At 41.3% G+C, this 60948-nt stretch overlaps 4 protein-coding genes across 4 annotated transcripts; all 4 read right to left on the bottom strand.

Annotated features, from left to right (window-relative positions):
• Window positions 1–12558: 12558 nt before the first annotated feature.
• Window positions 12559–22052, bottom strand: LOC145766491 (mitochondrial coenzyme A diphosphatase NUDT8-like). Its single transcript, XM_082578217.1, has 4 exons — window positions 21654–22052; window positions 15440–15572; window positions 15000–15080; window positions 12559–14746 (listed from the first exon to the last, which is right to left on the bottom strand). Exons 1-4 carry the CDS (start codon window positions 21932–21934, stop codon window positions 14498–14500), a joined length of 744 nt encoding a protein of 247 aa, XP_082434343.1. The 5' UTR covers window positions 21935–22052; the 3' UTR covers window positions 12559–14497.
• Window positions 17483–21517, bottom strand: LOC145765933 (uncharacterized). Its single transcript, XM_082577595.1, has 4 exons — window positions 21502–21517; window positions 18390–18537; window positions 18014–18138; window positions 17483–17742 (listed from the first exon to the last, which is right to left on the bottom strand). The coding sequence occupies exons 1-4, from the start codon at window positions 21515–21517 to the stop codon at window positions 17498–17500; spliced, it is 534 nt and encodes a 177-aa protein (XP_082433721.1). The 3' UTR covers window positions 17483–17497.
• Window positions 22053–37391: 15339 nt separating the features above from the next.
• Window positions 37392–40488, bottom strand: LOC145767263 (mitochondrial coenzyme A diphosphatase NUDT8-like). Its single transcript, XM_082579054.1, has 4 exons — window positions 40117–40488; window positions 39681–39813; window positions 39416–39496; window positions 37392–38986 (listed from the first exon to the last, which is right to left on the bottom strand). The coding sequence occupies exons 1-4, from the start codon at window positions 40398–40400 to the stop codon at window positions 38738–38740; spliced, it is 747 nt and encodes a 248-aa protein (XP_082435180.1). The 5' UTR covers window positions 40401–40488; the 3' UTR covers window positions 37392–38737.
• A 4131-nt stretch (window positions 40489–44619) lies between these two features.
• LOC145766066 (protein FAM200C-like) lies at window positions 44620–45156 on the bottom strand. The gene has a single exon (XM_082577722.1). The coding sequence runs from the start codon at window positions 45154–45156 to the stop codon at window positions 44620–44622; it is 537 nt and encodes a 178-aa protein (XP_082433848.1).
• Window positions 45157–60948: the final 15792 nt, after the last annotated feature.

Raw genomic sequence — 60948 nt, 5'->3', positions numbered from 1 at the left:
GGTATTTGGTCATTATATAGCCTACTACGCCAACGAAATATTTTCATCCATATATTCCAGGGAAATCAAAACTTTGACGGGAAGCATAACTCAAGCCATTTTGGTTCTGAGAGTAGACTCGTAGAGTATGTCATGTAAAAGTGCGGCCAAATCTTTTTTAGATTTAGCAACATTTTTGAATTTTGATTTGGCTTGGCCACACGTAGCCTTTTGAATTTAGATTTCCAGACAATATAATATGATGATACAACAATACAACATGACAATATAACAATATAATATTTTTATCACATTGCTTAAAAGTAAGGCCAAAACTGGGCCTTACTACGAGGCTAAAATTGTTGTATTTTTTTAACTATTTGATTTTTGTATTTGTATTTAAAACATTTAAAGAATTACACAAGGGAACACAATTTTTGCTGACTTCGATATAACAATTGTTTTTGACTAACTTTTGGGCGCTGAATCCAAAAATGACATCAGTTTTTTTCTATCACGTCAAGTTTTTGAGCTAGGCACCCACCACTTTGTCTCATAACCCACAAAAAGTATAACACAATATTTAAGACATCTGCGTTTATTGCATAAAACGTTTTAAGAACTACAAGCAACCGAAAGTAACTCCATGGTTTTCAAATAAACATTTGTACAGCTATATTCTGTTCTTTAAAACGGATATTGCTTCTGCAGGACAAATAAAGAGGGAGTTTTAGGGCAAAAATTTATGCTTGTAGCTTTTCCTGGCATGTTAAAGCTATGGGCAGTCTCGCTTAATATTCCAGCAATAGTCAGCCAGCATATGCAAGTTCCATCTTCCCTGATATCTTTCCTCCATCACCTTCAGATCTTGGTGGAATCTTTCTCCTTGCTCATCGCTGACCGCACCAAGGTTTTCCGGGAAATTAGCAAGATGGCTATGCAAAAAATGGATCTTGATGCTCATGTTGTAGCCGAGTTCTTTTTAGCTTTCCAATAGCCTCTGAACAATTTCGATATAATTCTCTGCCCGTGTATTCCCAAGAAATCCCTTGGCAAAGTTTTTAAATGATAACCACACATTTTCTTCCAATTCTGACATTGAACTACTGAAACGTTCATCTTTGTTCAGTTACCGAATTTGTGGACCATCAAAGACAGCAGTTTTAATTTTTTGTATTGACAGGCCAGGAAAAGCCAAAACGAGGTAATTGAAACAGTTGCTTTCAGTTGACAACGCTTTAACGAATTGCTTCATTAGACCGAGCTCTATGTGCAGAGGTGGGAAAATAATTTTCTTTCTGTCAACAAGTGGCTCATGTAGAATATTAAGATCACCAGGTTTAAGGTCAGATCTCGGTCACAAAGCTATTGTCACTTCGAAAGTACGGTAAAACGCATTTTCTTTCGATGGAATGTATGATACCTTCGCTTTTTTTCCAAATAAATTTTTCTCATTTAGTCTGGATGCTAAGAGTTCCGAAGCTATTTTTCCTAGTTCCAAATCTCGTGCCAAATCATTCAACTCATGTTGATGGAATACTCCACGTTCTGAATCATCTTCAATTTCAAAATCTTCATCATTAGGCATGCCATCACTAAAACATTCATCATGATCCAAATCTTCGAGTGTAGGTGTTTGAACGATAACTGGAACTGGGATTTCAGCTGAATGAGGCACTGGACGTATAGCTGATGGAAGACTTGGATACTCAATTTTACGTTTGTTTTTCTTGTTATACCCTGAAGTTTGCACCAAGCAAAAGTAACAGCCTGTGTAATGATCTTTAGGCTCTCGTCACATAGGCGCCGACTCCGGCGGGGGCGGAGGCGCCCCCCCCGTGAATTTAGCTCGGGGTGGCTGCCCCCCGCAAATTATTTAAAAAAAAATTCTAAATCAAATGTTTCTAAGTTCAGATTTGCGTTAGTTTGACCTTCAGTGCGGATCGATCTCAATTAAAAGATCTACTTGTTGCAACAAGAGCGCTGCTCCTAAGATAACAAAAGAAACCGAAGTACGGTAGTTGATAAACGCCAGCATGGTGCCGAGCAGTGGTTTTCAAACTTTTTTTTGTTGCGACGCCTCTGGAAAAGTTTTCTGGACTTGCGACGCACCAGCAAATAAAAGTTAATGAGGAAACTTATTATTAAAGTTTTGTTTGTTGATACAACAACAAAAAGCGATGCATATTATTTAATGTGACGTGTGGGCTTGTTTGTTTTTACAAAGTTCATTAAATCTTGGGAGAATTTTTAAAATTGCCACCCGCATTTTTCTTTCAGTGTTTATTGGTGATCGAAATTTGCTTTTTATCACCGCCAAGGCAGAAAATGCTGCTTCACATAAATATGACGTGACATATGGGATAATAATTCGTAGTGCTTTCTTCACCAAAGCTGGATAATTGCCATTCATTGAAATCCAGAAATTTGCCGGATTTCCTGAATTAAACATCCTATTCAGAGAATTGTCACAAGAAAGGTCAATGTAGGCTTCTTTTTCTTGTGCAGTAAAAGACAGTGGAGTAGGTTGGACGAAAGGATCACGAATCCATTCGTAGTTTGATAAATTTTTCGGGAAGTATTTTGCAAATTTCGACTCGAGCTTGGACAAATGTTGCCCAACCAAATATGCTTCACAAATTTGAAGGCAGCGTCATTCTTTTCTTTTCAAGCACATTGGACAAGAAAGTGAAGTATCGAGAGCTTCCAGACAGGTTTGCTATATCTTCCTTCCACAATAGCAGCTTTTTAACGAATGCTGCAATTTTATCTGAAATGTCATTTTTATTCGGCCTTGCATAGAAATGTTCAGTTTGGCGAAGATATCACAAGTAAAGTAAGCCAATTTCAATAAGAAATTGTTCTGAGCTAAACAATCTGCAAGTGGATTATTTTCTTGCTGCAAAAAAGCCTGAAGTTCATCCACCAATTCGTAGAAGCGTTCAAAGAATTTTCTAAGCGAAAACCACTTGGATGAAAATTAAAAGAGCAAACTCCGATGCGCTGCATTCATTTCTCCACAAAGTTTTTTGAAAACTCTTGACTTCAGTGGGCGTGTTTTAATGAAGTTAACAACTTTGATGACAACTGAAACTGCTAATCAAAGGATTAACTTCATCTTTATAAGATAAACTGAATTCAGCTACGAAACGAAACTCTTCTGCGACGCCCTTGGAAAATTGAAACGACGCACCAGGGCGTCGCGACGCACAGTTTGAGAACTACTGCGTTAAAGCATAGTAACAATGATTGAAAAACGTTTTTCTTGATTCCTTTCGCTTTGTTTTTTCTTTGGAATGTCAATAACGAGGTGCAGTTTGCTCAGTTTAGTATCTACGCGTATTAAGAGCTAAAGTTTAAAGTGACCAGCATATAATTCGAAGTAGCCTACAGGCCTCGAAATTCGTTTTTGTTGACGGCGGACAAACGTGTCCGGTCTGAGCAGCTATCTCGGCGGACAAATCAAGTCTCACGGCGCACACACCAGTTTTAGCCGTCGATCGTTATGCTTAATCACTTTATCTTGATAATAATCCTTCGCCATTTCAGAACTACTGTATAATTACGGGTTTAGAAGGCTTTTTAAAAATCATTAAAGTCAATCTGAAAGGCTTTCATCGGTCCCCGCATCGGACAACGACTTGCGCTTGAAGAGTCAAAGCGCCGTGTAGCTGGTCAATACGTCAAATAACTGATCAACTTCCACCGAACGAGGTCGTGTGGCTTATTGCGCCACAATGCTCTGGGCAGGAGTCGGAAAATTTCTACACTAACGCTACTATTTTCTGCTGTGCAAAGTTTCACAGGCTTTTTCTTTAAGTTTATTTTTGCGTGTCATGTGAGCGAAAGTGAATTTTCCTTGGGTCTTTTCTTGCTCACTGTAATACCAAAACCAAATTTTGTTGCATCTTGCTGTAATACCCTACTCGTATAATCTAATTTACTGTAGTAACCAACCTTGCCCTATCAATATTGCTCGGAGATCAAAGCCAGACATTGTGACGTAAAACTTGAACTTAATTGCGCGTGATTAGTGTAGAGTAGAAGTACCTGTACTCCTATCGATTCTTAGCGAAGAATTCACCTTTGTTACGCTGATTCAATGTCATCAATCGTTGAAGCAACGTAAAAATCAAAAGTTTTCCTCCTTGAATGGAAGCTAAGGAATACAGTATTCACATTTTCTAGATGCGCGCTAGAATGCGCTAGAAAATATATTATCGCAACAATTGTTCGTGCTATGCAATGACGATTTGTATCGCTAGTTCCTGTGTTATTTCTCGGCGGACAAATATGACCGATCTAGATGGTACTTCTCGAAATTCATCACATGCTGTCGTGAATTTCGAGGCCTGGGCCTACATTATAAAGCTTGGCAATATACAATGGCAGATAGACGCAAACAAACATCAATGCTGACAAACATACATCAGCATTTTGAATGTAAGCAATCGGTCGGCTAGAAAGTTTGCCTCCCCGGCAATTTTCAAAACCCGGCGCCTATGTCTCGTCAAACCATGAGTAGCCTATACCGAACGCCAATTTGTCACGTGTTCCCTTGGTCTACATCCGCAAACTCTCGATACACAGCTTGCACACCTTATGAGGTGCCCAAGACTTATATTGATCACCAAGTTTTATTTTAAAATATGCAAAGTAGGCTTGTTTGACAAGTGCACTGACGTCTTTTCTTTGGCTAGGAATAGTAAAACTGCCGCAAATATAGCAAATGGAATCTGGGTTATTTAGACAGTTAGACACTGACGACAAAAAAACAGACGCTGTTGCAGACAAGATAGTAGTCTAACAAACAAACATGTAGTAGCCTAGCTTATACACACATGGTTGAAAGTGGAAAGCAACTAACTCCAATTTAACCATTCTAATTTATTCTAAAAATGGGGGAAATGGCATCGACTTAAATCGATGCCTGTGCCTTTTTTGCTTAATAATTCAGTTGACCTTCCTTGTACAATGTACATAACCTACTATATGATTAGCTTGTGCATTCCTATTACGTATGGAAAAGCAATACGTCTAAACTCGTGAAAAGTTGCATATTTGGGATGTAGGGGAGACTCAGGTAAGTTGGCCCAATAGGCAAGTTGGCCCACTCTAAATAATTTTTTAATTACAATAGTTATTGTTATGTATCGTACACATACTGAGAAAGTGCTGTTGAAACTACCTTATCACCAGGTTGGGAGGCTCTAGTAAGCAGAATAAACATGTGAGCACGATTTTTGTATGAAAAATTATGATTTTTGAAATTTTTGGATTTTAGAATTTTTTAGATGTCGAGTGAGTTTTTTCTTACTGTATTAGAAAGATTATTATTTAGTGAGTGCAGCGCTAGTGTGGTTATCAAGACTCACTTTGACGGTGAAACCGTTGCCAGAAGCTCGATAGTTTGACATAAATTTAAGTTTTTACAATATGGTTGCCATTCAGGGAAGTTGGCCCATTTCGTGGGTGGGTACGTTGGCCACCATGGCCAACTTGCCTTCATGAGGTATTATATAGAATGATAATAATTGACTAATTAATACGATGACTTATTTTTTTTGCAAGATTGAAGTAGCCTATCATCAAGTATCCAAAGTAAGTAAATCGCGGCTTTAGCCTACATCGGCATTAAACGATCAATAACAATAATACACTTCCTAACATCGTTTTTATGCCACAAATTGCGACAACGTATTCCTAACCCATATGGTAATAATAGAAAATAGTAAGTGATCAAGAAAACCAATCGCGGAAATGTGTATCAACCACTTCTCAAGCGACGGTCTAAAACGTACCTCGTTTAGGAGATACATTAAAAAATGTTCCGATATTGGTACCCATGCAAAAAGGGGGTTTGTAGCCTATTGCAAACAAGGTCCTACCTATCAGTATCGTTAAGGTCACCAGATCGTTAGGAATAAAGGCATGCCGTTCCAACTACAGTACATGCTGTTTGATACAACCTTTGTTATTTTCGAAAGCTTATTTGGTGTAAGATACTGATGTAAAAAAAGTTTACTGAGGTAAAATACAGCATTATAGCCTAATAGTAGTTTATATTATAAACCATACATGAATGCATACATAGAATAAATTATGTACGGTATGTATGCCTCTATAAAACCAAGAAATAATTAGAAAGAAAATAAAATTGGAGAGAAAGAGAACTTTTCCACTGTTTAATATACCGTAAATGGACATGTTGCCCACGTGGCCAACTTACCTTTCATGGTGGGCCAAATTACCCGCACAGGAAGGCAAGATGGTCCATTTTATTTTTTTCGGAAAACTTGAAAAATTATATACCTAAGAATGTCTGTTTGATGCAAGAATATGTCCACTTCTAGAGTGATGAATTCTCTACTCTTCAATAGCATTCGCTTTAACATATGTTTTGTTATTAGCTCACAAATTCAATTTTTCATTTTGCTGGGCCAACTTACCCGAGTCTCCCCTATGCTGTAGAGTGTAGAGCAAAAACTTGACGTGATAGAAGAAAACTGGCGGCATTTTTGAAATCAGCACACCGGAATTAGCCTAAATCAAGTGCAAAATCAAAGTCAACAAACTTTTTTTTTTAAATTGTTCTTCAGTGTTATTTTTAAAGTGTGTATGAAGGTTCTCCAAACCTTCACATTCAAGTGTTTAATCAACTTGTCTTCAACAGTAGATTAACACAGGTCAGAAAATACAACTTTGGTCTACTTTTTAGTCTTGCCTTCTGACGATAAACGTGTGGTAGGCTAAGTTTCTAAACTTGACGGAGAGTTTCTTAATCGTCAGGTTACATAATTGTTTTCAAGCGTCCGCCTCATTAGCTCAGTGGTAACGCGCTCGACTCAAGATCACGTGGCGCTGGTTCAGCTCTGACAGTGTGCGCTTGCACAACGCATTTCAGGACTGCTCTCCATTCAGCGGCACCTAGTGGATGGAATAATTCTCCGGCAACAATAATTAAAATAATCACTTTTTTAACTTGGGCCACTTTAGAATCAGCTGTCTCATGGAAAACTTTACTCGGTCAATCATGGTAACCGGCCCTGCGTCAAAAGCCTCTACTTTGCAAGTCTGCAAAACTACCAAGAATAACCTACTGTATCAAGGTTTTGTCAGTCCGAGGACAACGATAGTTTTATGTTTCTGTCAATGATAGTTTTGGTTATATCTATGTTAATTTTGATTCATGATCATAAGCATGAGTTTTTGCCTTAATTTAGTTGATGAGTTATTTCTTTTCAAAAAACGTCTCTTAACAAAGTGACTCTTCACATAGTTATCAATAAACTGACACTTCTTATCGTCTTTCTCAGTTGATAATGATATATATCCAGTCTGTTTGAGACAGAAGTTAAAAATCAAAACAGTCCAGAGGTTTTGCAGCCTCGTCTCGACGCCCTGCATGGAGCGTCGTTTAAAATTTCCAATTCTTACCTACAGTCAATTTTTATAATGAAATGTTCAGCAAAGGCTACAGATATAATTATCCCCCCAACCCAACTCATTTATTACGAAACTGTAGCAATCGAGCAACCGATTACGGTTTAACAATCACATATAGCCTTATTTCAATTCACTTTGCCGCGGTATAAATGAAGGCTGGAGACACAAACATATTTCATAAAAATTAGGTTACTGAACTTTCTATGGCTGGGCGTTTCGTAAGCCCAGCAAATTTTTCCAAAGGGTGTTGCAAAGAAAAAACTTGAAGAACTGCAGGCGCAGCCAAACACGAAACAACTTATTTCTCACATAATCAGGCAAGGCTGGCAATGTTGTCCATACTTCAATAGTAGATGGAGGCAGACCAATTTCTTCTTCTGTTTCACGAAGAGCAGTATGAATTAAACTTTCATCTTCGTCATCTAGGTTCCCACCTGGAAAGCTGAAAACAAACTAAGATAGGCCAAGAATGCACGATTTCACTTGGGTGGAAAGAAACTTTTACAATACTAGCAAACAACTAGCTGGATTAGCTAGAGAAAACATGCCTTCTTGATAACCAATGCAACAATTCACTAAGGCTTATTGTTTCTTTTAAAAATGTATTTTACGTATGAAAATTACATAAGTGGATGTAGATTTAGCCTAATCAAAATCCACTTTTACATACCATACTTCGCTTCCGCATTTTCTTAGTCCACGGGCCCGCTGAGTAAATAGGATGGAAGGCGTTCCATTCACTTCACAAAGTGGAACAAAGACTGCTGCCTTTTTTGGAAGGTGACTGCATTGCTTGCGAGCAAGTTGTTTCGAAAGCTGTGAAATTTTCTGTAGGCATCTTTTTTTAATTGTATCTGAAAGCACAACTTTATAATCTTCGATGGCGCTGATATTGCCAGCACTGCAAGTAAATCTGAAAAAGCATTTCTTCACCATAGGCAATCTTGAAAAACAATGCATGAAGATATGTCAGAAATAAAAAAACAACTGAACTGTTGTCTAACTAAACCGTCTTCTTTACTTTATGGGACTAGCGATGATGATATCACAAATAAATGATGCGGTTTTTATTGGCCAGGGCTTGTAGATTTTACTTCTTGTGCGATTTTCTTTTTTGTAAGAGAGGAAATGCAAGAAAAACGTTGCAAAAGACGTTGTCGACTGTCTGGACGTAGGTGTCACAATCAATATGCGTAGCTCGGGCGGCAGGCTGAATTAATGTTCTTGAGTAGGTTAACTATTTCATTGTGTAATTCTGTTGTGGTGTTTCGACGATTACTGATCGATAGTAAACTTTACTTACGCAATCTTTTATTGTGAAACCTGCTTCTAGAAAATTTTGTGTAGGTGGGATTTTCGAAAACTTCATTGACCAGAAGAATGAGTTCTTGTGATGTAATATTACCTTAGTCTCTGGAAGCTTCTGGTCACTAACCTGTTACAAATAGCCGCGTGATTTGATTACAGTTGTGTATTATGGGGATTAGAAGTTGTAATGAAAAGTATATTGCAACGATTGTAGAGTTCAAGCCGATATTGAATAGAATGTAAGAGTGAAAATTATTGCCAATTGTAAAATAGCTGATGCAATATTTGCATATATTTGAAATCGACCAGGACGTTTGCTGTTCAGAAATCGATTTCTTTATGTGCTGGAAGTGATGAACCATTCGTCAGTTTAAGGATTCTATCATCTCGCAAATAAAACTATTCGACCATTTAACCCTTTCGCTGCTATAGGTATGTCTAGTCCCTGTGCTAAGCCCTTTTTTAGGAAAAAATATGCATTTTCAAATGAATGTACAAAAAGTACTACAAGAGCTTTTTTGAAAAAAATTTTTGTGTATTAGATTTTAAAAAAGGTTGGACTAATAAAAACAGGCAAAATTTTAGAGTTTTGCGCAGTTAGATTGTCACGTGACGTCATGGCAGCCATTTTGGATTTTTTCATTTTTGTAAAATTTGTGAAGAAAACGTTTTTTTTGTAATGAAATGTAGTTAGAAAGTCTTTTTGCTTACTAAATATGGATAAAGATACACAAAACGAACAAAATCAATTACTGAATAACATTTAAAAAATGAAACTGGTAAAAAAAGTAATAAATTAAAAAAAAAAAAATTTAGAAAAAAATATGCATTTTGCATTTCATAATGAATGTGAAAAAAATAAGCTCCTCTTAGAACTTTTTGAAAATTTCTTTTATGTTTTAGATTTAAAAAAAGGTTAAACTAATAAAAAAAAAGGAAAATTTTACGCAGATAGATTGTCACGTGACTTCGTGGCAGCCATTTTAGATGCTTCAATTTTTAGAAAATCTGTAAAAAAAAGTTTTTTTCTAGTAAAATGTTGTTGGAATGTCTTGTTGTTTACTGAAAATGGATAAAAATGCACAAAACGGACAAAAAGAACCATAGCATACCATGTAAAAAATGAAAGATACATTGAAAAATAGTTATAGTTTGTAGGCTACATAGTGATTGTAGTCTTCTATCACATAGGCTAATGCTTTTCAATAAATGTTTTTGCTTTCTTTCACAGTACAAACTTCAGGCTGTTGAGTTTGGTGAGAGCATAATTTGGACATTTACTCGTAGGCTTTAGGCTACGTCTAATGAATCTCTGTTTTTTCATCAGGTGCAGCCAGGCCCGGATTTAGGGAGGGGACAGAGGGTGCAGGTGCCCCGGGCGGCCCGGGCCCCCCTTTTGAAGGGACCCCCGACGTAGAAAAAATGTACTTTTGTGTTATTATTTTTTTTTCGGCCTTTGAAGTTTCTGCAAAATGCTGTGCAGTGCTGGATTACTGCTACTGTAGGCTACACGTAGAGGTGGTTTTTCGCGCCGAAGGAGCTAAAATAATTTTTGCACGGGGGCCCCCCGATCTAAAAGTGCCCCCGGCCCCCCCCCATCAGCTAAATCCGGCCCTGGGTGCAGCTACAGAATAATCCAATTTTATGTGGTAAACCCTAAAACAATCTTTATCTGCCTGCAGGCCTGGCTGGCTTGGACAGTCAGGGCAAACTTGAGCGGACCATAAATGCAGCTACTTGGGCTGCCCATAACTGGAGTTCTGAATGGAAGTCAACCGCCACCAGACACTATTCGTTCAGCCCCGACGCCGACACACGCCCCATCGGCCTAAGGCTACCAAGACAGGCATGGGTGCGCCTCAACCGTCTTCGTACAGGCGTCGGGCTTTTCCGCTCAACCATGCACCAACGGGAATGGCCTCTTCCTCCTCCTGTGACTGTGGTGCCGAGGAACAGACCGCAGACCACATCATCAATGACTGTTCCATCTTCAAGCCATCTAATGGAGTGGAAGGTCTGCATGTCATGGATGATGAAACTAAATACTGGCTGCTCTCTAGTAGTCTTCCAGTGTAGTCCGGGAACATCGTAAATCTGGGGTAGTAAAAGGATAGACCCTCGGCCCCAGAGGCTCACACGACGACGACGACCACCCTCTTCATCATAATTGGGAGACACATCCATGGATCCATCGTCAAGATGTAAATCATAAAAATCATTCAAATCACATTCCCAATCACTCCCCGGGCTGTCATAGTCAACATGCGGAAACGAAACTTCTCTATCAGCCATATCAAAATTGTCCTGGCTGTCTATGTCAACAAAAATCTGACCTACCGCTTCCTCCGTATTGAATCGACTACCTCGCACATTGCTCCCCGACATTTTAAAGTTTGACGTTTTTAAACAGCTACAAATAACTTCTAGTGCATAGAAACAAGCCAAGCTGGCGCGTGCAAGTCAATAACTAGCTTTAGCAAGGTTTTAACTGACTACCCGGTATTACCGGGCACACGCATTTCACCGACGTGTTGCTGTACCCGGTAACACCGGGTACACGCACTGAAAGGGTTAACGTTTGATATTCCAATAAAATCATCAATCTTTCTAAAGTCTTTTAAGAGATAGAAAGAATTGTGACATCGTTGCTATATCTTGATTGGAAAGCTTTCGATTGAGTGTGTGCCTGTTTTACAACCTGGAACTGCATTTAATTGGTTTTGAATCTTTATCTTCGGACTGACAAAGCCTTGATAGGTTATTCCTGGTAGTTTCGCATGCTTGTAGAGGCTCTTGACGCAGGGCCGGTTACCGAGATTGGCAGTGAAGTTTTCCGATTGTTGAAGTGTTGTTGGTGGGAAATTACTCCATTCACTGGGTGCCGCTGAATGGAGAGCAGTCCTGAAATGCGTTGCTCAAGCACACACCCCGACAGTCAAACCAGCGCCACGTGATCTTGAGCCGGGCGCGTATCCACTGACAGTGTTGTCCGTTGACGCTGAGGCTAGCGCCGTCAGTTTATTTTTTAGTTGACGGAAGTGATAGCGCCGTCAGCTATTTTGCCGATTTTAAGCGTCATTTTTTTGTTCTCATGGAAAAACTCGTTTCACAATGCATTCTGGCCAGCACGACTCATCCAAATTACCAGCTTTCGCGTTGATTGGAATGGCTACCTGGAATACAAGCGGAAGAAGTTCGCCCAATGGTGATCACTCATATCGTGAGCAGTATCGAGAACGAGGGATCAGAGAGAGAAAGAGGAAAATCAATGAATGTCATCGCGGAGGTTGAAGATACTTTTGTTTCAAGAGCTCTATGCCCCTGAAAAGAGCGATGTTGGTGCAGTGGACCTCGTTAAAAGTTTTCTATATGCTAAGCCATCACAGCACGCTTGGAACTGTGATACCTTTCCGAGTAAACATTTTCAAGGCTTGTTTTTGAAATAGCCTACAACACACCAATACCATCCAGCGCTGCTGTGGAACGCATGTTTTCACTTGGAAAGGACATTATGCGTCCCAAACGCAGCAGATTGTCAGACAAACGTTTTGAAATGCTTGTGTTTCCACAAGGAAATAACTGATAGGCTAAGCAGCTAATTACAATACAGTCTCAAAAAATAAAACCTGCTTTTTATTTATAGCTAATGTTAGCCTAAACTTGGTTGAAATACTTCCGTTTTGTGAGACCCAGGCTAAAATAGCGCTGACGCCGTCAATTTCTTAAAGAGCTGACGCTGTCAATTTATTTCATTGACGCGTAAACACTGTCCACTGAGTCTTTAGTAAACCCATGAACCCACTTTTACAACTCATTACTTGCCGCTGCATGTTAGTTGTATTAACTACTAAAGCATTATATGGTTCTCACGGAAATACATTTTGAAAAATGTAGTTTTTATGGCTCTCTTATCAACAAAGGTTGCCGACCCTCGTATTAGACTATACACCACCTCAGAGCTTGTGAGTAATGTTGCGTTTTTAAAAGTATATTCGCAAAGACAAAATTTGGGCAAATTTTGTTCGCCCCCCAAAATGTTTTACTCTCTACGACTATGCGTAGTAGCTGTAGCTTAAACAGTAAACAAAACAAAAACAACAAAACAAGCAAACCAGGCAGTGTAGGCCTAATTAATCAGTGATAAAGATAGTAATCAGCTTATCCATGAACCAATAAACAAATTCCACAAAAGTACTTTATTTGGATAACTTTACATGACGGAACCCATTATTTTTAGGTTAAAAATTGAGGTTTTATGGAAACTTTGGGATTACTTGTTCAAATCTGCATCGAAGAAAAACGTTAAAATGTGCTGAAGTGAAAAGTCAAGAAATTTGCAAAAATGTATTTTATGAAACAGCAACCTCAGAATATTACGGTATTTACTATTACAGTATATTACTCAGTAGGGATGGGCAATTCAGAATAATTTACTATTCCAGAATTATTCCAGAATACTAAATCGAATTCAGAATACCGAATCCTATTAGCTTCCAGGCTCCAGCAACGCAAAAAGCAAAAAAATTTTCATGCAATGTTTATTTGCAACTTTAGTCACAAAAGCAACACGATCAGTCAATCAAAGTAAATGTTTGTTGCAGTGCAGCACATTAAGGCATTCTATATGAATGCCTGTCAAACGGGAGAAGTGTTGCCAGATACTGAAAGTTCCTTGGCATCAAAAAGTAACTAAAATTTCACCAGATATTTAAAACAAGCTAAATAAAGCAATTTTGCCTAAAATAAAAATAGTTTTTAAGACATAAGACACTGTCATCACGCATACGCAAACCTCTTGCAAAATGTTTTTTATAAGAGCACCGAGCAGGGGTTATTTGCTGAAAAGTTTAAAAAAATTGTAAAGACTTTCTTGAAAAAAATTGAGTGGGGAAAATTTCACCAGATTTCACCAAAAAGTTGTCTGGTTCCAAAGTCAAAAAGCTTGGCACCAAAGACCTCTAAATTTCATCAAATTTTTTTAATTTGGTGTTCTATTTCCCCATCTGGCAACGCTGAACGGGAGCGCAGCTTAGTTGCCGCCAAGCCCGCATTGGAAAAGCATCGCTCGGAAGATGCTGATGTGGCAGGTATGCCGAGATATTTCAGAGCCAACTCCTTTAGCTTCTGTTCAATGTTACGCCGCCAGTCAAACTATCGCGGAGTCACATACGCACGTGGATTGAAAAAAAGCATTGCACGATTGTGCATGTGTACAAAGCGTGAAGAAAATTGCGCGCTTAGTTTCTTTGATTGCTCAAGCGAGCGAGTGACGTGGGGATGCATGCGCCGTGCGCGCACAACGCGTGCAAAATGTTTTTGTAAGTGCGGATGGTGTCAGGGGAAAGAAAAAAGTGAGCAAACCACACTTTTTTCAGTTCACTGTCTCAAATTGACAGCTTGCACAACACTTATGCATATCTTTAAAACCGAATCTTATTACCCGGTTTTATTGCCATTTTGGATTCGGATAGTTTAGGATCCAAATCCTTCTGGATTCGGTATTCTGAATTGCCCATCCCTATTACTCAGAATATTTACATTTCGGACACATTAAAAGAAACAATTCAGCAGAAAAATGTCAAGCTGCCTGGGATGGTGCAAGACATACAAACAAAGGGTCGACCAAGTATAAAATATTTTGATAATATCAAGCAAATTAGAGGATTGAAAAGCATGACGGAAATATTTAATAAAAACAATATAACAAAATGAAGGAAGTTCATAATGGATGCCACAACTGAACATGTTCAGTCTGTTCCAGGGATCATCTACTGGCTAGATCAGAAAAATCAACATCCCAAAAACTTATACACTGTTCATGGCCCTGTAGCAGTGCTGACAAGGTAAGATTAACGTAACATGCTGTTAGACCCCATATTTGTGGCTCAGTTAAATATACTGGGCATATGTAGTCCCATTTGCTTTGCTTGTTGTTAAAAACACGAAAATGGGTATAGCCATAACATTTAGGATCTGCCAGGACAGAGATGGGGACAGTGAAAACATTGGCAACCTGAATAAAAAGAGAAAATGTTTTGAGATACAGAATGGCTTTTATATCAGGTCTGAAGGGAATATTGGCAACTAACTGAATGCTTATGTAACATGCAAAAAGCCTAGGCTTATTGCTAAATTACAATCAAGGCCAAGATTAAAAGAACTAGTGTAAAGTACATAGCTCAAGTGAATAAAGAATGGATTCATTTATGTGGCATTGTGGCAAGTTGTTAACTCAAGCTGTGATAATTTCTTTACAACGTACTCACCTCATTTGAATTGACTTTAAGTTGGTCAAGTGTGATCTTTCCTGCACTTCCAAGTACACCAATAACTTCAGTTGTGATATTCTGAAGTGAAAATTTGCAGGGTAAATTAAAAACAAGAAAGTACGGTACCTTGATAAATTTATGTTCATCCAACGTGAAAGATATTCAAAACCTCTTCAAGCAAACAAATGCAAAATCTTATTTATCTGCATATTGCTAAGAGAATGAGAGAAAACTTTTATTTCGTCTGTTGTGAGAATAATGCAGTACAATTATAAATAATACGAATAAAATAGCACCATAACAAACTAGATTCAACAACAGACAGGAAGCAGCAAAAGACTACAACAGTCATCAAGTCAGTTGGTATGTATACTTGAACTTATACTGCCTGGCTGTGGAAGACCACATAGTTGAAGAAGTGAAAATTTATTTCTCACATAATCAGTTGTGGCTGGCAATGTTGTCCATACTTCAATAGTAGATGGAGGCAGACCAATTTCTTCTTCTGTTTCACGAAGAGCAGTATGAGTCAAACTTTCATCTTCGTCATCTAGGCTCCCACCTGGAAAGCTGAAAACAAACTTATATAAATACTTAAGTGAGCAACTGAGCATGCATGCAACAAGAAGTGTTAGAAATGCTTTCTCAATACTTTATCATAAAATGATTACTTTTTAAATCATTATTTGTAGAAAAGAAAAGTAAAAATAACTGAGCACAATGTTTTAGTGACAACATGGAAGAACCGTACCGGTATAGCACAAATTACAAAAGTTGTTTGATGCAAACACAAGTTTACAATAATAATGTTTGGCAACATAGTTTTATTTGACATAGGATACAATGAACTATTATATACAAAGGACATTTTGCAACAACATGATTAATCAGATGCAACATGCATTTATTATTTCTTTGCATCAGACAAAGCGGTCCATATTCAAAACAAAACAACGAAATAATACACAAACTGCAAATGTACAAAGGTCATTGATATGCAATTCATACGCATATGATATGAGGAGCTGGTATACAAGTCCCCGCCTTGGTTAAAAAAGCGATGACGTCACGGAGAAGAAGCGATGACGTCACGGAGAGGTATCGACCAAAAAAAACAGTGAAAAAGTAGGGTGAAATGGGCAAAAAGCAGTCAACCATGACGATAACAAGCATACAAGTGTCCGCCTTTACTAAATGAGTTGTGACTTGCTTGTTTCTGCTTCGATTTTAACAATTGAAGCATCCCTGCAAAGCACAAGATCTCACCTAAGATGCAAAGCAATGTCACACAGGCCCGAAAAACAACACATATATATCTCCTTAGAAAAGACTTAAACTTGACCAAGTTTAACTCTTTATCCGAAGAATATGATACTTTTAAAGATACGCATTTAATCAAGAGCATATCTCTGTCGTTTCTGCTTCGATTTTAACAATTGAACCATTGCTGGAAAGCACAAGCTATCGTCTATCCAAATAAATGTAAGCCAGACTCTAAAAGTTAAAAATATTTCCTAGGTAAAGAGTTGAACTTGACCGAGTTTAACCATTTACCCGAAAAATAATTTTAAAGATACCAGCATTTTATAAACGCTAATTTAAAGAGCATCTCTCTGTCTATTTACAAGCAAAAGTTGAGGTTGATGGCTTTTTCACAAAGCGAGCAACCGGACTTTAAACACAAGCAAACAGCGCCCGATGACTCGTTGCATTTCTGAATCGAAGAAAGTATACAAGTCTCCGCCAGTCTGCGATCATTTTATACCTTTATTAAATTAGTTGTAAGTTGCTTGTTTCTGCTTCGATTTCAACAATTGAACCATTGCTGGAAAGCACAAGCTATCGTCTACCCAAATAAAGGTAAGCCAAACTCTAAAAGTTAAAAATATTTCCTAGGTAAAGAGTTGAACTTGACCGAGTTTAACCATTTACCCGAAAAATAATTTTAAAGATACCAGCATTTTATAAACGCTAATTTAAAGAACATATCTCTGTCTATTTATAAGCAAAAGTCGAGGTTGATAGCTTTTTCACAAAGCGAGCAACCGGACTTCAAACACAAGCAAACAGCGCCCGATGACTCGTTGCATTTCTGAATCGAAGCAAGTATACAAGTCTCCGCCAGTCTGCGATCATTATGTCTTTATAAAATTAGTTGTAGGCCTAAGTTGCTTGTTGCTCTGAAATTGAAATTTACTTACAAGATAGAGGCATTTTTTTTTGAACTCGTACTGTACAAAGTAATTAGTGGCAACTACTAACATTAAGCCACAATTAATATGATATGTGTCCAACAAAAGTCGATTTGAAGTATCAATCTAATTTGGTCAGTGTATAGTCAGTTTATAGGTCAGTTTATATTTAACAGATCTGGTACGGATCTGACCAGATCTTTTGCAGATCTGGAACAGATAAATGGCTGTCTGGGACATGATTACAAAACGCACAGAAGAAATTTACATGTGAAAATTGATGAGCAGAAAAGTTTGTTCGCGCTAAACAAGCGGATAGGCTTCCGCGATCGCACATAGGATTTGTGTGAAATGATGATCACAGGTCCACTGGCGCCGCCACATAAACTCGTCTAAATATCCTGGGATCACCTCCCTTTTAGTTCCATTCATTCGTTTCAATTTTTGCTTACAGTTCAGCCACAGGTTTTCTACGTGGTTCGTGTGAACACCTGTGACTGAAACATACTCCGGACTGTGATTTACGGTTCTATGGATGAACCCAAGATCTGAAATAAAACGAAAGCGTAATCAATCATCTCAAAAGTAAAGTACCAGGAATACAGTTACCCTTAGTGTTTTTTTCGAGGGCTGTGGAGTTGGGCGAAATATGTACGACTCCGACTCCTCAGTTTATAACTGGCCGACTCCAACTCCACAGCCCTGGGTTTTTTACCAATTCATTCTTACATCTGCAACGTGTCAAGCTATGTTCTTTTGTTGAATTGCTTTTTTACACAATTTTGGTCATAAATTGAAATAGCTACATCATGCACTCACTTGATAAATTGTTGTACGCCCTCCGTTCATCAGAATGGATTTCCGTCCCGGGAGCGATGCGATGCAAAATCTTGGCTTCTAATGTGGCGCGATCTCGCCGTGGTATCAAAGATATGAGACATTCCCTATAATAAAGTAATACAAATGAAGCCACTTTAGTCAGATTATTTGCTTTTTCATTTGCGAACGTGTCGGAGACAAAAAGAAGGGTTGCCTAATGCCTACATGTTATGCCACATAGCCTACCATTATCGACTCGCAATCAGCGGAAAAACTGTTGCAAAAATGGAACTGTGTAAGGCATAATTGCAGTGATGTCATGCATAAAATGTAGGTACGGCTCGTAAAATCATGTAGGCTACAACTTATGGTATACTTTGTTGTGGTGTCGATTCTGCCAAAAATCCACTGTTGCGACACTGGTCGACCTTGTCGATTTTCAGGTTTTCTTTTTGCTATTAGCGACTCGTCGATGGCAACAACGTGACCAGGTCTGCCTATTTGCCTTATATTTCGGTGCAAATCTGTAACATTGAGTAGACCTATTAACACAATGATATTGATTACGTTACTCGACTTCGCATGCCTATGGTTCAACAATCAACAAGACAAACTCTCTACCAAAGCTCTAAATATCGATAGCTTACACCAGGGGTCGGCAACCTTTCTTCAGTCGCGGGCCAAAACAAAACTGCGCAGATGTCAACGGGCCGTACAAGTTTTCCATTTGCACTTCCGTTTTCTTTACTTTTCATAATATTGTTAAAATTGGCGTTCTTATCAGAGTATCTCCATATTTAGCTACTATAGGCTTATATAGATTAATATAAAGAAAATTAGTAACAATTGGTAACGAAAAACACCAAGTACTTTATTTATTGACAGCACAACATTAATGTGATATTTGATGTTGTTTCCTGCTAGAAAGTTTCTGAAGGTCAGGTGATAGGTTGGATGAGGCAAGAATCATAACATCTTGCAAGTGGTCATCAGTAAGTTGTGTTCTCAACTTGCCGTTAAATATACGGTTAATTGACTATTACTAACGCAACTCATGTAGCCTGCAACTAGCATGCAGTAAATAGGCTAATATAACCGGACTTCAAGGTGAAACTGCCAAGTACCTTGCTGCTACCTTCTGCAAGCTTAAGCTAAATTTTGCCCCAAACCTAGTTTACTATAACAAAGCGACCCGTGATCGATAGGTCGCGGGTACAAAGGCGCTTTGTGATAATTTCCTATGCTTGGTGGATTCTAACAAGCAGCAAATTCTTCAAAGACAAGAATCACTTGTTGAAAAAAACGGAAAAATGGAACTGGGAGTAAATTATAACTCTAAAAAATAAAGTAATTTAAAAGTCTGGACCGGCTGTCACTAAAAAGGCCAATTCCTGCTTCCTAAGCTACACATATTTCTAAATTATCAACCTTCAAACAAACTAATTCTTAAAACTTCAAATCTATCAAACTATCTGTCAGGCCTGCAACGTCGCTCTCTTTAAAATGCAGTTCGCAGAGAAAGAATATCAAGGAAATTCAAAATGGCGACAATGCCTTAACTAAGCATTGTTGCGGCATAAGTACACAGGCTACGTGATTACAAGTGAGCGTTACGGATAAATATGGAAAAGTAAAAATTGCGAAAGTTTTACATAACATTTAGTAATCTTAATTCGGTTATGTAAAACCAAATGGCAGCATAAAATAATGGGATGTTCGTTTTGGCCCGCCAACTACAATTTGCAAAAATGCTGCGGGCCGGATAATTTTGCTTGGCGGGCCGGATCCGGCCCGCGGGCCGTAGGTTGCCGACCCCTGGCTTACACAGTCACCTATTCTCATGTTCATTTCACATATGCTGCTGCTGTCGTAGTTTGCGTAGAATCGCAACGTCACACCCAAAGTCAAGGGCAGTTAGGTCTAGTATACTGAAAACATCACACAATTTGCAATTAGTTTTATACTTTTTATTAAAAAAAAACTATTTTTCGGGTAAATGGTTAAACTCGGTCAAGTTCAACTCTTTACCTAAGAAATATTTTTAACTTTTAGAGTTTGGCTTACCTTTATTTGGGTAGACGATAGCTTGTGCTTTCCAGCCGTTCAATTGTTAAAATCGAAGCAGAAACAAGCAACTTACAACTAATTTAATAAAGGCATAAAATGATCGCAGACTGGCGGAGACTTGTATACTTTCTTCGATTCAGAAATGCAACGAGTCATCGGGCGCTGTTTGCTTGTGTTTGAAGTCCGGTTGCTCACTTTGTGAAAAAGCTAGGCAGTGGCTATTTGACCAGCTCCGGTCTTTGAATCTGAAACACTATTTGACCGGTCATGACGTCACTACATAAGCACTTATTTCTTTCAAAGCAAAAAACGATAAGCGCGTTAAGTTTTAAATTCAACACGTTTTCTTTAACTGAGTCCGTGGCGCATACGTAACGTCTCGGGCTGCTATTCTAGAGGGAATGAGTTCGATACTATCCGAAAGCGATCTTTTTTTTTTTTTTTAACTACAAAAGGATACCTACAAACTGATATGAATGAATCAACAAGTGAATAAAAAAGTTTCAAAACGAATTAAAAAAGTTTTTTCTAGTCTTTATTTTTAACAAATTCCTTTCATTTCTTAGCACAAATTCTCTGAAAAAATCACACCTTCTAATAGGCTGTAAGATTACGTTTCGCTGAAGTCCGAAGTTAAAAATTAAATCTAGTCTCATTGTCGCACAACAATCAGTCAAGTTTCAAATCATCATCTCAACCAACCCTTCAAGACAACTTTCCACTTTCAAAAATTTAGTTAAAAAAAAAAAAAAAAGAACACTTCCGGATAGTATCGAACTCATTCCCTCTAGAATGGCAGCCCGAGACGTTACGTATGCGCCACAGATTCAGTTGAAGAAAACGTGTTGAATTTAAAACTTAAGGCGCTTTTAGTCTTTTGCTTTGAAAGAGAAAAAGAAAAAAGTGCTTATGTAGTGACGTCATGACCGGTCAAATAGTGTTTCAGATTCAAAGACCGGAGCCGGTCAAATAGCCACTGCCAAAAAGCTATCAACCTCAACTTTTGCTTGTAAATAGACAGAGATATGTTCTTTAAATTAGCGTTTATTAAATGCTGGTATCTTTAAAACTATTTTTCGGGTAAATGGTTAAACTGGCTTACATTTATTTGGGTAGACGATAGCTTGTGCTTTCCAGCAATGGTTCAATTGTTAAAATCGAAGCAGAAACGACAGAGATATGCTCTTGATTAAATGCGGTGTGTGGTGTTTTATGTGGTGTTTTTCGGGCCTGTGTTACATTGCTTTGCATAGGTGAGATCTTGTGCTTTGCAGGGATGCTTCAATTGTTAAAATCGAAGCAGAAACAAGCAAGTCACAATTCATTTAGTAAAGGCGGACACTTGTATGCTTGTTATCGTCATGGTTGACTGCTTTTTGCCCATTTCACTCTACCTTTTCACTAATTTTTTTGGTCGATACCTCTCCGTGACGTCATCGCTTTTTTAACCAAGACGGGGACGTGTATAGGCTACCAGCTCCTGATATGATACTGTTTTTTAGCAATAAATGCCGTTCCATGTACAAAATTGTATGAAAGCATGTAGATTTAATCAAAATTAATTTTTACATACCATACTTCGCTTCTGCTTTTTCTAAGTCCATGAGCTCGTTGAGTAAACAAGATAGAAGGCGTTCCATCAACTTCACAAAGTGGAACAAAGACTGCTGCCTTTTTAGAAAGGTGACTGTATTGACTGCGAGCAAGTGGTCTAGAAAGCTTTGAAATGTTCTGTATGCATCTTTTCTTGCTTACATCAGAAAGCACATCTTTGTAATCTTCGATGGCACTAAAACTACCTGTAAATCTTAGAAAGCAATTTGTCACTACAGGCAACCTTGAAAGACAAGGCATGAATAAATGTTCTCCAACTAAAAAGTCTTCATCACTTTGTGGAACTGATTTTGAACTCTAGGCTACTTTTTTCTCTTTGAAATGATAGTTATGAGAAAAGAAATTGCAAAAGTGCGACCGCTGAATTTCTGGCAGCAAAACCTCCAGTTGTGGTTTCACTCTAAAAAATTGCAATGTTGCCAGATGCTTTGCTGATTTCCAACACAAGTGTCAAAATCTGATTCAATATTTGATTCATGGAAACAATAGCATAAAAGTGGTCTAAAATCATACAAAATATACACAAAGACTATATTTTTTTAGCTACTACTTAGAGTCTCTTAGACTAGTATCTACCTCTATTGACAATTCTTAGTGTTATCATGTGTGACAGATCGACATCCAGTCAAATTAGAAACTTGCACGTTGACATGGCCTGTGTATAAACGTCTCCATGACTTAATGTTTAAATGGCATTTGTTTTTTTTTGATCTACAAAGGCTGTGTACAAAGGTTTACTAATTCGTCAAAACTTTTTTTGCATCTTAAGATGCAAAATCAACGTTGACAAACGAACTTTATGCACTTGTGTCCCGGTGTTTCAACTTTGGCACATGGATTGTCATGTTTTTTTACTATGGTCTTTCAGAATTTCTCTGCGCTTGCTACATCAGCATACCGGTAATAGTTCAACAAAGTGAACATTGATCTGCTTATCAAAGAACAACTTGTAGACAAGAAAATAAAATAAAATGTTACAAACAAAAAATAAATAAATAAAAACAACAGCCAATAATTTTATAGCTTTACCGTAGCTGATATTTTCAAGAATTGTATAAATAAACATTTGATATGAAGATCGGCCATGGTGCGTTATCAAGAGTGCTGATGGTCGTGAGGGCCTGAGGGGAACACATCTTGATGCGTTTAGTTCATAGCTAAGAAGAGCAAGGCAAGCAAAGAAAACCCCACAAAGAAATCCTACCAGGGGCAAAGCCATTTCAAGCGCAACGCACCAGGCCTTGCATACAAAGAACAATGGCACTGAAAGGCATCATGCTATGTCACAATGATGTAGCCTAGGGCTTAGGCTATCCTACAGTGATACAGAATTTTGTGTCGTGAATATTATTTTGAGGCAGAAATGAATTAATAGGCTAAAAGCGAATAGCTGAAATTGTTATATCGTATTGCAAAATGTACAGTAGCTTACACGACCTTAAAAGGGCACCATTGCTCCCCCTGCCTCACCATCCACAGAAAAATTGAGAGCAGGGGGGCATCCACCCCACTGCTCCCCCGCTTCCGGCGCCCCTGTATCTGATTGTAAATTTTGTATTCTATTTGATTAAAATGCACTGTAGGCTAAATCAGAGGTTCTCAACCTTTTGAGATTCAAGGACCACTTTAAAAAATTGTGTCTCAGTCACGGACCACTACTTTCCTCCCCTTCCTCCTACCCTTGTAACAAACAAATGTCACTTATTGCTTGCTAAGTCATAAACAGTAATTGGTTTTAGAAAGATTACTGCATTTAATGCGAACCTTGAGCTTGCACATTTGAGCATAGCATATCCAAACGAGGTGTAATACTTGAAAGGCTCAATCGGAGTTCATCTTCGACTTCAAGTCGGGGACAATACTTTGTTTTTATTGTAACCAATGTAGAAAATCCACATTCACATAGTCATAGATAAGATGTTGCAAAAGGTAAAATTATTTTCAAAGCTTTCTGAGAGTTGTGATTACTCATGTGAAGCTAACATCTAAAATTTTATCAAGCTCACTCTCAGATGGAAAGCCTACAACATATTCAAAGTAGTAGTGTCACTGGTCAGTTCACGGACTGGAAACCCATGAAAAACTATGAACGTTCAAATCACCAAAGTAGAAGTAAAATTGATCTTGCAGTGACTGAGTAGGCTATGGTCAGAAATAAAATTCATCAACAGTTGTTTATCGAGAGAGAGAGAAACCTTTTATTTTGTCTGTTGTGACAATAGTAGGCCTACGGTACAATACACAATATGAATAAAATAGTAGGCTACCATAGCTATCTAAATACCACAACAGACAGATTTATCGATTTCAGCATTTTCTGGCTTCTCAGTGAATTTGTGCAATTGATCAAACATGTCAAAGTTACCTTACCCTGCAATAATCTTGTCTTCCAAAGATCAAGTTTTTTTTTGTAAAAGCAGACACTTTATCACTGAGGGTAATTAAATTTGTCTGCTTTCCTTGCAGCGATGAAATAAGTTTAATCAGTTGTTCAAAAATGTCAGCCAAAACAGCAACCCAAAAGCTATCATTGAAATGAGCAACAAGCTTGGATTTTTTCTCCAAGAAACTCTCTCACAGCATCACGTAGGCTAACTCAAACAGTCTGTGAAACACTTTTCCCCTTATGCAAAGGGTTAAAAAACGACGATTTCAGACTTTACTCGCGGACCATACCAGGCAAATGTCCGCAGACCACAGGTTGAGAACCGCTGGGCTAGATGAATGATTTGCTGTATGACTGTCAAGACTTTATTCATTCGGAATATTGCTTCAAGCCCTGCTGATTTCGATGAGTGGACTGAATTGTCTTCTGCGCTTGTATGACGGAGGAACGGACACATTTAGGTTTAGTGGCCGTGCTTCAATTTACTTTCATCGACGTATCATTTAAATTTTCATCGCATGCACGTTTTAAACTTCTGTGGTTTTGCCGCCGTTTTCTTTTGTTCCCGTAAACTATTGGTAACTTTATCATTGCTGTTGTTTTCCGACAAAGAAAAATAAATTGAATGAAGTAGGATGACCTGCGTTCGGTAGGCCTACTAAATTGACAAACTGCCTTGTGAACTTTCTGCCACAATAAACTATGCAAGAACTCAAGACCTTTAATCAACTCGAGTTCATGCATAGTAGGCCTATTTTTAAAATTGTATTCCAATGCAACGCATTACTTCACTTTCATCCACTGTTTGGTGCCAGCTAAAAAGACATTTTCCAAACGTAGGCTACCGTAGCTTACAATTAGGCTACACCTAAAATTCTAAATGGACCACTCTGGTCATTATCCAACATATCTTCTCCATTTCACTAGCGTTTAATGTTAGAAAATGTAGGCTATTTTATCAACTACATAGCCTTCTGAAAAATATTTTTTAAGAAAGCGAGAATAGCTTAACAGGCGATATTATTTCTTTTAACTCTAGCAAAGTGGCATAGGTTTTTACTGGTTTCATTGATTTCATTATCATAATCCATCGTCGGTTTGTTCCCCACTAGTGGGGGTGGCCGATTGTTTCCGCGCAGCAATTGTTTTAATCCCTTTTCTCCATTTCACCCTGTCCCTTGCATCTTCCTCCTTCAGTCCGACTTTTTTAAATTCATCCTTCACTTGTTGTTTACACGTTCTTCTTGGACGACCGCGTTTCCTCTTCCCATCCACCTTTAGATCTAGTGCCTTCCTAAGAAAACTTCCTTCCTCCCTCCTTATCACATGTCCATACCATCTTACTCCATTTTCCCTTGCCAGTTGGTCTATGGTCTCTCTCATCTCTAGCATATCCAACAATTCTTCAGTCCTTTTTTCCCTTCTCGTTTTCACCCCACACATTGCTCTCACCATTCAATCAATCAGTCATTTTATTTTTCGTTATTAACGCGTCCGGGACGAAAAAGATACTAACTACAAAAATCGATATAAACCAACCAGCACGTTAACGAACGGGAAAAGATGGTAAAACCTTGAAAGGTTTAAAACGTGCCTGAATGAAAAATTATTTAGTAGGCTATATATCAGTAGTTAGCACGGCCACAAAACCCAAAAAAAACAAATAGCAAAAAATAAAACAAAAACAGAGAAGCACACATGTAGTATTGAATGACAGCCTAATGAAAAGTGTTGTGGATTGAATTTGCCAGTTCCAATATTGATGTGGATGAGCAGTCATAATAATAATAATAGGATTGTCACAATCAAGGTGCAAATGCCTCGCGATGGCTTGCTTTGTATCTTCAACGAATGTGCTATTTTGATTGTAGAATTCTGGTGCGGTGTGTTATTATCGGTTATGACCTGAAGTAACCTCTGATTGAGAAATCTGTATTATGTAACGTGTTTTCTACAACCTTCGGCCCTACGTGACCTTCTAGAGACTTCTGTTGTTTTTCATGATTTCTGAGCGTCGTTTGTCATGACGTCATAAGGTTGTTTATCTGTAAATGTCCGATTGCAAAATCGTTATTATGTAAGAATCTTCTTGCGAACGTGACATTCTTTAGACTTCTATAAGCTTCTGCTTGTTGACATTTAAATGCTACGTGACCGAACGATGGTTCTTTATGATGTAACCTTCTCGAAGTTACTGGACTGAACAGCCAACTATAAATAGTGGTGTAGTTTGTATTCTGAGATTATTATTATGGTGATTATTATGATGATTATTATTGAGTTGGTTATGAGAGTTGTGCTATGAGTTGTGGATTGGTAGTTGATGCAGAAATTAGAGTTATTTGAGAAGCCGTTCGTTAAAGTTCTTCAAGAAGTCAGATTATCATTTCGCTAGTAGAATTATTCGACATTTAATTGACTGCTTTTCGGTTGACCCATCAAACTACGTCATTGAATCTTTCCAAGTCTTTTTCCTGGTAAGAGATAGAAAGAAAGCGTGACATTCTGGGGGCTCGTCCGGGAAACGAAAAGGAATTAACCGAAAAACCGAAGAATACCGAAGATTTATTGAAAGAATAATAAATTAATGTCAAGATGGCGGATACTGTCAAACATGAGATGATTGAAGACTTAGGGAGCATGGCTGAACGAATGGGGCTGACTGGTAATGAGAAGTCTCAGTTTGTGATGGAAGAGTATCACAAGATAATGGACCAGAAAGCTCAGCGAGAAGCTGACGAAAGAGAAGATAGAAGAGCTGCTCGTGAAATAAGGAAAGCAGAACTTGAAGCTGAGGAAAAGCGAGCACAACTTGAAGCTGAGGAAAAGCGAGCACAACTTGAAGCTGAGGAAAAGCGAGCACAACTTGAAGCTGAAGCAGAGGAGAAGCGGGCGCAGCGCGAAGCAGAGGAGAAGCGGGCGCAGCGCGAAGCTGAAGAAAAACAAGCTCAACGAGAAGCTGAAGAGAAACAAGCGCAGCGCGAAGCTGAAGAGAAACAAGCGCAGCGCGAAGCAGAAGCTGAAGAAAGAAGAGCGCAATATGAATTGGAAAAGTTAAAACTTGAATTAGAAAGACAAAAGCTGGACATTGGTGAGCGATCTAATTCTACTAATGATAATGCTCGAGATGTTATTGTGGCGCAAGTTAGACGTCCAGATTTGCCATCATTTGTTGAAGAAAAAGATGAGTTGGATAGTTATTTGTTAAGATTTGAAAGATATGCTACAATAGCCAAATTGGAAAAGTCGACGTGGGCTACCCAGCTAAGCATGTTATTATCGGGACAAGCTCTTGATGTATATTCAAGACTTTCGCAAGAAGAAGCCATGAACTACGACAGATTGAAGTTAGCTCTGTTAAAGCGATACAATTTTACCGAGCATGGATACCGTCAAAGATTCCGTGAGGCAAAGCCTGAAAAACACGAAAGCCCAGGTCAATTTATTGAACGTTTAAGAAACCTTTTGTTAAAATGGTTTGAGCTTTCGTCGGCCGATCAATCATTGGACGGATTGGCAAACCTTATAGTTAAGGAACAATTCACAGATTCATGTTCAAAAGATCTGTCTGTTTATCTAATGGAGAGAAGTCCAAAGAATCTAGAAGAAATAGCCAGTGTGGCAGAACAGTACTTGGTTGCTCATGATGAGAAGTTGTCGACTGAACAAACGTTGTCATGCGATAATGACGAGGAGCAAACAAATAATTTTAAAGGAGGTGCGGTTCCAAGAGAAGTACGTTGTTTTAATTGTAATGGCTTAGGTCATAAGTCTGTTAACTGCCGGAAGAAGACTAACAGAAATCATCAGGAATCGAGGAAGTGGTGCAATCGTTGCAATAGGCAAGGACACGAAGCGAAGGAATGCAAGGACAAGTCGTTTTCCTTATCCAATCAGTCTGGAAAAGATAAAGACACGGACGTTTATCGAGGTGGTTGTGCGATAATGATTCCTAAACCCACGCTTGAAAATGAGAGATCGGATGAAGATGATCAGTTGGAAAAGAAAACGGGAAAGAAGACAAAAGAAGATGCTTACGAAGAAATAAAACCTGAAGATTACCTACCAGTAGTGGATGGAACAGTTGGAAACAAAAAGGTAAAAGTTTTACGTGATTCTGGTTCTACTGGTATAATAGTGAGGAGAGATTTGGTTAAAGACAGTCAATTAACGGGAAAAACTGGCCATGTGACAAAAATAGATACCACTTCAATCCAAGGACCGTTAGCGATGATATCTATCGAAACTCCGTATTGTAGTGGGACTGTGAAAGCGTTATGTTTACAAAACCCTTTAGTTGATCTTATAATCGGAAATGTTATTGAGAGAAATTCTGAAGTTACTTGTTATTCTTGTGGCAAGAATGGTCACTTTGCTCGAGATTGTTCTGCAGATAATCAGCAACGATCTCACGATGACGGATATTACGAGCGCGAAGAACCGAGGAGAAGAGGCAGGCGACGACCATTTGGAGTTTGCTGTAGATGCGGTAGACGCGGACACTTCGCCAGGGAGTGCGTTGCTGACGGCGGACATTCGGAAAATAGACGTTGCCGTGACAACCACTGCTACCGATGTGGGGAGATTGGACACATAGCCAGGAGCTGCCCTTTTGATGAAAAGGCTTGCTGCAATTGTCATAAAGAAGGTCATCTCGCCAAGGACTGTCCGGAGAGGAGATGTTTCCGATGTAGGAAGATGGGTCATCTCGCTCGCCGATGCACTGAAGATGTTGAGGACGTTGGAGACTTTCGCAGAAAACGTGACTATTGTTTTGAGAAAAGCTATCGTTGGTAGATCATGCAACGATAGACTTATGAGAACTGATTATTGAGTAATTAATTGTTTTATGGTGTGTTTTGTATTGATTGTGTTGTTATATTGTTTGCAACAATATTCTAAGGGGGGGCGTATGTCACAATCAAGGTGCAAATGCCTCGCGATGGCTTGCTTTGTATCTTCAACGAATGTGCTATTTTGATTGTAGAATTCTGGTGCGGTGTGTTATTATCGGTTATGACCTGAAGTAACCTCTGATTGAGAAATCTGTATTATGTAACGTGTTTTCTACAACCTTCGGCCCTACGTGACCTTCTAGAGACTTCTGTTGTTTTTCATGATTTCTGAGCGTCGTTTGTCATGACGTCATAAGGTTGTTTATCTGTAAATGTCCGATTGCAAAATCGTTATTATGTAAGAATCTTCTTGCGAACGTGACATTCTTTAGACTTCTATAAGCTTCTGCTTGTTGACATTTAAATGCTACGTGACCGAACGATGGTTCTTTATGATGTAACCTTCTCGAAGTTACTGGACTGAACAGCCAACTATAAATAGTGGTGTAGTTTGTATTCTGAGATTATTATTATGGTGATTATTATGATGATTATTATTGAGTTGGTTATGAGAGTTGTGCTATGAGTTGTGGATTGGTAGTTGATGCAGAAATTAGAGTTATTTGAGAAGCCGTTCGTTAAAGTTCTTCAAGAAGTCAGATTATCATTTCGCTAGTAGAATTATTCGACATTTAATTGACTGCTTTTCGGTTGACCCATCAAACTACGTCATTGAATCTTTCCAAGTCTTTTTCCTGGTAAGAGATAGAAAGAAAGCGTGACAAGGATGGAGAGAGAAAACCGGACATAAAAGAAACCCATCCTCAGGCAAAAGCCCGTTTCATTGTGGCCCAGGAGAGCAGGTGTTGAGCTCTTTCTATGGCTAGACTGCACATCACACAGTAGCCTAAGACGATTGAGGTTTGATATCCAGTGTAAGTTATCGTTTCTTGTCCTGGTGGGTGATGGAATGGATGAGCTGGTAGATGATGATGTCCTGGTGGTGTTGATGAAGCTCTCATCCCTTTTTGAGACGTGTCGTGTTGATTATGGAGTATTGCGTTTGCTGTTAATGTCATATTCTGTCTGTTTACTGGTGTATTATATACAGAAATAACATGCACTTCTACTTTGATTAATTACTGACAACAGAATGTACTTCCGGGATACTTGCCAGGGTTGCCAAAAGATAATCTGGTAACCGGTCATAAGCATAACATAATAATCACATTTCAATACACTACATCCCTTCCTTCTCGGATTAAAACGTAGATTTCAAAGGCATTACTTATTTGGATAAAACTCATTTTACATTAAATGATCATTAAGCTACAGGTGATGAAAACCATGAGCACTTGAACCAAACGACGCATCATCATTAGGTTTCGTTTACGTAAGCATTATTCATGCAATTTATGGTATACACAGATTAACTTTAAGTACCAACATTTACTGTCAAAAGCAATATAGCCATACTCCAAAGATCATGATTAGCCTAATACGTTTGCTTCTACTTTTCACACTTTGATCTTGAAATTGTAGTGGCGAACAATTAAATAGATTACCACTCAATTGACATGACGTTTAAACAAATAGACATGCGTTCCAGAGCTAGTCTTTATAACGAAAGAACAAAAGGAATCATAGACATACAAGTCTGCATTCTAGTCACTTCAAGTTACATAATCGTTAAAGCGAGCAGGTTTACTGACATTACGTGTCGGACGAGTACGTACAGGTATTGAGGACTCATTCAAATCAGCGTTCACGGTCATGTCAGCAGGAGGTGAGTTTACATTTTCATCACTGGTGTTCAATTTCTTAAAAAACGACGAATTTCGTGTCAATTGAACCCCTTCATTGTTTTGTACTGTCACTTCCCCCCTTTCCTTCCTAACTACCTGTTGGGTAGCGCTATCAAAATTTGCAGAAAGTTTATTTGATTTTTGACTTTTAACCAAAACTTCATCTCCAACCCGAATATCTGAGTCGACAGCACGTCGCTTAAAGTCAGTATATAGTTTACCGTCTATTTTACCCTTCCAGTCTCTGTCTCGAATCCCTTCATCAAAGATCTGAGGTTCTCGGCACAGTTCAGGTAATTTAGACTTCATTTCTCTGCGAAACATCATATAATAAGGAGTAGAACCTGTAGAAACTTGCGGAGTTGAACGATATGCCATTAGAAATTTGTTGATGTCATACCGCCAATCTTTCTTTTCAACTTGAGCAACTTTGATTGCCTTTAACAATGTTCGATTTTGTCGTTCCACCTCACCGTTTGCTTGAGGCCATAATGGTGTTGTTTTGCGGTGTATTACTCCATATTCTTCTAGAAAATTCTCAAAATCATTCGATACAAATTGTGGACCATTATCAGTTCGCAATGAGTAAGGTACTCCAAACCTTGAAAACATGGGCAGAATCGCTTGAATCAATTTTTCGCTTGTGATTGATTTCAAGATTGCAATTTCGTAAAAACGACTAAAGTAATCTACCACTACTAAAATGTTCTCACCACTTGGTAATGGACCAAGAATATCTGCCGCACAATCTTGCCAAGGCCCACTTGGTGGCAATACCCGAGCAATTGGTTCTGGTCTGCAAAAGTCGCTGGTGACTTGACATCCGTGACAAAGTTTACACATCTTTTCTGCATCAGCATCGATCTTTGGCCACCACACCTTTGTGCGTAATCGATTCTTTGTCTTGACAATGCCTTGGTGACCCTCGTGTGCCAAATTGAGCACCTTTTCACGCAACGTAGCAGGTATAACGAGTCTTGTTCCTCTGAGCAACAAGTTTCCATACGTACACAGTTCATTTTTTACATGCAAAAAGCTTGTGTCTGTACACTTGGACCAATTTCCTGAATGAATATAGTCCCTAATTTCTGACAACCGTGGATCAGCAGCTGATTCTTGTTCAAGTTCTTCTGTAGATAAAGCGACTGGCATACTTTGAAGAACAATAGATCTCACATAATCATAAGGTTCTTTTAAATCTCTGCTTTCTTCATAGGGCTCTTTATTTAGCCTTGACAATGCATCAGCAATGTTAGTTTTCCCTGGACGATAGATAACACTAAAATCAAACGATTGTAAACGCAATACCCAGCGTTCTATTCTTGCTGATGGTCTTGATTTCTTCGTGTAAATGTATTGCAGGGGCTTATGATCTGTTTCAAGTTCAAAATGTCTTCCAAATACATACAAATTGAATCTTTCACAAGACCAAACCAACCCTAGAGCTTCTTTTTCCGTTTGGCTGTACTTCTTTTCCACATCTGACAAACTTCGAGATGCATAAGAAATGACTCTCCACACTCCATCTTGTAACTGTGTCAACACAGCACCTAGACCAACTGGAGATGCATCTGTCACAATTCTTGTCTTGCAGTCATTCCGATAATATGCCAATGTATCAGCCTTTGTGATCACTGTTTTTAATTTCAAAAATGCATCTTGGTGTGCTTTATGCCATTGAAACTTTGCAGTCTTTTTGGTCAAGTCTAGTATAGGCCTTGCAATGGTTGCTAAATTTGGGTTAAACTTAGCTGAAAACTGAACAAGACCCATGAATGATCTGACTTCACTAGCTGAAGTTGGAGGTTGTGCTTTTTGAATAGCTGCAATTTTCTCTGCACTGGGACTTACCCCTTGTTGGTGCAAGTCATGTCCAAAAAATGTAAGCTTTGACATTCTAAACTGACATTTTGTTTTATTCAAAGTCAATCCAGATTTTAACAACTTTTCCAGTACCACATGTAATCGACTGTCATGTTCTGTCCTGTCTTTTCCATAAATGACAATGTCATCTGCAATGTTAGCAACACCATCGCAGTTCTTCAATAAATCCCAAATAATTTTCTGATATTTTTCAGGAGCAGAACTCAGTCCAAACATTAGCCTTTTATATCTGTATAGACCTCGATGTGTAACAAATGTTGTAATATGGCGGCTCGTTTCATCCAACATTATCTGATGAAAGCCCCATTTTAAATCCAACTTACTGAAAACAGTACTACCATTGAGTTGACACAACAGTTCTTCAACAGTGGGAATTGGATGTCTCTCTCTAACTATAGCCTGATTGGCTTGTCGCATATCAACACAAATGCGAATGTCACCATCACTCTTAGGTATGACTACCAATGGAGAGATCCAACTTGATGGTCCTTCTGGGACTTCTTCTATAATATCAGCATCAAGCAATTCATTTAACTTCACATCTACCTTTTCTCTCAGCGGAAATGGTATTCTTCGAACAGGTTGAGCTACTGGCTTAAGAGAATCATCAATATGCAATTTTAACTCATAATCTTTTAACAAGCCAACACCAGTAAATAAACCATCATACTTAGACACAATGTCATTATCAACTTGAGGTTCAACATTATTAGCACCAGATTTAACACCATTTACATGTATTGGACCAACATGCAACAAACCTAAAGTCTCTGCAGTGTCTTTGCCCAATAGTCTGTGTCCATCGGTATCTGCTACAACAAAGTCAGCAACACATACTTTTTGTGTAACTTTTGATTCAACTTTTGCCGTAAATGTTCCTAATGTTGGAATTGGCTTCTTACTTCCATACGCGTACAATGTTTTAGCAGATTTCCTTGTTGTTGCATTAATATTACATGTCTTCAGCCATTCCCAAGTTTGCTTGTTCACAATGTTGCATGATGCACCGGAATCAACTAACATGTCTCCCACAGACACACCACCAATGTTTAAATTTACACTGCACAGCCCATGTGCTGAACTTTTCATTGAAAAGACATTAGTTGATGCTCCAAATTCATTTTCACCCAATCCTGAATTATATATTTGATTGGCATTAGATTTTAAAAAGGTTTTAGATTTTGCATTTCTTTGTTGATAAAACTGTGTTGTATTCCTTACTTTTGATCTGCATTTCTTTTGAAAATGTCCCAGATTTCCACATTTGTGGCACTTCTTCCCTCTTGCAGGGCACTGCCTGTCAAGTTTGAAATGACCAAATAATCCACATGCAAAACACTCTTGTGTGTCTTTTCCCTGTTTTGACTTAATGTTACTCTTTCTTTGTATAGGAACTGAATTTACTTCATGCTGCATGCTTGGTTCTAATGATTTTCTTTCCATCATCTTAACCTGTGAATTAACTGCTTCATGTGCTCTAGCAATAGCTAATATATCATTTAACTGCACATCTCCTTTTTCCAAAAACTTTCTTCGTAAATGATTGGAATGACACTTATCAATTACTTGATCACGAAGTTGGGTATCCAATGAATCACCAAATTCACACATAGCTGCCTGTTGTCGCAGTCTGCAAACAAATTTGTTCACAGGCTCATCATGTTTTTGCATCAATTGCCTAAAAACATGGCGTTCAAAAGGTACATTAGCCTTAGGAAGAAAATGATCATCCAACAATGTTAAAGTCTCTTGAAGAGTTTTACCTTCATTGTCTGGAACCAAAGAAAAATAAATTTCTTGCACATCCACACCAGCAGTGTGCAGCAGCAGAGCCTGTTTTTGTTCATCACTGGTGACACCTTTTCCAGTGATATACAATGAAAACGCCCGTTTCCATCGCTTCCAACGTTGTCCCTGGCTTTGTGCATCACCATTGACATCAAAGGGTAATACAGCTGACACCTCGCAGGTAACTGCAGCTCCATTCATGATGCTCACTAGTAGTTTGGACAACACGATAAGAACAATTCACTGTCTGCTTGGACCTCTTGAACTAATAGGCTACAGATTTAAATATTTTCCTCGTCGCCAAATGTCATATTCTGTCTGTTTACTGGTGTATTATATACAGAAATAACATGCACTTCTACTTTGATTAATTACTGACAACAGAATGTACTTCCGGGATACTTGCCAGGGTTGCCAAAAGATAATCTGGTAACCGGTCATAAGCATAACATAATAATCACATTTCAATACACTACAGTTAATATCTACAAACATAAAAGTACAGCACAAGCAATCGATATTAGGCTATTGTTAGGTTAGCCTAATTTTTTGTAAATAATTTCGGATTTCCACTAAAATCTTCACAAGAATGCAAGAAAGCCTTTCTACGCTGTCTTTCTATTGCGTTTCCGTTTTGCTTAAATGTTGTTTTAGGTTGTGAATAAAAAGTGACTTTGTATCAGTCTTTCTAATTGAAGAAGGAAATTCGTTCCATGTTTTCGCACCTGTGAATTCTATTGAATGTTGAGTAAGCGTTTTTGAGAAGTATGGAATGTTTAGAGAATCATTATCATGGTTTCTTGTAGACAGGCTGTGAACCTCTTTGACAAATTTAAAAAGGTTGGTGAAGCAATCTGGTAGTAAATTGTTGTGAAATTTAAACACGATCACACCAATTTCCAGTTTGAACAATTGCTCAATTGTTATCGGGATCTTGCTACAACTATCATTGTTGGGACGGAAAATACGATGAAATTTGTCACAGATTTTTTGAAGTTTTCGTATAAGTCCATATTTCCAAGTCGTAATGCAATACCTCAGGTTACTTTCAATTAAAGAATGGTACAAGCAGATCAAATTTGACAAATTAAGACAGGGTCTAATCTTGGTAATAATAATAATAATGTTATGGTTTTATTTATTGTCGCTCTACAACAGCTATGGTCTTTTAGCGACAGGGCTCATTTTTAATTTGTATCAGGTTTACGATGTTATCACATTATTACCCGACTCATTCTCACTGCGCTATGCAGGATAGAACACAATCGGTACCGTTTTTAAAGTCTTTGGTTTGACCCGACCTGGAATCGATCTCAGATCTACCAGCACCAGAGCCGAAGGTGAAACCACTCGGCTACTGATCTGGTCAATCTTGGTAATTATGCCAAAATTTCTTCGAAGTTTTTGCAGCAAATGTTGCATGTGTGGTTTCCATGAAAGATTTTCATTCAGAGTCAGGCCAAGGAAACTGATATTTTGTACTCTCTCAATTGGTTGATCATTTATACTTAAGATTTGCTTACACTTATTCGCACGTAAACTGTTAGTATCAAATACCATGTATTTTGTTTTGTTTACATTGAGTGATAATTTATTTGCTACAAGCCATTTGACAACTTCTTGCATTTCTGTATTGGCCGCTTCATGCAATTTATCCACACTCTTTCCTGACATCAGAAGATTTGTGTCATCCGAAAAATGATAGAATCAGTACAATTTGGGAAGTCGTTAATGTAAATTATGAATAATAGGGGGCCTAAAATAGAACCTTGGGGCACACCACACTTTGTCTCTAATGGAGTTGAAACACTACCAGAAATTTCTACTGTCTGAAAACGATTATTTAAGTAGCTTCGAAACCACTGGAGGGGTGTTCCTCTGATACCATAGTGATAAAGTTTTGTCAGAAGTATTTCATGATTTACTGTGTCAAAAGCCTTTGATAAATCTAGAAAGATGCCAAGGGTTGCTTCTTTATTTTCCATTGCTTTGTAGATCTTGTTGGTTAGCAGTGTAGTAGCCTGGTTCGTGGAGTGGTTATGTCTAAAACCAAACTGCTGGGTGTAAAATAAATTACGCTGATCAAGAAAATAGTATAATCTTGAGTACATGACTTTTTCTAAGATTTTTGAGAAGCAAGACAAAAGACTAACTGGTCTATAGTTACTGCAATTGCTTGGGTCTCCTTTTTTATAGATTGTCACTACTTTACCGATTTTAAATGCTTTTATGAAGTCACCATGTACCAAAGATAAGTTAAAAATATGTGTTAGTACTTTTATTATGTTATCGGGGGTATGCCTTAAAATTTTGCCTGGAATGCCATCAGTACCACAACTTAACTTTGGTTTCAAAGATTTAATAAATCCGTAGATTTCTTCAAAACTTGCAGGTTTCACTTGTTGTTTCATTGACCTTTCCGTTCTTCTCAGGATTGCCAGTTCACTCTCTCTCAATACCCATGTCTCGCTACCATATAGCATTGCAGGCTGCACACAGCTCCGATATACTTTTCCTTTCATCCTTAGTGAAAATTTTCTGCCATACAACATTTCCCCACATTCCCTGAACTTTGCCCAGCCCAATCTTGCCCTTGTTGTCACCGCTGCTTCACATCCACCACTTCCATTTATCCGATCACCCAGATAACAGAAGTCTGTCACTGTTTCGATGCCATGGCAGAACTCATCATCATGGCCTTCCACTTCATTCCTTCCTCTGCATTTCCCACAAACAAAACACTTCGCCAATCTTGTTGCGGCTCTCTTGACATTAGCACATCTTGCATGTACCCACTTTCCACATTCCTTGCATTGCATTTCTCATCACTCTCTTGCCACATATTCCACAGGAATCTACTTTTGAAAAAAGTTAATCATTTCAAATTATGACTGACACTGCAGTACAAAAACTCTATGGTGTAATGTAACCATTGCATATCGACTTTTGGTAGCAGCACTGAAAACCTATTTTATTTCAAACAGTCGAAAAACGCAGGCAGACTAAAAATGGGGGGAAGCGGTAAAAAGGGTATTTTTTGTGATGTAAGTTATTGAAAATCGAGCTTTTGCAACAGTAAAGTTCCACATCCAATAGTTTGAGAACATTACACTAAAATGCATGAGTAGCGTTGACAGGGGGTCCAACCTTTCAAGTGCCGCAATCATCTTCACACCTTGCCTCCACATCGATCTGCCTCTCTCAATTGGTTAGCGCGTCACTTCTGAGACGAAGAAACTTTAAGATCAAGCGGCGCTGGTTCGACTCTCGGGGTGTGCGCTTGAGCAACGCACGTTAAGGACTGCTATCCATTTAGCGGCATCTAATGGATGAAATAGTTCCCCGGCAACAAGACTTCAACAATTGGAAACTTTACTCTGTCAATCTCGGTGACCGGGCCTGCGTCAGTGATTCAAAGCCTCTACAAGTATGCGAAACTGCCAGGATTAAGCTCTGCAAGAAGCTTTCCCAGTCCGAAGATAAAAATTCAATCAACCAATCATTTATGAACTTAAACAAACATTAAAACATTTAATTTTTATAATTGAAACGTGTAACTAATTGCTTTCTGAAATAATTGTAATGAACTGAAAACTTTGCATAATTGATCCAACCCTGATACAAAGAATACGCGGTGGTTTCTTCAAGATTCCAGACCCCTTGGAAACGTTAAGGGCCACTAAGGCCTGGGTCCAAAAGTACTCCCTATCAACGCCATTTGGTATCAGCAGATAACACACTATACAAAGGAACTAGTGCGGATAGACTACTGGCTATACACGAATTAAACTAACTATAGTGACGCATCACCACATATTACCGGGCGTCACATACGAGAGCACACTTGTAAAATTAAACATTAATATATTGTCCTAATTAAAAGCAACAAAGGCAAGGGTATAAATGCTCGCATAACAATCAGGTTCTAACCTACTCTGCGCTTCAACATATATCAGGATTTTACGTTAAAATATAAAATTGTGACCATTTTTCTTGCATACAATACTAGTATATAGCTACAGTGTAAAACACTGAAAATTGAACAAAAGTTCAGAACCAATTCAATAATAAGAATAGCGAATAAATAGTTCACATTGTGCAATCGTCTTCAGAGTAGTATAAAGAAATGTTAGTTTCTTTATTAAAGCAGATAATGGTAGAACTCTCTGCAAATAGTGTGTGGACAGGCTAGTGAGCTCACCACAAAGCAAATGATGAATTAAATTTGGAAAAATATTATGCAAATCTAAATACAGTATAACCTACTGTTATTGAAGCATATCGTAAAATGACGATTTGAAATATCTCTCCTTTGCAAATTTCACAACTTGATTCTATGGCAAAATTACCTTCCGAGAAATTCCTTACGTCGTTTCACATATACATCAGTGGTTAACCGATGATTAGCTAATAATGTTCCCAAAGCTATGTCAACTATACAGGCAGTCAAGCCCCAAATTTTTGGTTCTGTCAAGTACACAGGTGTCGTGTAGTCCCAATCACCACGCTGCTTGTGCTTGACACGAAAAGTGGTAAACCTCATTGTTTGGTGGTCACACAGTGTGGAGATTGGCACAGTAAATATATCCGCAACCTATGGAAAACAACAATGATTGTATAGATATTGCAACCAACCCACATCAAGCTTATTCTATTTGAAAAGCATTGAAAACGTTTCTGTCAATTCTGGTATGGCAAAGAAGCTAAAAATGTTTTTTGGTTAGCATATCGAAAATATAAAAGAATCCTGCATAACAAATGCCATTGAAATGGTGAAGTGGAAAAGCTTAAGCAGAGATACCAAACCCATTGCGCATTGAGATAAAGTATGGAACCCACATCTAAGAAACGAGGGTGATGAACATCTACTGCATCGTGATAGGTGAAGATAATTGTTATTCAAGAATAATTTGTAAAAATAAAGTTGTCTTTAAAACGTCGGACAAAGTTAAACAAGAAAAATGTAGGGAACATTTGATGTACACCACAGCATCTCCAGTATCTTAAAACAATATTAGCCAACCTCATCTGCATTTGGAGTCAAGTCTTCAAGTTCAAATTTTCCGAGGTTGCCAATCACAGCATGCACTCCGATAGAAAATCTCTGACAACAAATACAAAAAAATCATACTTTGTTTCATCCACTTACAATGAACTCTTAACTACTTTAATTATTGCACACAGCTGTGGCAGGCATACTACTTCAATAAAAAAAAGTCAGTGAATAATGGTTTTAAAAATATTGAAATCTTATTTGCAAGGTTAATAAACTAGAACTATTCACTCACATAATCAGGTAAAGCAGGCAGTGTTGTCCATACGTCGATGCATGAAGGGGGTAATCCAATCTCTTCTTCTGTTTCTCTCAGAGCTGTATGTACTATGTCTCTATCATCATCGTCTTCTGTTCCACCTGGAAAGCTATGAATATAATGTTCAATTATTGGCAACACATGAGTTATTGTTGTGTTTCCACTTGTGTAAACTTATAATTATGTTTTTCTATCTGTACATGTTGTTTTAATAAGAGATAAAAACTAGGTTGTCTCACTAGAATCAACATTCGGTCAACCTATAAGATAATTATGCTTTGAAATTGGCTGTATAACATAAAAATGAGTGCAAATGCTGACAGATTAACAACAGCTGGCAACAAATAGCCATTTGGTAAAAGCGAAAGCTTTTAGGCTGGCTATTTTACAATAATTAAAAGCATTCAGTTACCTGACTTCACCTCTACTTCGTCTTAGTGTAGAGGCTCTCTGAGTAAACAGCATAGAAGGTTTGCCATTGACCTCACAAAGTGGAACTAACACTGCTGCTCTCTTTTGCAGTTTAGCATGAACATGCTTAGGGACAACCTTAATAAGTTTCAAGACATTTGTCTGGCACCTTTCTTTGCTTTGATCAGATAAGAAATCTTCTGAAACAAAGGCATTGGAGTTGTAACCAGAAAACTTTAGAGAAAATTCCTTTTTACTAAGTGGGGTTCTTAAAATACGATACATGAATGAGTCATACTTCAAAAAAGACGAGTTTGCCTGAAACCTTGTTCAATAAGAATGAAGGAGTGTTCAAACAAGGCTGTAGCCTACTGCTCACAATAGCACATCCAATCCAAATTGCCTCAGCAGTTAACAGTGTTGCCATCTAGGTTTTTTTTTAAATATTATTATTATTTATTTGCAATCAGACTCAAAGTCCACAGAATTCAAATTTTTAACAGTCATCACACAAAATATCAGACTAACACAACATCAAGCAGGCTACATCAAACAACGTACAAAATACTGTTGTAGTGAATATAAAATGTAGAATTAAAGTAGCAATCAGAAGACATAACATTGCGCAAAAGTGGATTAATTGATCTTTTGCAAATAAACTAGATGAAGCTAAAAATAGACCAGAATAAACCAAATTGCTATTTTCTTGCCCTAAACATTAACTTTTAGGGTTTAAAGTTAGAAAATAGGAAACATATCAGGTAAAGTTGTGAAAACACTATTCACCAACTTCACCTTGTATTTTTGGTCGATTCCAATCTATGACGTCATGGAATTGTAGGGACCTGAATGAATTTCCATTGTTTTTAGCTCTCTACAAAATGTAATTCTCACATAACATTTACGTTTCTTAAAAACTCACTGAACCCAACAGTGAGAATAAATAGGCTAGTTGCGTTTCTTAAGAAAACTCACTTGTTGTGCACTGGGATAATTTTGATGGATCATTTTTTACTCAAATAACCTACCACCCGCAGCTTTCTCAAGTGAGTCTGTTAAAATGGCCACTTATTGCTTATTTAGTATATCCGCAGTTCACCTCTGTAATGGAATCTCACTAGCAGGAGTTCAACCTAGTTCGTAAACATTGTTGGAATTTGCCAATTTTAAATCACGTAACTGTTTGCTTTTTTCTTTTCTGAAAGTGGTTTATATACCTCTGCACAAAACAATTTTAACTCAGAGACAGGAGACTCAGACTCATAAGATAACTTTTCAAATTCCAAATCTAAATTCAATTCGAACTCACGAATAAAAGAACTTGAGACTCATTTGCGTTACGTCTGTTGCCATTGAAGCTTTGTTACGCCAGCAGCGGTTCTGCTGTCATCAGGGGTTATAAACATTTTTAATACAAATAAAACTGAGAACCCCTGCAGAATTATGACTTCATGGAATTTGATTTCATAGTAGGTTACGATTAAAAATGTACTAGTGAGTGCTCAGCCTTGTGCTGATAGCCGGGAAGAACGCCCCTTTCTTCACAATGTCCTCTGCCCTGGCGCCTGCTGGTTTTGTTGGCTCTTTTCTTTCCACAAAAATAAGAGTTAAACTGACTGGTAAAGCGGTGAATTACGTGTCGTTTTTTCAGGTACCTAGACTCCCCAACCTGGCCCCCGCGACCTAAGCTGGTGGACTTCCCTTTCGGGTGCATCGCCACCCCATAATCACGCCGCTCCCCGCCTCCACGGGGCGTGGCAATAAAATAGCAATATATGAATTAAGTATATATTGCATATCGTGAATGGACTCATATCATCATCAATGACGTAATATCATTAACAACACTGGATCTGTATTTTCATATTTCAATATTTTAGATTATCACGCACTACCTTCTCCCGATATGCTGCTCTTTCCCGCTCGGATCAACCTCGCGTTGCTTTTAACTCATCGATAATCATGATTTCCCGATCAACTCGATGCAACCTCCAAAGTTTCATCCCACTATTATATATTTTTCCTGGTAACGTAGCCTAGTCATATCTACGCTTCGATCGCTAGTCCCCCCGACCCATCTGGGCGAACCTGCCTCAACGTCTGGCCAGTGCACATCCGTGCTCGTTGGTTCAACGTCAACACTTTTTCGGTAGGTAAAGCATACAATATATTCCCACTTACCACCTTTTTTTTTACACCAATTAATTGAGCCTTTGCTCCAGATTTTAAATAATTTTCGTCTCCCACGAGTATTCAAATCGTCCTTGTAGCTAAGCTTCTCTTCCTCGTGGGAGACCCCAAAGTTTATCCGCTCTGCCTACGGGCAGACCGGGTATAGGAGTCAAACGTACCTGTGTTACGGTCACGTGATGGAGACGTGGGCGCTGCCTGGCTTTATAAAACTTCTGTCGCCCGGCCCGTCGTGAGCTGACCTTTTTGCGTTTGCAGAAAGCAAATCCCGTCTCCCTGGCCCGTTCCGCCATTCTAACTTTTGCGGACGAGTCGCACAAAAATCTCGATCCACGCTTTCCTTCCACAGGTACCTAGACTCCCCAGCCTGGCCCCCGCGACCTAAGCTGGTGGATTTCCCTTCCGGGTGCATCGCCACCCCATAATCACGCCGCTCCCCGCCTCCACGGGGCGTGGCAGGCCGGTTCTTTAAAGTCTCTGACCTGGCTATGTTTATTGTGTTCTTCTCGGCGTGTCAATTATTTTGTACTCGTGCGTCGTTGACCAAAATAAAACAGTTCATCATCTCTGACCTGGCTATGTTTATTGTGTTCTTCTCGCCGTGTCAATTATTTTGTACTCGTGCGTCGTTGACCAAAATAAAACAGTTCATCATCAACGAAACCGGAAAATCGAAACAAAGTGTACTGTCGCCGCACGGTTGCCAGTTTGGATTTTTTCTTTCGCCTTTAAACTGACTGGTAAAGCGGTGCATGGCGTGCACTGTCTAATACTAAAGAAAGAATTTAAAGAAAAAGTGAAGAGATTGGTAAGTGAGCCAGATGATTTAGTTGTTATTGCGAAAGTGCTGAAATAAATAAAGAAAAGGCTACAAAGAAAGCTTAAAGTTAGATTCAGATCACTGTTCTGTCGTGCGGATGCTTAGTTCCAAATCTCAGTCAAGAAAAGAAAGAATTTAAAGAAAAAGTGAGTTGTTCTGAAAACCCCCCCCTTTTTTTTATCCCCACCCCCATCCTAGTTAACTATTTCCACCCCAATCAAACCCTGGGATCTGCAATTCCAGCCCGGGCTTGGTATCCCTATCTTTTCCCCCGAAGAACAAGGTTTAAGAAGAAAAGGAAAATCATTTCACAAGAAAGGAATCATATAAAACTGTAATTATTTATGTCGTGTTAATTGTATACTACAGTAATTGCTATATGTTCATTATTTAACTTAAATTTAGCTTTATCGAGTTTTAAATTAATTCCCAGCCTATTTTTCCATTTACTTTGTTGTTTCATTTTTAACCTTAATTCTAATCAGTTAGTATCTTGCTACTTAAATTACTTAATTCGTAGACTTGTGCCTCTGTTGCAATAATAAATCCATCCGAAAATCCTTTTTTTACCCAATTTAAACACCCTTGTTCAGTTAATTTTCGAAATCTCGGCATTCAAACTCCTGCATTGGTAATCTAGTGTTGCCAGTTGTCTGCCAAATCTTCCTTTTCTTGCATCTGAAACACGCATCTTCCATAACTTCCTTTCTCCTTGAAGTGTTCACTTGAATCATAACCTTATCTTGTTAATATTCTATACCGTATAATTTGAACAATAATCCTCTCTTTATCTTTAAAGTCTTTTGAACAATTATTAATATCGATCCTAACTAATCGTACTTCAAATCAAAGGGTCACTCTATTTGTTGGTTTAAGTTTTCAGTAGTGACGTCACAATTGACTTTTTAGTCAATTGTTCTCAAAGCATTTTTTTTAACCTCCTAGCTCATCAAACTTATTTGCAGTACCGTAATTAACTGAATTGATCTAAAGCAGTGGTCTTCAACCTTTTTTACAAAATCGCCCCTTTGTTGAAAGTGCGGGTCCAAATCGCCCCCTCAAACGAGGCCTCGAAATTAACGGCGGCCGTGGCCGCCGAAGGGTTCAGAAACGGCCACCGAAAGTAAGCTCTGCTTGGCCGCAGGTAACTCGAGAAGGATACAAATAACTATCGAGGGCTTTGTATGCGTATTGCGAAAGCAAAACTCGTTTTCTTCTTATTACCATCAAAGATTGGGCTCGTTAACGCGAAGCGCTGAAGCAGAAAACTTACGTCAATCATAGACGTTTTTGTTGCTGGCCGCCGGAATCGCTTGCCTTTCGGCCATATTGGTTGCCGGGTGGAAAAGTTAAGTTCGAGGACTGTGAAACGATTGTCGTTGTACAAACGTTCATGTCGCTAAAAATTTACATACAAAACTTCAAATATCCCAACAATATAAATAAGCAAAAGCAACCACATTTTATTGAAATACAACAGCTCGTGGAAGCTAATTAATGCGACCCTTGCGCCTGGTGCTTATTTGCAAGACTAGTAATAGCTGGGTGCAAGCCAGTCAGCTTAAGTCGAATTGCATTTCCTCCAGTCTTGTTCATGTCAAGTTGGTTTCGGTATTTATTTCTCATGTGCAATACTTCACTAAAACCTTGTTCAACAATGTATGTCGAACGAAAAGCCAATAAATACAACTTCACTTTTGCCCATAGTTCCGGAAATCGATCATTGCACTTGATCCAGAAATCTGCCCATCCATGTGCGAAAAAAATTGCTCGAGCTTCTTCGTCACTTTGCAAAGAATCACATTCGTTGACTGAGATGTTTGCAGTAAATGGTTCTACCAGCCATGAAAAAACTTCAAGATCAAGCAGATCTTTAAATCGAGCGTACATGTCTTTTTGGACAGCTTTCAGGTGTTCAATGTAAATGAGCAAATGATTGTCTGTGACATCAACCAATACTTTTGACAGTCGAGGAAAGTGATGGAATTCTCTTCTGTTCAGGGTTTGTTGGTAAAGCTCCAGCTTGCTCATGAGGCCACGTATTATTGTTTTGCATTGAACCAACGTTGCATTTCTACCTTGGAGTTTGTTGATTGCGCTGTTAATTTTCTCATAAAAATCTGCTAAATAACTGAACAAACCAAAAAGTAGTTTAAGGATCCAGAACGATCTTGATCAATAATTGCACTCGGCCTTACCAATCGCCCCCCTAAACAGTAAAATCGCCCCCCAACTTCAAAAATTGTACAAATCGCCCCCGCAATGGCCAAAATCGCCCCCAGGGGGGCGATATCGCCCCCGTTGAAGAACACTGATCTAAAGGAATTGATATCAAGCGTGGAGTACGCCAAGGATGTGTACTTTCTCCATGTCTTTTTAATTTATATACAGAAATGATTTTTCGATCAATTGATGATATGAAAGGAGTAAAAGTTGGTGGCTTGAATATAACAAATTTACGCTATGCTGATGATACTGTTCTGTTGGCTGAATCACAAGAAGATCTTCAAGAAATATTGGACAATGTTAACTCAATTGGTAAAGAATTTAATATGAAAATTAACACTAAAAAGACCAAATCAATGATAATCTCAAAATCACCAGACACCACAGTACTCCAAATTATAATTGACAATAAAATTATACAAAAAGTAAAATCTTTTTCATATCTTGGTCATTTAATAACTGAAGATGGGAGGTGTGACCATGAAATTCTTAGACGGATAGAAATTGCAAGAACTACATTTGGAAAAATGAAAAATATTTTAACCAATCAACGTTTAAATTTATCAACTCGTCTCAGGATCTTAAAATGCTATATCTGGTCGACCCTATTATACAGTTCTGAAACTTGGACAATATCACAAAAAATGGAGAAACGGATCGATGCCTTCGAGCTCTGGACATACAGGCAAATGTTAAAAATTTCATGGAAACAAAAAATCACTAACGATGAAGTACTCTCCAAATTCAATTCAAGCAAAATGCTCTTACAAACAGTCAAAAGAAGAAAATTGAAGTATTTCGGACACACAATAAGGCAAAATTCATTACAAAGATCATTAATAGAAGGGAAGATAAACGGTAAAAGAAGTAAAGGCAGACCAAGAATGATTTGGACAACAAACATCACAAAATGGACAAAATTAAGTTATGAATGTGCAGTACGCACAGCTCATGGTCGAGAACAATGGCGCATTGTATCCAACCCTCCAGACGAGGAAGGAACAAAATGATGATGAATTAACTGATATTCAAAGCCTAATTCTAATTGCATTTAGTAACGTTGAGTCTATGTAAAAAAAATAATTATCAAATTTTAAGTAGTAACCTCTGATTCAACCCTCTTGTAACCCGCCAGTAGTTCTTTGTTTTTGTAATCCGTTACTTTCAATTTCTAAACTTTGAGCTGTCGCTGTAAACTCCGAAACATCTTAAACTTAACCAACTTTTTATATATTATATTTATACATTTTCTACTGAATATGTCACGCCATTTAAGTCGCACAGGTTCAAAGACTTTTCAAGATAACCTGGCCGGTGTTGATTTTACCTCCCCGTCTGCTGAGTCCACTAGTTTAGGCTGGCCGACGAGGAAGCAGGTTCCTGTGAGTGGGCACTCAGTCCCACTCAACCCAGATGGTGAAGCCTCACCGGTAGACTCTATTGCTTTCACAAACTCGTTGCTTCGTCGTGGCGACGAGTGTCCGATCCGTGATCCCACACCACACAGTGGCTTACCTGTCGCATGCCACGAGTCAGCTCCACTATATCTGAGGTCGAATAGACTGCAGTCCGTCTGCCCTATTCGCCTCACCCTCCCCAATCTATTCCCCCTTCTCTGTCCTTTTTCCACTTGCAGGAGGGCATCTCGACCTTACCGAGATGTGCAGGCGTATCAGGACCATATGCGAGCATTCCATGGTTCGCGCGCCGAGTTCCTGATCACCTGTAGCAGGTGCTGCCGTGTTCTCCCTCGAGCTTACAAGCTGGATGGGGCCTTAGAGCACTGGCGATCCTGCCCCAAGGGCCTTCAATTGCCAACCTGCCTTCCCTGGCCGAGCAATGACCCGACGCCGTCGGAGAGCCAAACCAGGCCCCCTATGATGACCAAGCCTGGGCCTTCCTACGCCTCTGTTGTTAGGCATGGAAGGCGCCGGCCCTCGACTGCAGGCGCATCGGTCGAGGGGTCATCCCTTCCTTCCTCTTCCTCTGTCATCCGCTCTCAAGTCTTCTGGCACCAAGACCTGGAAAGCACTTCCACTTTGCCCCCCCCACCTGACTTTATACCAGAACTTTTCCGTACTGTTCTATCCCATTCAGGCAAGACTTCGCTCAGCCCAGCTGACACTGACAGCTTGCCTGATCTAGATGTGCTGTTTCTTCCTCGCCTGTCTTCGGCCGGACCTGGGTCGGAAAGTGGGGACTCTTCCGACTCGTCCGACTCGTCGAACAGCAAATCTCTTTCCTCTTCCTCCACTTCCTCGCCTGATAGCCCAACCACGGACGGTTACGGCCCTACTGTCAGTGCGAATCCTTTTCTATATGCACCTCTACGCAAGCCGACCTCCACCGGAGCCGTGGCAGTGGACTCGCTCGGTTTATCCAAGCCGGCTTCGCGCCCATCTTCTCTGCCTCGGACGGCTACCACCGGAGCTGAAGCTGGGGACTCAATCAGCTCTTCCAAGCCGCCCATGCAGACCTCTTCTTCCAAGTCTCTCCAACACTACCCATCTCACTCCTCCTTATCTTTTAATCCTGTTTCCATCTGTCCTATACAATCTTGTACCTCGACGCTGTCTGCCGAAGCCCGACCCTTTACCCCACCTACCCAAACCACCCACAATGAATTCCATTCCACTATCTCTTCCCAAACCTAGACTCGACCCCGAAGCGACACCATGGCATGCAACCAAGCCACGCATGACCCCGGACTCCCACAGACTACCCCAGGGATGTCCATCACACCCAACACTCAACGATCCATCCAAGACCCTGTTGAACCGGTCAGGGAAAGTAAGACGAAGAGCTCCAGGCGGGCTCTTTGCAGTTTAGTGAACCTTACTTTAGCGCAGTGGTTCCCAACCGGGGAGGAATTCCTCCCTAGGGAGGAATTTCATGAGTTCAGGGGAGGAATTTCAGTTTTTGCCGTTCGTGTGCAAGAGCTACATTTAATAAGTTAATAGCTGTTTATTTGCTAATAAATTTCATACAAATATTACCCTAAAAGTGTTTCCAGAAAGCGCTATAATCCATTATTTTAGTGTAATTTTGCAAAAATTTTCCGGGGGAGCATGCTCCCCCGGACCCCCCTAAAATACGCGTGCCTTCGGCACGCTCTAAACCCCCACCAGTTGTATTGCTTCCCTTGCTCAACCGACCAGGATACGCCACTGCACATGAGGTAGCAATGTCTTTAATCAAACACTTTGTCGTTCTCTTCGATCCATCAAATATTTGCCCCCCCCCCAAAAAAAACATTTCTGGCTACGCCACTGACCAACACCACTAAAAAACCTTCACATACCTTGGGTTCCGCTTGCGCAGAATGAGGATGATCGACACAATGGTTTTGATAAGCCGAACCAAAAACTGGCTTATCCGGTCATTTTTATAGACCGCTGGCTGTGCGGTCCCTGATCCCGTTTTTACTTCCGATCGGAATGAGGAAAGAGTCTTAGAACCCTAACATAATGGTGTCTATTACAATCTGGGAGAATTGTAGAGAAACCATTTTAGTTAAAATTCTAGGGTTTCTAAAATTTAGGACTTCCTTTTTTCTTTTTAGTAATATGGGGAGGAATGAATAGTTCCAAAATGGGCAAAGGGAGGAACGCAACAAAAAAGGTTGGGAACCACTGCTTTAGCGGGTGGCATAAATTTCGACCAGTTCTGCATTGAATTGGAAGAGTGGACCGCTGGCACTTTGCCGCCCAAGAGGACACGTCCTCGCAAACCACGCTTCAATCGTGGCGCCCGGGCTCGCGCGGCTCGCCGTCGTTCGAACGGGGGTTCCCCTCGGTCGGACGGCGGGGGTTCGCGCGGGAACGGAGCCCGATATCGTAGGGAAGTGGAGTTGCGAGCCGCCTTCTCGCGGGACGCGAAGGGAACGGTCCGTCGGATCGTTGAAGGAAAAAACTGCGACCTTCACTGCGAAATTCCCCCTCAAGAAATTGAGGAGAGATTTCGACGTGACATGACCGCTCCTAAAGCTGGGAGTTGCTCGCAGATGCCTGAGTGGATGAACGCCCACCGTTACGAGTATGGCAATGTAAACCTCTCCCTCATCGATGACGGTGAAGGTCCCATTACGGCCCGGGAGGTGGAGGCGGTCCTCCAGTCGCTTGATGTCGGTTCCGCCCCTGGTTCTGACGGATTGTCCTACGGTTTCTGGAAGACCCTGGACCCAAGAGGGGGACTCTTGGCCAGCCTTTTCGAGACCTGCCGGATCAACCGTCGTGTACCGGACCAGTGGAGAACCAGCAGGATCACACTCATATGCAAAGACCCTGAGGGTGATCTGCACGACGTCAGCAACTGGCGGCCCATCTCTATCTGCCGAAACATATATAAGATTTACGCCGCCGTATTGGCCCGACGCCTGCAGCGATGGGCGGTGGAGGGGAATGTTATCAGCCGAGAGCAAAAGGGATTCATGCCCACGGAGGGCGTCTACGAGCATGTGTTCATGCTCGACACCATCCTCTCGGATGCACAGTCACGCAAAAGGCCTGTGTCGGTTGCGTTTCTGGACATTCGAAACGCTTTTGGCAGTGTCCGGCACGAATGCATAGCCGAGGTCCTGCGTCATTTCGACGCCCCCACAGACCTTATTGAGTGCATCTCCGACATATACGTCGCTAACACCTGCACCGTCCGCTGTGGCAATGGTGAAACCGACCGTATCCCTGTGGGGCGGGGAGTCCGTCAGGGCTGCCCGTTGTCTGGGCTGCTATTCAATTTGGTCATCGAGGTGCTCCTCAGGGGCGTCCGTGACAAAACGGATTGCGGCTACAACCTTCCTGCTAAAGAAGACATTAAAGTACGTTGTATGGCATATGCGGACGACATCTGTCTCGTTTCTTCCGATCGCGAGCAGATGATCTCCCTCTTATCTACTACTGATCCCTTCTCTTCCTGGTCCGGGCTACGGTTCAACCCACGCAAGTGTGGCACCTTATCCTATAGGAAAGCGTCGGCGTCCCGTCTGCGGGTCGACCCGGAACCTTTCTCCCTAGCCGGGGAGGAAATCCGAGTCATCCCCAAAGGCGAAACGTACAAATATCTTGGCGCTCGAACCGGTTACGCCTCGGATGCGTCCCTTACCCAACCTTTCATCTCCACCCTGGAGAAACACATTTCCTCTTTAATGAAATCTTTCCTTACTCCAAGCCAGAAACTTCTGGCACTTAATTCTATCATTCTTCCGTCCGCGTCATACCATCTGCGAGTGCGGCGCTTCAGACAGTATGAGCTTCTGAAGCTCGATCGATTGGTATTGCAGTGTTTGAAGGTGGCCTGGCGTCTTCCCAGGTGGGCGTGCAGCGCTTTCTTTTACTGTAAGCCTGCATTGGGGGGCTTTGGTGTGTTGAATCTGTGTCGCGAAAGCGACACGCTTTCGATAGCCCAGGCCTTCAAGATGCTGACGTCTCCTGACGACCGTGTCTCTGCCATCGCTTTCGGGCAGCTTAGGCGTTGTGCCAGTCTGAGGTTCGGCACTCCAGATCCTACCCCGTGCCAGCTAGCCAGTTACTTGAATAAGGACCCCCCACCTGAAGGTGCCCGTTCTCGACCGTGCCCAACAGGCGAAAGCTTGTGGGGCCGCGTCCCGGCGGCTACCCGTCGTCTAAATGTACGTTGGTCCGCACGCCCGGATGGCGGTCTCGAGTTGACCGCGGGGAGCTCCAAAATCACCCCTCCCATAAGAAAAAAAGTGGTTCCGACCCTCCACCAACACAATGACTTGTGGTGGAGGAGACAGTGGGAATCCAAACCTGACCAAGGCAAGACGGTCAGTGCCCACTGTCTGTCCGGATTTTCGAATTCTTGGACTCGGCGACCGGAGCTCCTGGATCACGCGAACCGTGCATTTGCTTATAAAGCCCGCCTAAACCTACTTCCCTTGAAATCAAAACTAAGCCATGGCCACCCATATAAACCTGCCATATGTCGCGCGTGTGGGAAAGCGGAAGAGACTCTCCCTCATATATTGAACCACTGCCCTACCGTGATGCCTGTTGTCACGGAACGACACAATTCAGTATTGTGGGAGATCGTGAAGCATGTACCTGCCGAATGGCAACCCTTGCTTACCATAGATAGTACGGTTCCACAACACGTGGAAGCGGGCGGTGCTGATCTGCGCCCTGACATTGTCCTGCAACGCCCTGACGGTGTCACGGTTGTATGTGACGTCACTTGCCCGTTCGATTACGGCGCGGATTCCCTTCGAAAAGCCGCCGACAGGAAACACGACAAGTACGGCGAGTTATGTGTAAACATATTGGAAGACAGGAAGCGCCCTTGCAGGGACGTCCTGTCACTTCCGTTCGTCGTAGGCTCCCTCGGGAGCTATGCTCCGTTGAGCTCTCGGGCTTTGGCGGCCTTGGGTGTTCCTGCTCGTGGGGTAGCAGAGGTGGCTAGAAAAGTGGCCTCCCTCTCAATCGAAGGTTCCCTCCGTGTCTGGAAAGCTTGGAACGCCGGGCTCACTCGTGGAGGGGCTACGTCATAGAAAAGACGATTCCAGCGATCAGAAGCTCAATTCCCCAACAACGGAAGCTCTGCAGTAAGCATCCGAGCGCGCAAGACAGCAAACCTCAAAACCCGCCAGTAATTGTGTGACGTCATAGTATGTTAAATCCATTGTTTCATTATCAATTTACCTGTAAACAATTGTTGTTTCATCAGCATGCTGCAGCTCAATGAAGAATACAATCATCATCAATAAAATAAAATAGCAATATATGAATTAAGTATATATTGCATATCGTGAATGGACTCATATCATCTATCAATGACGTAATATCATTAACAACACTGGATCTGTATTTTCATATTTCAATATTTTAGATTATCACACACTACCTTCTCCCGATATGCTGCTCTTTCCCGCTCGGATCAACCTCGCGTTGCTTTTAACTCATCGATAAACATGATTTCCTGATCAACTCGATGCAACCTTCAAAGTTTCATCCCACTATTCTATATTTTTCCTGTAACGTAGCCTAGTCATATCTACGCTTCGATCGCTAGTCCCCCCGACCCAGCTGGGCGAACCTGCCTCAACGTCTGGCCAGTGCACATCCGTGCTCGTTGGTTCAACGTCATCACTTTTTCGGAAGGTAAAGCATACAATATATTCCCACTTACCATCTTTTTTTTTTACACCAATTAATTGAGCCTTTGCTCCAGATTTTATATAATTTTCGTTTCCCACGAGTATTCAAATCGTCCTTGTAGCTAAGCTTCTCTTCCTCGTGGGAGACCCCAAAGTTTATCCGCTCTGCCTACGGGCAGACCGGGTATAGGAGTTAAACGTACCTGTGTTACGGTCACGTGATGGAGACGTGGGCGCTGCCTGGCTTTATAAAACTTCTGTCGCCCGGCCCGTCGGGAGCTGACCTTTTTGCGTTTGCAGAAAGCAAAGCCCGTCTCCCTGGCCCGTTCCGCCATTCTAACTTTTGCGGACGAGTCGCACAAAATTCTCGATCCACACTTTCCTTCCACAGGTACCTAGACTCCCCAGCCTGGCCCCCGCGACCTAAGCTGGTGGACTTCCCTTCCGGGTGCATCGCCACCCCATAATCACGCCGCTCCCCGCCTCCACGGGGCGTGGCAGGCCGGTTCTTTAAAGTCTCTGACCTGGCTATGTTTATTGTGTTCTTCTCGCCGTGTCAATTATTTTGTACTCGTGCGTCGTTGACCAAAATAAAACAGTTCATCATCTTAATCGTTGATCCAAAACCATTTAACTGATTTATTTCCAATCAATTGTAACGACTTTTGGCGTATTATATTATATTTAATTGTTGTATTTTATTAATCGTCGCAGGGTCACTCTGCTAGCTGGAGTAAAGTTTACGAACTGACGTCACAATTGTACATTCATTCAATTGCTCTTAAAGCTTTATCATTTTCCTCTTATTCCTCCCACCAATTCGTAATTAAAATTTTTTTTTTTAGTTTATTTATCTGTCACTAACATTTTTACATTCTAATATTATCCTGTAACGTTAAATCAACGTAAATTGCTTTTTATCAGTCAGATCTTTAGTAAATCGTTGGTTTTTAAATTCATTTCATCACAATCTGCTACCAGTTCTTATATGTCACTTTTAAATCTCTAAATTTAGAAACGTCGCCGTAAACTTTAAATCTTTGTAATAACCAGCTTTTTATATTTATTTCATTTGAATTATGTCTCGCTTTTCAAGTAGTGCAGGTTTGAAGACTTCTAGAGATAACCTGGCCGGTGTTGGTTTCTCCTTCCCACCTCCTCAGTCCACTAGCTTAGGCTGGCCGACGAGGAAGCAGGTTCCTGTGAGTGGTCACTCATTCAACCCAGATGGTGAAGCCTCCCCGGTAGACTCACTGCTTTTTGCGAACTCGTCACTTCGTCACGGTGACGAGTGTCCGATCCGCAATTCCGCACCACATCGTGGCTACCCCACCCATTTCGAGTCACCCTTCCCGAGGTCGAATAGACTGCAGTCCGTCTGCCCTATTCGCCTCACCCTCCCCAATCTATTCCCCCTTCTCTGTCCTTTCTCCACTTGCAGGAGGGCATCTCAACCTTACCGAGATGTGCAGGCGTATCAGGACCACATGCGAGCATTTCATGGTTCGCGCGCCGAGTTCCTAATCACCTGCAGCAGGTGCTGCCGTGTTCTCCCTCGAGCTTACAAGCTGGATGGGGCCCAAAAGCACTGGCGATCCTGCCCCGAGGGCCTTCAATTGCCAACCTGCCTGCCCTGGCCGAGCAATGACCCGACACCCTCGGAGAGCCAAACCAGACCCCTTATGATGACCAAGCCTGGGCTTTCCTACGCCTCTGTTGTCAGGCGTGGAAGGCGCCGGCCCTCGACTGCAGGCGCATCGGTCGAGGGGTCATCCCCTCTTCCTCCTTCCTCTGTCATCAGTTCTCAAGTCTTCTGGTGCCAAGGCCTAGACAGCACTTCCACTTTGCCCCCCCCACCTGACTTTATGCCTGAACTTTTCCGTACTGTTCTATCTCATCCAGGCAAGACTTCGCTCAGCCCTGCTGACACTGACAGCTTGCCTGACCTAGATGTGTTGTTTCTTCCTCATCTGTCTTCGGCCGGACCTGGGTCGGAAAGTGGGGACTCTTCCGACTCGTCTGACTCGTCGAACAGCGAATCTCCTTCCTCTTCCTCCAATTCTTCGCCCGATAGCCCGACCACGAACTGTTACGGCCCTACTGTTAGCGCGAACCCTTTTCTACATGTACCTCTGCGCAAGCCGACCTCCACCGGAGCCGTGGCAGTGGACTCGCTCGGTTTATCCAAGCCGGCTTCGCGTCCCTCTTCTTCTTCTTCTCTGCCTCTGACGGCTTCCACCGGAGCTGAAGCTGGGGACTCAATCAGCTCTTCCAAGCCGCCCATGCAGACTTCTTCTTCCAAGTTTCTCCAACGCTACCCATCTCACTCCTCCTTACCCATTAATCCTGTTTCCATCCCTCTAATACAACTTTGTACCTCGACGCTGTCTGCTGAAGCCCAGCCTTTTACCCCACCTACCCAAACCACCCACTCTAATTTCCTGTCAACTATCCCTTTCCAAACCTTGACTCGACCCCGAAGTGACGCCATGGCATGCAACCAAGCCACATATTGATTCCGGACTCCCGCAGACTACCCCAGGGATGTCCACCACACCCAACACTCAACGATCCATCCAAGACCCTGTTGAACTTGTCAGGGAAAGTAAGACGAAGAGCTCCAGGCGGGCTCTTTGCAGTTTAGTGAACCTTACTTTAGCGGGTGGCATAAATTTCGACCAGTTCTGCATCGAATTGGAAGAGTGGACCGCTGGCACTTCGCCGCCCAAGAGGACACGTCCTCGCAAACCACGCTTCAATCGTGGCGCCCGGGCTCGCGCGTCTCGCCGTCGTTCGAACGGGGGTTCCCCTCGGTCGGACGGCGGGGGTTCGCGCGGGAACGGAGCCCGATATCGTAGCGGCGTGGGGTTGCGAGCCGCCTTCTCGCGGGACGCGAAGGGAACGGTCCGCCGGATCGTTGAAGGCAAAAACAGTGACCGTCGTTGCGAAATCCCTCCTCAAGAAATTGAGGAGAGATTTCGACGCGACATGACCGCTCCTGAAGCTGGGAGTTGCTCGCAGATGCCTGAGTGGATGAACGCCCACCGCTACGAGCATGACAATGTGAACCTCTCCCCTGTCGATGACGGTGAAGGTCCCATTACGGCCCGGGAGGTAGAGGCGGTCCTCCAGTCGCTTGATGTCGGTTCCGCCCCTGGTTCTGACGGATTGTCCTACGGTTTCTGGAAGACCCTGGACCCAAGAGGGGGACTCTTGGCCAGCCTTTTCGAGACCTGCCGGATCAACCGTCGCGTACCGGACCAGTGGAGAACCAGCAGGATCACTCTCATATGTAAAGACCCTGAGGGTGACCTGCACGACGTCAGCAACTGGCGGCCCATCTCCATCTGCCGAAACATATATAAGATTTACGCCGCCGTATTGGCCCGGCGCCTGCAGCGATGGGCGGTGGAGGGGAATGTTATCAGCCGAGAGCAAAAGGGTTTCATGCCCACGGAGGGCGTCTATGAGCATGTGTTCATGCTCGACACCATCCTCTCGGATGCACAGTCACGCAAAAGGCCTGTGTCGGTTGCGTTTCTGGACATCCGAAACGCCTTTGGCAGTGTCCGGCACGAGTGCATAGCCGAGGTCCTGCGTCATTTCGACGCCCCCACAGACCTCATTGAGTGCATCTCCGACATATACGTCGCTAACACCTGCACCGTCCGCTGCGGCAATGGTGAAACCGACTGTATCCCTGTGGGGCGGGGAGTCCGTCAGGGCTGCCCGTTGTCTGGGCTGCTATTCAATTTGGTCATCGAGGTGCTCCTCAGGGGCGTCCGTGACAAAACGGATTGCGGCTACAACCTTCCTGCCAAAGAAGACGACATTAAAGTGCGTTGTATGGCATATGCGGACGACATCTGCCTCGTTTCTTCCGATCGCGAGCAGATGATCTCTCTCCTATCTTCTACCGAACCCTTCTCTTCCTGGTCCGGGCTACGGTTCAACCCACGCAAGTGTGGCACCCTTTCGTATGGGAAAGTGTCGGCGTCCCGTCTGCGGGCCGACCCGAAACCTTTCTCCCTTGCCGGGGAGAAAATTCGAGTCATCCCCAAGGGCGAGACGTATAAATACCTCGGCGCTCGAACCGGTTACGCCTCGGACGCATCCCTAACCCAACCCTTCATCTCCACTCTGGAGAAGCACATTTCTCTATTAATGAAATCCTTTCTTACCCCAAGCCAGAAACCCCTGGCACTCACCTCTATCATTCTCCCGTCCGCGTCATACCATCTGCGAGTGCGGCGCTTCAGACAGTATGAGCTTCTGAAGCTTGACCGACTGGTATTGCGGTGTTTGAAGGTGGCGTGGCGTCTTCCCAAGTGGGCGTGCAGCGCTTTCTTCTACTGTAAGCCTGCATTAGGAGGTTTGGGCATCCTGAACTTGTGTCGCGAAAGTGACACGCTTTCGGTAGCTCATGCTTTCAAGATGCTGACGTCACCGGACAACATTGTCTCTGCCGTCGCTCTCGGGCAGCTTAGGCGTCATGCCTGTCTGAGGCTCGGCACTCCGGATCCCACGCCTGGTCACCTGGCCAGTTATCTAAACAGTGAACCCCCTCCCGACGGCGCCCGCTCTAGACCGTGCCCTACAGGCGAGAGCCTGTGGGGCCGTGTCCCGGCGGCCACCCGTCGTCTGAACGTACGCTGGTCCGCCCGCCCGGATGGCGGCCTTGAGTTGGCCGCGGGGAGCTCCACAATCACCCCTCCCTTAAGGAAAAAAGTGGTGCCGACCCTCCATCAACACAATGACTTGTGGTGGAGGAGACAGTGGGAATCCAAACCTGACCAAGGCAAGACGGTCAGTGCCCACTGCCTGTCCGGTTTCTCAAATTCCTGGACCCGGCGCCCGGAGCTCCTGGATCACGCGGACCGAGTATTTGCGTACAAAGCTAGATTGAATCTAATGCCACTTAAATCGAAACCAAGCCATGGCCGCCGTTACCTACCTGCCATGTGTCGTGCTTGTGGGAAAGCGGAAGAGACTCTCCCCCACATATTGAATCACTGCCCTACCGTGATGACTGTCGTCACGGAACGACACAATTCAGTATTGAGGGAGATCGTGGGGCACGTGCCTGCCGAATGGCAACCCGGGCTTTCCATAGATAGTACGGTTCCACAGCACGTGGAAGCGGGCGGTGCCGATCTGCGTCCTGACATCGTCTTGCAACGCCCTGACGGTGTCACGGTCGTATGTGACGTCACATGTCCGTTCGACAACGGCGCGGATTCTCTTCGAAAAGCCGCCGACAGGAAACACGACAAGTACGGCGAGTTATGTGTCAACATAAAGGAAGACAGGAAGCGCCCTTGCAGGGACGTCCTGTCACTTCCGTTCGTCGTAGGCTCCCTCGGGAGCTATGCCCCGACGAGCTCTCGAGCTCTGACGGCCTTGGGCGTTCCTTCTCGTGGGGTAGCAGAGGTGGCTAGAAAAGTGGCTTCCCTCTCAATCAAAGGATCCTTCCGCGTCTGGAAAGCTTGGAACGCCGGGCTCACTTGTGGAGGGGCTACGTCATAGAAAAGACGACTTCAGCGATCAGAAACTTATTCTCCAATAACAGAAACGTTGCAGTAAGTATCCGAGCGCGCAAGACAGCAAACCGTTTAGACGTCATAACCTTATATCAATTGTCTTAAAATTCATCACCTTATATCATCAACTTATGTCTATAAACCAGTGTCATCTTTTTTTATAACGCTCCAGTCTCATCAAACCCAAGCATTCAAAAATGAACAAAGGAAAGGAATAAAATGTCTAATGTACATGGTTTAACAGCAATTAAGTAACTTCAATTATCACTATATCTCTATGTATTAATCAATCAATTGTTTCGAATTATCTTACGCTGCCTTCGCCTTGTAACGCTGTTCTTGCCCGCTCGGATCAACCTCGCTCTGCTTTCAACGCATTGATCAACACGATCCCCTGATCAACTCGATGCAGCCTCAAAATTTCCACCCCAATTTTCTACTTTTTCCTGGTAATGTAGCCTATCAGTGCCTCTAGTTTCAATCGCTAGCCTCCCCGACCCAGCTGAGCGAACCTGCGTCAACGTCTGGCCAGTGCACATCCGTGCTCGCCGAATCAAAGCTTACTCTTCTCCAGTGAGTATGTATTACAATCCCACCTATATTTTTTGTTTCTATTGATTAATCGAGCCTCTGCTCCACATTTTTATTTGAATTTTGTTTGCCACGAGAACCAAATTGTCCTTAAATAGTTGACTCTCTTCCTCGTGGTAGACCCCAATTTTATCCGCTCTGCCTACTGGCAGACCGGGTATAAGAGTCAAGTACCTGCGCCGAGGTCGCGTGAGGGAGACGTGGGCGCCGCCCGGCCGTCAATTACTGCCGGTTCCAGCGTCCACACGCGACGGGTCGCCCGGCCCGTCGCAGGCCATCTTTCTGGGCAATGCAGAAAGAGCCTGTCTCCCTGGCCCGCTCCGCCATTCTAAATTTGCGGACGGGTCATGTAACGTTTTCGATCCACACTCTCCCTCCACAGGTACCTCGACTCCCCAGCCTGGCCCCCGCGACCTAAGCTGGTGGACTTACCCCTCCGGGTGCATCGTCACCCCTAAATCACGCCGCTCCCCGCCGCCGCGGGGTGTGGCAGGCCGGTTTTCTAAAGTCTTCGACCTGGCTATGTTTGTTTGTGCTCTCTCGCCGTGTCAATTATTTGTACCCGTGCGCTGTTGATGCAAATAAAACAGTTTAACACAAAATAGTGGTGCGATACTGACGAGCCCAGCCTCATTGGCGAAACAATCAATCAATCATCAATCATTTTATTTTTCGTCATTAACGCGTCCGGGACGAAAAAGATACTAACTACAAAAATCGATATAAACCTACCAGCACGTTAACGAACGGGAAAAGATGGTAAAACCTTGAAAGGTTTAAAACGTGCCTGAATGAAAAATTATTTAGTAGGCTATATATCAGTAGTTAGCACGGCCACAAAACCCAAAAAAACAAATAGCAAAAAATAAAACAAAAACAGAGAAGCACACATGTAGTATTGAATGACAGCCTAATGAAAAGTGTTGTGGATTGAATTTGCCAGTTCCAATATTGATGTGGATGAGCAGTCATAATAATAATAATAGGATGGAGAAAGAAAACCGGACATAAAAGAAACCCATCCTCAGGCAAAAGCCCGTTTCATTGTGGCCCAGGAGAGCAGGTGTTGAGCTCTTTCTATGGTTAGACTGCACATCACACAGTAGCCTAAGACGATTGAGGTTTGATATCCAGTGTAAGTTATTGTTTCTTGTCCTGGTGGGTGATGGAATGGATGAGCTGGGTGATGGAATGGAACGGCAGCCGTGGCCGAGTGGTTAGCGCGTTGGGCTCGAAGTCGAGAGGCTGCATGTTCGACTCCAGCCACTCGCACTTGCTGTTGTTTCTCTAGGCAAGAAACTTTACGATAATTGCCTCTACCTAGTGATCGATTTCGAGTAATTGGTAGTACCAAATTTAAGTCATAAGTAAAGTAGACAACCGGAAACAGACATTGCTGTCGGCTGCAGCGTAGGTCAGGTGTATGTCGGAAGGCGTACACCGATGCATAGCGCTAAAGTCCGCTTTCCCGCAATGCAGGATAAAGATAAACAAACAAACAAACAAACAAAACACGGTGTCTATCGCTGTCAATTCTTGCTACAAATCGGCTGCCAAGAAACTTACGATCAAAAAGTTGTGTGGCCCGATAACTCATGTGTAAAGTCGAAAAAAAAGACCATAATAAGCCAAATTGAAGCAGAAATAAACTAAAAATAAGACGTAAAGTATGTTAAAAAAAAAAAAATATAAACCAAAAAAATAAAAAATAAGAGGAGGCGAGGAGGCGAGAACGAGGAGGCGACTGATTTTTAACTAATTCATTAACTTATTTTAAAGTATCAGGTTTGGTGGCCGTGCTTAACTATATTTATTGATGCATATACTGCAATATTAGATCCTTTCATGCACGTCTTAAACCATTAAGGTTTTGCCACCTTTTCCTTTTGTTAGTTTTGTTACTGTATTTCTTTTTCACAATATCATTTCTTTTGCATTCTGACAAAGAAAAAAATAAATTGAATTGAATTGAATTGAACTATAAACCAAACGGAAAAAAAAATAAACCAAACGGTTGCAAAAAAAAACCAGATTTGGTTTTAAAAAGACTAAAATGGTAACACTGCCAATCAGCAACCTTTGGTAGATACTTTAACATTACCCACTCGTCGAAAAGGTACGCAATCATGCGTGACATGTTCATTCGCGATTCAGCTGATTTCAGTCATGTAACTCGACACGTGATATTCTGATCAATGCTGCCACAGCAAATTTGGAAAAAGCACAAGGTTTAAGAAAAATAAGCACAAGATTTGGATATAAAAGCACAAGATTGCAAAATTGAACCTTTGCGACCCATTTTGTGCCAATTTGAACTGCATGACTCTGAAATCAACAGTTTAGAGAAGATCTACA

The sequence above is a fragment of the Aplidium turbinatum genome, chromosome 3, assembly GCF_918807975.1.
Source record: "Aplidium turbinatum chromosome 3, kaAplTurb1.1, whole genome shotgun sequence".
NCBI lineage: Eukaryota > Metazoa > Chordata > Ascidiacea > Aplousobranchia > Polyclinidae > Aplidium > Aplidium turbinatum.
This window is presented reverse-complemented; position numbering and strand designations above follow the sequence as displayed.

Coding starts and splice junctions, on each gene's coding strand:
- LOC145767263 (XM_082579054.1), bottom strand. CDS start 40,400: ATGTATCGTATTTTAAGAACCCCACTTAGTAAAAAGGAATTTTCTCTA. Junction 39,497..39,680: donor TGCCTGCTTTACCTGATTAT/GTGAGTGAATAG, acceptor ATTTGTTGTCAG/AGATTTTCTATCGGAGTGCA. Junction 38,987..39,415: donor TGACTCCAAATGCAGATGAG/GTTGGCTAATAT, acceptor TGTTTTCCATAG/GTTGCGGATATATTTACTGT.
- LOC145765933 (XM_082577595.1), bottom strand. Junction 18,139..18,389: donor AGAATCGACACCACAACAAA/GTATACCATAAG, acceptor ACTTTATTATAG/GGAATGTCTCATATCTTTGA. Junction 17,743..18,013: donor GGCGTACAACAATTTATCAA/GTGAGTGCATGA, acceptor GTTTTATTTCAG/ATCTTGGGTTCATCCATAGA.
- LOC145766491 (XM_082578217.1), bottom strand. CDS start 21,934: ATGCCTTGTCTTTCAAGGTTGCCTGTAGTGACAAATTGCTTTCTAAGA. Junction 15,081..15,439: donor TGCCAGCCACAACTGATTAT/GTGAGAAATAAA, acceptor TTTTCACTTCAG/AATATCACAACTGAAGTTAT. Junction 14,747..14,999: donor TTAAAGTCAATTCAAATGAG/GTGAGTACGTTG, acceptor CTTTTTATTCAG/GTTGCCAATGTTTTCACTGT.
- LOC145766066 (XM_082577722.1), bottom strand. CDS start 45,156: ATGAGCAAGCTGGAGCTTTACCAACAAACCCTGAACAGAAGAGAATTC.